The sequence below is a fragment of the Diabrotica virgifera genome, chromosome 1 (genome assembly GCF_917563875.1).
Source record: "Diabrotica virgifera virgifera chromosome 1, PGI_DIABVI_V3a".
NCBI classification, from domain to species: Eukaryota; Metazoa; Arthropoda; class Insecta; order Coleoptera; family Chrysomelidae; genus Diabrotica; species Diabrotica virgifera.
Genome location: NC_065443.1, coordinates 68,637,761 through 68,709,849, shown reverse-complemented (window position 1 = coordinate 68,709,849; position 72,089 = coordinate 68,637,761). Strand labels below are relative to the sequence as shown.

The 72,089-nt window shown below is 32.9% G+C and overlaps 1 protein-coding gene across 1 annotated transcript; it reads right to left on the bottom strand.

Moving 5' to 3' along the window:
* Positions 1-15,716: 15,716 nt before the first annotated feature.
* On the bottom strand, positions 15,717-69,138 carry LOC114335362 (elongator complex protein 2). The gene is made up of 11 exons (XM_028285590.2): positions 68,865-69,138; positions 63,237-63,534; positions 58,795-59,019; positions 53,412-53,711; positions 35,307-35,560; positions 30,584-30,788; positions 24,935-25,087; positions 24,447-24,612; positions 20,698-20,942; positions 17,544-17,790; positions 15,717-15,878 (listed from the first exon to the last, which is right to left on the bottom strand). The coding sequence occupies exons 1-11, from the start codon at positions 68,985-68,987 to the stop codon at positions 15,731-15,733; spliced, it is 2,364 nt and encodes a 787-aa protein (XP_028141391.2). The 5' UTR covers positions 68,988-69,138; the 3' UTR covers positions 15,717-15,730.
* Between the last annotated feature and the right edge of the window lie 2,951 nt (positions 69,139-72,089).

Genomic DNA, 72,089 nt, shown 5'->3' with positions numbered 1-72,089 from the left:
TTCAAAAACCACCTTTACCAACCCTTTCAAAGTCACCTCTTTTTGCGATTAAGGATTTTAAAACGATTTAATTTATTAGCCTTATAGATCTTGAAAAAACCTACAAAATTCTTTTTTACGAAACTTTCTAAGATAAAAAATAAAAAAGTTACGGTTAAAAAATCAATACTTTTTTTTTAAGGGGAAATCCAATTATTGGAAGCATAATAATGTAAGTTAGCGGTGTTTTTAGTCATTGGCCTTATTCATTCTTCTTTATTTATGTATTGGTTAATATATTCTAGAAGTTTGACTGGTTTAGAATGATTAGTCTTTAGTACACTGGAGTTAAAAACGAATAACGAATATTTAGTTTGGTAAAAAATGCCATTTTCTTCAAAATAGAAAGATTAGCATCAGAGATACGAAAAAATGTTTAAATATGAAATTGTAGGTTTATTAATTCCCAAGAACTTGGTTTAAAAAAATTTTTTCTACGGGACATTATACAATATACATTATACAATGTATATACATTATAAATTATGATTCGGGAGTGCTGCTATAGTCTGTTCGCTAAACTCAGAGGCAACTTTCTAGATATTTTAGTCGGTAATTTTGCAAATTTTAGTAAAATAGGCAAAAAATAATTACTAAATAGTTAATAATCACTAAATAGTTGGTAATTTTGCAAATTTTTGCAAAATTGGCAAAAAACAAAAAAATTATCGACTAAAATATCTAGCCAGTTGCGTCTGAGTTTAGCGAACCGACTATAGTAGCATTTAACGTGTCTTGGTTTGTTTATTTCTACTGCATCTGGATTGCAAATTTAGTATAGTTTATAATAATATAATATAGAACAAAATTTTATAATGCAAATTTTTTCATTTGAACATTCCTGGCACATTCCATTATCCAAAATTCATATTTCTTATTCGTTACCGGGACCGAATCCCAAAAGAATCAGCCCTATTTCAAGTCTTCTATACTTTATTTCGCGTTAAGAATAGAACGTTACGCTTATGGAGATCAGCGTTGACAAACCTCTCGGGCACGGGTTGCTACTCCACTGCCGATATACGATTCATTTTAATCAGTACTGCATGGCATCGGTGCGCTTCTATCGTTCATAAGAAATGCATGGGGCTATCTGTGTTCTATTCTTAACGTGAAATAAAGTATAGTATAGATTTTGTTGTACCTAAAGTTTTCATAGATATCGAGTCGCAAGCCCATTGCATTAACTGCCTGTTAGGTGAGGTTTTATTCCCTTATCCGACATGTTCGATTTCTAGGAGAAACTTACTTTTTTCCCTTTCGACACCATGCAACCAGCAGTTACGCGAAATATTATCCCTTTGAAGACGTGAGTCTAGGATTATCTGTAAAAGCTGAGTTGTATAGAACCTCCAACTAATTTGTTAGGAACTAATAGTGAGCAATCAACGTTTTGTTGCAATAGAGAAATCGGCACCCCTCTTGCCTCTAAGTCACTTTATCAGCCTTTAACCACTCATTTTTTTAATATGTGTTTATTAGGAATAAAAATGGCACATTAATAAAAATAAAAACAAGTCAACCATACATGGGCCCTTTTTGGAACCAATATTGCTTTCTTCTTCTTGTTTAAGTGTCGTCTCCTTAAATTCTTCAACCATGACACTCCCCTTCCTATACTCCTTCCTCCTCTTATCTTTCCCTGTATTATCAGTCTTAGCATTTCATATCGCTGTCTCCTCATTACGTATCCCAAATAGTTTAACTTTCTTATTTTTATTGTGTTTATTATTTCGTATTCTTTGCTCATTCCTCGCAATACTTCCGTGTTCGATTTCTTCTGTTTTCATGCTATTCTAAGTATCTTTCTGTAATACCACATTTCAAATGACTGTAGCATATTTTTATGTGTTCTTGCTTCAATGTCCAGCTTTCAAGTCCATATTGTAGTTGTGGGGGACGGCTTGAAAACTACCCGTCGTCAACATAAACCCCCGCCCCCGCGGTTCAAAAATTAAATAAAAGTCTCTCTATTTTAAAACTTATTTTCTAATTCAGTTCTGAATCAAAGCTTGCACAAAAAAATAATAGCTAAAAACAGTATACCTATCTCTAAATGGATCGAAACAACAAAAGAATAATTAAAATGTGTTTTTTATTGCGCGGCTCGGAATGTCAAACGATCACCGCCGATATACACTGCGGTGCAAAAAAAATCGATCCACTAAAAATTTGGTCATTTTTGATGTTTAGAATTTCCTAAACCTGTTGTCCGATTTAAGTGATTTTTTACCACGTTATAGCCTTATTCATTGACAATATCGCTGTAATAATATTGTTGCTAGACAGTCAAACTGTCATTGTATACCGGGTGTACGAATCAAACTGTATTTTTTTCTCAAAGTTCGCATCACCTTGTGGATTATTCTAGCATTTATAAAATACTGAAATTAAAACCCAACTATAGCCTCAGGTTTTCTTAACATTTTGTCTTTCGATTCATTCGCTTACATTGAATAAAAAAGTTAGATACTTTAACAACTGGCCATGTTCGTCATCAGTACAGGATGTTTCTAAATAAGTGCGACAAACTTTAAGGGTTAATTTTACATGAGAAAATAATGACAATTTGCTTTATAATCATATGTCCTCAAACGCTTCGTTTCCGAAATACGGGATGTTCAATTTTTTTTACACGGACGATTTATTATTTGCTTTAAAACCAGTTGAGATATGCAAATCAAATTTGGTGGGTTTTAAGATGTAGTTATCGCACATTTTTTGACATACAATTAAAAATTGTATATTCACCATTGGCGTGCGTACGGGTAATATTATCGGTCATAATACCCGTTTGCGCGCCAATGGTGAATATTAAATTCTTAATTGTATGTCAAAAAATGTGCGATAACTACGTCTTAAAACCCACCAAATTTGATTTGCATATCTCAACTGGTTTTAAAGCAAATAATAAATCGTCCGTGTAAAAAAAATTGAACATCCCGTATCTCGGAAACGAAGCGTTTGAGGACATATGATTATAAAGCAAATTGTCATTATTTTCTCATGTAAAATTACCCCTTAAAGTTTGTCGCACTTATTTAGAAAACACCTTGTACTGATGACGAATATGACCAGTTGTTAAAGTACCTAACTTTTTTATTATCCAACATAAGCGAATGAGTCGAAATACAAAATGTTACGAAAACCTGAGGCTACAGTTGAGTTTCAATTTCAGTATTTTATAAATGATAAAATAATCCCCAGGGTGATGCGAACTTTGAGAAAAAAGCACAGTTTGATTCGTACACCCAGTATACAATGACAGTTTGACTGTCTAGGAACAATATTATTACAGCGATATTGTCAATGAATAAGGCTATAACGTGGTAAAAAATCGCTTAAATCGGACAACAGGTTTAGGAAATTCCAAATAGCAAACATGACCAATACAAATACAATTTTTAACCGGCTTGAACAGTAGTATCGAAAACACGTAGCATCTCAAAGCTCTTACTCTCAGTTCTAATCTAAGGTCTTTATTGCAGAGAATTTTCATTTTTACAAATGAATTTCTTGCTATTTCTTTTCTGGCCCTTATTTCTGTTTGATCATTATTGTCTGAAATCCAGGTATTTGTATTTATCAACCCTTTCTATCGGTACCTACATTTTCCAAATATATGCTTTTTTGAATGGGTATTTGTTTTCTTATAAATTATCATATATTTGCTCTTTTTTATATTCATTTTTAGTCCATATTCTTCACAGAAACTGTTTGCTTCCAACTGAGTTTTAATATACAGTTGAAAATAAAGTAGGTAGGTATTTATTATATCTAAGTGGGGCATTCCGAGTTTACGTACGATAATCGAGATGTTATTATACAAATGTAATATTGTTTCCTTTAAAGTAGTTGCATACCTAAACTTTCTCAATGTTACTTTATCTGAAACTTCTGTCTTGTTTCGTGTATCGATTTAACTTCATCGCATAGCATAATTACATTATATTAAATTATGTTCGCGAAACATCTCAAGAAAGTTTCAATGTCAAAATCCTAATTTTAACACATCTTTCCTAAGCAGGAAGCTTCAATCAATCTACGATTCAGATGCAAATATTTGGATTCGCAAAACGGGGGAAAATATGACGTGATATATGTATGTGGTAATGATTAATAAAATAATACAAACATATTTACATAAATTTACAATTCAGAATCTCTAATGAAGTTGTTGGCGGCAATTTCAAGACAATCCCTAGCGCCATCTCTCTCTGCAAAATTTGCATAGTATACAAATTTCATTATTAGACACCTGGAGCGATAATGGGGAGAACGGAAAGCAATTATACTTTTCGTTAATCAAAAAATAAAATGGACATTATCATGAAAATTATGTAAAAATACTTTGGTATTCTTGAAATGCAGAGGATTAATGAAAAATCAATAAAAATACCTAAATAGCAAAATATATCTGAACAACATTTATATTATTATTATAGTCGTCTTCTAATTATTGTATCTAGGGGATATTTGCTATTTTCTTTGCCTTTATTGTCTAATATTCTATTCGAATTTTATCATTTCATCTCTTTTTAGGTCCTCTACCTTTCAATGGGTGTCTTATTTCAAACTATTCTATTTTAAAAGAATAATTCACGGCGAAAATCTTTTCTATTAGTTTTACTACTATCTGAGTGTCGAGGCCGTATTTTCGTTGGAATTTTGCCACGTTGGATAGACGAGAAGTAATGCAAATTTTAGATCTCCCCTAGTCTTCTTTAATCCAACATTCGTTTGGTTTGTAAGTAATAGAAACCATGAAGGCGTAACCAGAGATTTGGTCTCATTACAAGTTTTATTTTCTTCGGAAATAAAACTTTGAATTGTGTTGAGCAGATGTCGCTACGGCATCCATATCGAGTTATTTTGTCATGATTTGATACTAGTAGACTCGGTTTATTTTAGTTTGTTCAAAGATATCCATATACAGGGTGATTGATTAGTAGAGTAAAGCTCAATAGCTCCGCTATAGTAATAGCAATAAAAGTTAATAACAAGAATTTTAGCCACCTTTGAGCTTCACATTACAAAATTAGTTAGAATGTTCGATAACACAGTGGCAGACGAAACTGATGTTTTTTTAAATGGAACACCCTATATTTTATTTTAAATTCGAAATCCTGTTAACTTCTCCATCACCAAAATATAAAGGTTTGTTATGTTATACAGGGTATTTACAAAGTTATAACCAATTTTATATGAAAATCGTAACAAGTTCAACTCCCTGTATAAATAAAAATAAGCAAAACATCAATGGTTTATTAATGCCATATTTTTTAACGTATTGTCAAAATTTTCAAGAGTGGTCGATATTGCCAATTTTCTTTATATCAAATACAGGGTGAGTCAAAACGCAAGTACATTATTTTCTCAGTAATTTTAAATGGAACACCCTGTATTTTATATCACTATTGAAAAGTACCATTACCGTACTTTAATTTTTAGATAACATCCCTATGCCTAAATTTATTAGTTTTAGAGATATTTTCATTTTTCAATGGACCAGTAGCGTGGCCACCCAAATCACCAGAATTTAATAAACTGGACTGATTTTTTTTGGGGTTACGTTAATAATGAAGTTTATAAAATACCTCCAACAACAAGGGATGAGATGAAAAATAGAATATATATATAATGGATTTCTACGGCTGTCGCCGCCTCTCCATACCCAGCTTCCAATTTTTTCTATCGTAACACGTATCTTCATCTAATTGCCTCGAATCCATTGCGTCCTGAATATTGTCCCTCCAGCTTCTCCGTGGTCGTCCCCTTCTTCTTCTCTCCGGTGGGACCCACTCTAATATTTTTCTCGGCCAGCGAGTCTCATTCATTCTTTTAACGTGCCCGAACCATGTCAGCTGTCTCTTTTCAATATCGTCCATTATAGTTTTTTCCACCTTCATACGTTCTCTAATTGTTTCATTTCTTACATGTTCTAATCTGGAAACCTGACAACTTCTCCTCAAGAAGTCCATTTCTGTACTAAGTAGCTTCTTTTTATTTCTTGCACTTATGTCCCAAACTTCTGCACCGTAGATTGTAGCGCTCTTCATTATACTTTCATATATATTCTTTTCTTTGTTTCCTTCCTGATATCTTTGTCCCATAAAATTGAATTGAGGGATCTAGTGATGCTTCTACCTTTATTGATCCTGTGTTGTATTTCATCTTCACTATTTCCTCGTTTGTTAAATATAGCTCCCAAATATTTGCATTGTTTCACACCAACAATATGTCCTTGTTCCAATGGTAGGTTTTCAATGTCTTCGTTTCCCACTATGAAGTATTCTGACTTATTTATATTTATTACTAATCCTGCCTGTTGGTAATGCTCATTTAGCTTCCGTATCATATAGCTTAAGTCATCTTGATCTTGGGCAATTACAACTTGGTCGTCCGCAAAGTATAATGTAAATAGGGAGTCATCTCCCACTTTCAGTCCCATCGGTTTTACTGCTTTTGTCCACCTCTGTAAGGATTGGTCAAGGTATATTTTAAAGAGAGTGGGAGATAGACAACATCCTTGTCGGAGGCCTTTTGAAGTATTAAATGCCTTAGTGAAATTTTTGCCGTTTTTGATTCTGGTGTTAGTGGTCTCATACAACATTCTAGTTGCTTGTATGAGTTTTCCATCGATACCGATGTCTTTCATTGAATTCCATAGTTCTATAATGGGGACACTATCATAGGCTTTTTCTAGGTCGATAAGAGCGATGTGAGTTTCCTGATTTCTTTGTGCTATTTTTAAAGTGAAGAGATTGTCTACCGTTGAACGTCCCGCACGAAAACCAGCTTGTTCTTCAGCTTGCTTTCCTTGAATTTCTTGTTCTATTTCATTTCTTAATAGCCTGGAGTATAATCTTCCAATGGTGCTGATGACTGCAATTCCCCTATAGTTTTTGGGGTTATTTTTAGGTCCCTTCTTATGTATGGGAGTAATATGTGATGTTAGCCATTCATCTGGTACTTTTTCTCCATTCAGGCATCTTTCGAAAAGATTTTTAAGCATATCCCATAGTTTGGGTGGTCCATATTTTATTAATTCAGGATTAATTCCTCCAGCTCCGGGTGCTTTCCGGGATTTCATATTTTTAATAGCTTCTTCCACTTTGGTTTTATCTAGTTGTATTTCGTGTTCACTCTGTATATCATTCTCTTTTTCTTGTATTCTTGTTATGTATTGTGGTCGTTTTTCTACCAATAATTCCTTAAAATGTTGTTCCCATTCGGCATCAGATATACTCTTAATTGTGTGTCCACCTTTATGTGATGTTCTGACATTCTTTATCATCTTCCATGCTTCTGAACTCCTAGTTCCTCCTAATTGTTGATCTATGTATTCACATTTTTTGATCCAGGTTGCGTTTTTTCTTTTAATTACTTCTCTTTTTACTTCTCTATTTAGGTCCCTGTATTGTTGTTGAATCTCAACGTTTTCCTGATTTTGTAGACGTTGTAGGTGAAGTTGTTTTTTCTTCTCTATTTTCTCTTCGATATCTTTATCCCACCATTCTGGTTTCTTTCCGTTATCTAAGTTTCCTAGTGCTTCTTGTGCTGCTTGTTTTATGCATGCTTTTATGTGATTATATTCTTCTTCGGTTGTTCTTTGTTCTTAACTTAGTTTCTGTTCAAGTCTGTTACGGTACAGATATTGTGTACTTTCATGTTGTAAGCTATTAATATTATATTTTTCTATTTCTGGATCATATGAATTCCTTTTGTGTTCTTTTTCTTCGGAGTTATTTTGTTTTGGTATAAATGGAACATAAATTTTACCGATTACTAAGCAGTGGTCTGATCCGCAATCAGCCCCTCTGAAAGCTCTAACATCCTGGATGCTAAATTTTGCATTTTGTCTCGAGATTAGATAGTCAATGATTGACTTAAGTCCACGTGTATGTTGGTACCAAGTAAATTTATGGATGTCCTTATGTTCAAAGAATGTGTTGTATATTTTAAGTTCATACTCCTCGCATAGATTGATCAACCTTATCCCATTGTCGTTAATTCTTTCTTCTCCATATTTTCCCACTACATTACTGTGGTCTTGTTTGCCTACTCTGGCATTTAAATCTCCTGCTATAATCAATTCGTGCGTATTCGGAACCTGTTCTATTTGATCTTTTAATATTTCTTCAAAATTGTCTTTTACTGCTATCTGGGCATCGTCATTGGGAGCATATACCCCTAGGATTGTAATCGTTCTTCCTCTAATTGAGAGGGTCAGTTTTATTATTCTTTCGTTTATAGCATCCCATGATTGTATTTGGTTTTTCCATCGTTTGTTAATCATTACTGATATCCCTGCTTTCGCTCTTTCACTTTTTAATACTCCCGTGTAGCAGTGTATATAATTCTTAAGATCTTCACAGGCGTTTCCCTTCTTCTTTGTTTCCGAGAGGATAATCAGGTCCAAGTTTCTTTTTTCTACTTCCATAAGAATTTCTCTTTGTTTATTTCTAATTCCTTGTATATTCCAAAAACCAATATTCAATGTCCATTTTCGTTGCCGTGTTCGTCTTTGATTAAAACTGTCCCGTTTCCGAGGCCAATTTCTGGGTGTTTTAGCTTTTGTTTATTTTTTTTACGGGTGTAGGGTTGCTGGCCCTACGACCTAACCCTCCTCCTTTTTCCGGGCTTGGGACCGGCAAGAATGACCGTCAAGCTACTCGATCCACTCAACAATCATTCCAGGCGGAGTTTGAAAAATAGAATACAAAGTGTATTTCGATGTGTTAATTTACAAATGCTCCGTAGAGTAAGTAGCTCATTCAATGATCGTTTTTAGGCGTACATAAATGTGTTAGGAGATAATTTTGAACACCTTATGTAATTAAATATTAAAAATATTTTATTAAAAGTAGCTTCTAATTTTTTCAAACATGTTTTTTTGCAAAATGTATTACTGATAAATTATGTTTCGTTCTTTATTTGTTACATTGTTACATTTACATACAAAAGTAGTGTTTAATTGTCTTTACAAAATATTGTATTTTGCGTGTTTGTTTTTTTGTAAAATTTATTACTAATTTTCTTTGTTTATTTGTTGCATTTACATAAAAAGATAGTTTTTAATTGTTTCAAAAATGTTGCATGTAGTGGTTTTGTTTTGGTTTGTAAATTGTATTACTAATAAATTATTTTTATTTCTTTATTTGCTACAATGTTACATTGATTACCGGATTGATAATCAGTAATCTTCAATTGTCAATTCAGTCATGGCTTACTTAAAATTTAGATAAATTTAAACACCTAAAATAATTTGCTCTGAAAAATGAAAATATCTCGAAAACTAATAAATTTGGGCATAGGGAATGTTATATAAAAATTAAAGTACGTTAATATTACTTTTCAATAATGATATAAAATACAGGGTGTTCCATTTAACATTACTGAGAAAATAATGTACTTGCGTTTTGATTCACCCTGTATTTGATATAAAGAAATTTAGCAATATCAATAATTCTTAAAAATTTTGACCATAAATAAAAAAATATGGCATTAATAAACCATTGCTGTTGAGCTTATTTTTATTTATACAGGGAGTTGAACTTGTTACGATTTTCATACAAAATTGGTTATAACTTTGTAAATACCCTGTATAACATTACAAACCTTTATATTTTTGTGATGGAGAAGTTAACAGGATTTCGAATATAAAATAAAATATAGGGTGTTCCATTAAAAAAAACATAAGTTAAGTCTGCCACTGTATTATCGAACACCCTGTAACATTCTAACTAATTTTGTAATGTGAAGCTCGAAGGTGGCTAAAATTTTTGTTATTAACTTTTATTGCCATCTATTACTATAGCGGAGCTATTGAGCTTTACCCTACTAATCAATCACCCTGTAAACAATCTCTGATGATTTCTAATGAGAATGAAACTAGTAAGATTGTTTATGGCGGTCTCTGAACAAACTGAAATATAATACGCCTCTGGTTTCGTTTCACGGCAAAATTCCTTTGTATTAGTTTTACTCCTATCAGAAAATCGAGACCATGTTTTCGTTGGAATTTTGCTACGTTGATTGTTGGATAGACGAGAAGTGAGATGCAAATTGATTATAGATCTCCCCTGGTCTTCTTTAATCCAACATTCGTTTGGTTTGCAAGTAATAGTTGCTTGTTGGATAGACGGGAAGTGAGATGAAAATTAATTATAGATCTCCGCTAGTCTTCTTTAATCCAACATTCGTTTGGTTTGCAAGTAATAGAAACCACGAAGGTGTCACCAGAAACTTGGTCTCATTAAAAGTTTTATTCTCTTTGGAAATAAAACTTCGATTATTCTATTTTATTTTCTGTCATTTTGCTAATGTCTCTATCCTGCAAGTATTTCTGATATTACTTTATATTTTGTCCATCAGTGTCATTTCTATTATTTTTGTCATTTCACTTGTTTCCACGTATATTTTTATTGTACTCGTTTCTAGTCTCGTTTTAGCGGTACATAATATGTCTTGACAGATTTATAATAATTTCCATTTTTTTCATTTTGAAGTTTAGATGTCAGTCAATTATCTTTTAAGGGGATGGGTACGTATTTTCGGCTGCAATGGTATTCAAATGGGGATTAATTTTTTTCGAATCCTGAGAAAACTAATAAGTATTTTTGAAAAATTTAAACGCAGAATGAAAAACTACGTTCTTACCGAGGGCCGAAAGTCCCCGAAAACTTCTATGTTATTTTAATAAATTCCAGGGGTGAAAAACTAAGAGAAAATGTAGTGTAATTTTTAATTTCAAATATTTCATTCAAAAGAAACTTTTTATTATTCTAAGTGACTTTTGGCCCTCGATAATAATTTAGTCTTTCCTTCTGCGTTTAAATTTTTTAAAAATGTTTATTAGTTTTTTCAGGAATCGAAAAAAATGGACACCATGTCCGTGGTGATATTTTCTAAATATCAGTCAAATAGAATATGATAACAAGACAGTGACAGTTTTAAATATTTGACATCGCATCGGGAACATTTTGAGTTGTTGATTAAATAATATTGATAGTGTACCTATTTGATAAATAGTTGATTTAAGACGTGAACTTAATAAAAAGTTATTTATTGTTTATTATTTATGGAAGATCCAAGCAGAGAATACAGCAGGTATATAAGGATATATTCTGTGATCCAAGTATTTTTTTGTTAAAGATGTTCAAAATTGTAAGCGTTTCATAGTAACAATATATTATTAAAAAATCACTTTAACACTTTTCCTCTTTTCTCGATTGAGTATTAGTTTTTGTTGTACATATAAATTATTACAATCACTGAATACATAAAGTATAATTCAATAAGCGATGCAGGGCGATGTAAATATTACCACGTGTAGGCCTCAACAGGGCCGCATTTAGGATTATCTTTTTGTTTAGTCAGAATATATATTATCGTATAAAATACGAAATTTATATTTTAATTTTGCAAAAGTGCTCGACAAAGAACCAGATTGTTTTAGTTGATATTAGATAATAGGAACCATTTATACAGGGCGAAAAACCCAAGAATTTATTTTTTTGCCAACAATTTTATGTACAGAGTGCCTACAAAAAATATAAGTTTTATTTTTAATTTTTGATATACTTAGTTGTGTGTACAATTGCAAAAAGTTTCATAAAAATAATAACAAAAAAATACTCATTACTCAATTATGTTGAAATAATATACAAGGTGTCCCAAAAGTAGCGGAACGGTCGAATATTTCGCGAACTAAACATCGGATCGAAAAACTGAAAAATACGTGTTCAATCATTTTCAAAAATCTATACAATGACATCAAACCCCCATTACACCCCCTGGAGGTGGGGTGGGGAGTAACTTTAAAATCTCAAATGGAAACCCCTAGTTTTTTTTGCAGATTTGGATTCGTTACGTAAAAGTAAACAACTTTTATTCAAGAGATTTTTTCGAACTGTGGATAGATGGCGCTGTAATTGAGAAAAACGATTTATCCTGATACCATAGGTAAATTATAGAAACGGTCTAATATCTCGAGAAATACACTTCCAAATGAGAAAACAAACAAAAAAGGTTTTTAATACTTTTCGAAAACCTATCGAATAACACCAAACATGACCCTCCAACTTACCCCCTGGAGGTGGGGTGGGGGTTAACTTTAAAATCTTAAATAGCAACCCCCACTTTTTATTACAGATTCGGATTCGTCATGAAAAATTAAGCAACATATTATTCGTAACATTTTTAGAATTGTTGATAGATGGCGCTTTAATTGGAAAAATACCATTTATTAGCGCCATCTATGCTATTTTAAAAAATGTTTTGAATAAATGTTGCTTAATTTTTCATGACGAATGCGAATCTGCAATAAAAACTGGGGGTTTCTCTTTGAGATTTTAAAGTTACCCCTTACCCCACCTCCAGGGGTGTAGTGGGGGTTGGTGTTTGATGGCATTTGATAGATTTTTGAAAATTATTGAATACGTATTTTTCAGTTTTCGATCCGATGTTTATTTCGCAAAATATTCGACCGTTCCGCTAGTTTTAGGACACCCTATATATTATATATTCATAATTAATTATTAATATGTCGTGACTCGTGACTATTAACTTATCTAAATTTGAAAATTTTGGGGAATGCATATTACTGTAAATGGCATCAGAACTAAACGTAAAGTCAAGCAATGAGGCATGCAAGTCATAGGTTTAATTCCTTGTTTAGATAGGGCGGTTTGCCAACGTAAACGTCGCGATTAACCTGTTTAAACGCTGGTAAACCGCGTAAAACTCGCGGTTGCATATGTACGATTTTGAGCGGTTGCATTTGTTTCTATGTTAACTTGAACCACGGCGGTTGGGTTTTTCAGGTAAACCGCGACGTCGACGTTGGCAAACCGCCTGCATATAAACAAGCCCTAAGGTTCAGCGAATTGATGATTCGTTTTGTATTCCTTGATCAGCGTAAACACTTCTATCACAAACTTCAACTTTATTGGCCACTTTTTTCACAATACATATCTTCAACCACTATCCCGGGATTTTCTTGTCTTTCACATTTAAAAACATTTAAAATTATTTCTTTAACTTCAACGCTAAGAGGGCTTCTTTTACTGCGTTTTCGAGGAGGATTCCATGTATTTTCAACCAATTCATCAGCAGAATCAGTGGATGACATTTTTGGGTTCAATATCTGTTATCTGTTATTGAAATAATACGTGGTTACTACTGTTACGGTAATCACAATCACGTACAGATAGGGTCGTTATACAAATAAAAATATATACTTAAATAGTTTTAAATGGCACGACAAATAATTGCTAATTCAACATTAACAGCATAAATAAAATTTATTGTCGTTTAACCATCAAGACCACTAAAAATTTACTAACAAATCGATTCAAATTACAAAATTTTAACACCGAAATAATACCTACTTAAATCTTGTCCGAACCTGTATGAGCTGCCGACGACGTCGGCAGTAACGAAATAAAGATGGACATTTCGGTTAGTTTTTATATATTTTTGAAGAACTGTTACTTGCATGTAACCATAAAATATTCATTAATTTTATAAATCGGATCATTTTTTCACATCCTATGTGTTCAGTGATAACAATAATTTATTTACTATGCAATAAACATTAATAGTTGGGAAAAGAAAAAAATTAATAAAGTGTCATAATTATACTGTTACTTATCGGAACGAGTAGACTCATTTGGAACATCTTTAACAATTATCTGCTAAATTTATCGTTGTTTATATGCCCTGCATCGCTTATTGAATTATACTGTAGTGAAAAATTATCACATTTATTAACTGAATTAATAGTTTGCAATTATACAAATAACAGTTATCCAAGAACCTTCAAAAGCCATCATTTTAAAGTTAATGATGAGATTGTCAAGTAGAATGACATTCTAGTAATGTTTACATATCCATATCAGTGTGAATGTTACTACACGTAATTTGTCGTGTAAAGACAGGAAAAAGTAGGGATAGACGTAAAATATTTGCGAACTATGTACCGATGGCCTTAAGATAAACAATTACATAATATAAGTATTATACACAAATCAAAATGGTCTACTCTAGGGGACAAAGTAATCAAAGAAAACTTAAATGGTAATTTGACAATTTATTTGGAAAATATTAAAATTCAACAAATCTGGAGGTTGCTTAACGATAAATTGTGAATAACACAACAACCGTCGTTGTATACGGGGTGAGGCAGATAAACGGTCAATTAAAAATACCTCGAGAACTAAAAGTAACTGAAAATTGGAATAAGGGGGTTTTGAAGAATGAGCTATTTAATGAAAATATTTTCATCTAAGTCCGAAGTTGCCTATTATGCTTCTTAGTGGGACAACCTGTATATTTTTACACTTTTGGATTCTTCGCGATGTCTTCTTTCTAAAAATATAGGTTTTGTAATGTTATACGGGATAGTATAAAGAAATAAAGATAATTACGTTATTTTTATTAATTTCGTAGTAACATTCACAGCCTGTAAAATTGTAACAATTTGACATCAAAAACTCTATTTATGTTCAAATGATTGTATTTGTATTGATATATAATTATTAATATAGCGAAATATTGAATTTTAGTATACAGGGTTGGTCGAAACTCGGAATGGGTACTTTCTGAGTTTTCTTAAATGCAACACTCTGTATATTATTGTAGGCATTCTACCCTATAGGTAGAATATTGTATGTTTTTATTAATATTTTACACACCAACATTCTTAACTATCATATATTTCAATATTTTAGCCAATATTAATAAATTAAGGATTCTTCTTTTTCTTAAAGTGCCTATCCGTTCCGGATGTTCATGATCGCCAACATCCGGAAATTAAGGATTACATTAATATATATTTATTTTCGGAAAATTATTTTTTATTGAATATTTTCACGGTCAACCTAATAAAATTTCACGTAATTTTTGTTGCAGTTAATGTTTGGCTTAAAGAATCACGAGTAACTCACAAATTACAGCAGTTAGGCATAGAGAATACTGAACAAATAAAAAAGTACCATAAAAAATAACATTTCATTGCAATACTGAAATATAGTTTTTCGTTTTAGAAAACTCATTCTACTTTCAACTAGAAAATACTCATTCCGAGTTTCGACCAACCCTTTATACTAGAATTAAGCATTTCGCTATATTAATAATTTTTAAAAATAATAGACTATATTAATAATCATTTGAACATAAATAGAGTTTTTGATGTATCATTGCAATCTACAGGGTGTGAATGTTGTTACGAAATTAATAAAAAAAACGTAATTATCTTTTAAACTACCCTGTATAATATTACAAAAAATGATATTTTTAGGAAGGAGACATCAAGGATAACCCAAAAGTGTAAAAATATACAGGGTGTCTCATTTAAAAAATCAAAGTTATAAGCAACTTCCGGTATAACCGGATGTAAATATTTTCATTAATCAGCTCACTCTTCAAAACCCCTTCATTCCAATTTTGAGGATTCAGTTACCTTTAATTCTCGAGATATTTTTAATTGACCTTTGATCTGCCAAAGTTATAGTTAACAATATAGTTTTGTACATTTCCGATATTGTGGTCTAAACCTGAATAACATGCTTAGTTTTGTTTTGGGTCTTGCCTATTCTTTGCTGCGGTGGCATATGCAGGGAGGACCTACTTGATTTACAGGGTAATGCCGATTCAATGTTAATTAATAGTAATTTTGTTATAAAAATTATTTATTTACAAATATATTAAAAATATTTACAGAACAATCCGAACTACAACTAGCTAATTGTAAAACATTTTTGTCTTCTGATTTTCCAGCTTCTCCAAATAATGGCCTGAAAGCCAACCTTTTGACCGTTAAATTGTGAACAGACCTGAAAAAGACACATACAATAATAAATAAAACGTTTACAATTATTACCGGTATATAAATTTTCAGAAAAAATAAATAAATAAAAATAAAATAAAGAAATAATCACAATAAAACTACCTCAGTGTTAGATTATCAGGTTAATTTGCACAATCTGGTATTATTTCGTTATCTATTCCCAAAGCTTAAATCTTCTTCATTAAAACAATAAAAAAGTTAAAAATTTGGAAAAAACGATTAATAATGGCATTAAAAATGTTGCCAAAAAAAGGAAAAATCCATATTTTGTCAAAAACAGCAGAAAGCAAATTAAATTTAAAAAATGAAAACCACGATATAAGAAGTAATATATTTTAGTTATCAGTTTTAAACACAAAACTGGTACCCAGCAAATAAAATATAAAATGATGTAAAACCCAATTGTAAAATAAACACAAGAAATACATTCAAAAAAATATTGAACTATATAACATAATAGTAATAATTAGTAATATAGACCGTAATAAAAACTTCTCATACATACTATCTGAAAAGAAGCAGAAAATATACGTTTTAGATCTTGTAATAGGAGCAAATTTAAATTTAAAAAACCATACTTGGATCATTTTGTAAATCAAGTCAGTTTTTATCATGGTAGGGGAGACCAAGTGGTAATTTTTGCAATTTCTCGAGCGCGTCAGATTATCATATGGGGAGAAACCTGGTACCCTGCAGATGTACCTCTACCATATATTGGCTCTTAACACAGGGAAGTTCGTTAAGGGGGCCCGGAAAAAAAATATATCCTTAAAAAAAGTCGAAATTGTCAGATTAAGATAAGGTAAGTTAAGTACATGCAAAATAGTGTATATTTCAAAAATCTGATGATTTGAGCCGGGCGTAAGGAAATGGATGAGTCCCAAAGTTTCACAAGAAAAAAGCGAATATTTCGCGAAATGAATGACAGAACTACTAAATACATATTAAGAACTTTCAAGAAACAAACTTAATGTAGAACCTGATCTTTGACTATATCTCAGTAACACTGAACCAAATATTAATAAACTATGTGGAAATATTCATCCACAACCTTTTTACTAATTAGTTTGTTATTCTTACCTATATACATATAAAACTTAAAAAAAATACTCCTGTTGAGTTTTTTATCAATTCCTTAAAATTTAAGCATATAAATTAGAGTTGCTTAGATTACCTAGCTAGATAGGTATTTCAATTTTCAATTAAGTGGAACCAAAAATAATGTGGTGGTACATGACTCAATAGGTTGAGAACCTCTGTTCTAGACAGAAGATAAGATAGATAGTTTGGTGATAAATGACTTAATAGCATCAGACCCTCTGTTCTAGACTCTTAAAAATTTTTTACCTTTTTCTGTAAACTAAACCTTCACAGGTTGTATTACATCTTTATTGAAAGAATATACGCGACATTTTAGACTTTTTTTCGGTTAAGGAGCGACATTATAGTCGAACGGAGTAAAATCTGGTAAATAAAGAGGTGTTCGTTTGCACAGCACCATGCACTGTTAATCAGCGATATTGCAGTAATAAATTGGATTATTGTACATTCATTGGGGACTTTAAGTTAAGTATTGAAATCTGTCGATCTGAGGAAAAAAAGGGCCAAGAAATAATTCCACTGTATTACATTTTTAGTACAATATACATACCTTTCTGAAAAGCTAGTAATCCTGTCCCAACTATTTGGACACCACCTCAAGAGCTCCATATTTCCATTGTCTAGTCCCACAGCTAATAAATACATTCCTGAAACAACATCTGGAGCAAAGGCCAAGGCTGTGACGGATTCGTTTTTAATTACATAAGGCTCAGACGCCAAGCTACATTTTCCAAGACAGTTTGTAATTTCTTCGCTCTTGTTTATTGACCATACGGCAATTTTGCCCTCTCTAGAACCTATAAAAGAATTTGTGAAATCACAAAAGAATCAAAGATATTTGCAATGTTGCTTCAAAAACGATCATTGGAGTAAACTTTTCGTATTATTTGTTTTTTTTTATTTATTTATTAAGCGCCAATACGATGCTTAAAAACATTACAATCTGATCAAATAATGTGATCAATGAGCAACTTATTTCTAACCTAAATTACTACTAAAAACTTAAGACTAAGGACAAACTCAATAGTACCCTTGAGGTTCTGTTAATATATTGCACAAATGTTAACTTGTACCATCACTTGTACCGTGCACTATTTTTCACTTAACTAACTCGAAGGGTTTCTTCCTCTTCAGTTTTCTATCTAGATCCGTGTTGTCGAGGAGCTGAATGGCCTCAACATTGACGTGTTGAAGAAGTCGTTGTTCGTGACTTGGCAAATTTTTCTATGGTCTTAACAGTATCCATGTCTAGGTCCCTATGGAGATCACTGTTCCTATAGTACCATGGAGCGTTGATAATGCTCCTTAGCACTTTGTTTTGGAATCGTTGAATGATGTTTAAATTAGTATTACTAGCGCAGCCCCATAGCTGGATGCCATATGTCCATATAGGTTTTATAATCTGTTTATACAAAAGTATTTTATTGTAGATCGAGAGAGTGGATTGTCTTCCCAATAGCCAATACATTTTTTTATACTTCATGTTAAGGTGTTCTCGTTTCTTTTTAACATGGGCCCTCCTAGCGTCTAGTGTAATACCCAAATATTTTGCGGTATTGGCGTATGGTATCTGAGTATTATTTACGTTAACAGGAATGTATTGTTTTTTCTTGTTTGTAAAATTTATATGCACTGACTTCATTTCGTTTAATTTAATTCGCCAGCGTTTAGTCCACTTGTTAAGTCTGTTAACAGAGATTTGTAGTTTTCTTGCTGCTTCTTCATGGCCTTCACCTACGGCTAAGACGGCAGTGTCATCAGCAAAGGTAGCCATTGTGTTATGATCTACTTCAGGGATGTCACTAGTGTACGATAGGTATAGGACCGGTCCTATCACACTACCTTGTGGTACACCTGCATTGATTTCCTTTAGTTCCGAGTAGACTTCTTCTTGTTTAACCCTAAAAACTCTCTCTGATATATAAGATTCCAATAATTCTGTGTATTGTCTTGGCAAAATCCTGCTTAATTTGTATTTAAGTCCTTCGTGCCATACCTTATCAAAAGCTTGCGCCACGTCGAGGAAGACAGCGGAGCAAACTTTCTTTCCTTCCAGCGACCTCTCTATTATATCCGTTATTCTATGGACTTGGTCGATAGTTGAATGACTTTCTCGAAACCCAAACTGGTGTGATGGAATTAGAACCTTAGCATCGATGAGAGGTATTATTTGTTAAAAAATTATTATATTTATTAATCGTTAAAATCCATCTAGAAATAAAGCGTAAAACAAAAAATGTAAGACAAAAAAACAAACAAAATGATGGAAAGTAAAAATATCTAATTGTTGGAGTCTTCTTTGTACCCTTTCTTGAACAGTGGTATCATTAAGGTGATACAGTAGCGATCAACAGGTAGCAAAAACGCGTTCCAAAATTGCGGCTGTAATTTTGAATATTTTTTCGAGATATTTGGCACATGTATTCGTAATATAATAGAGAATGGCGGTACAGAGCCCAATTTGAAAAATATATTAATATGTGGAAATTACTCTGTAATTAAATACAATATTTAAAAAAGGAGCCTGTACCGCCATTAAGAAGAACAAAAAATACACTTTCTTCAAATAAACCTTTTTATCTGATGCCTAGATTTTGTGTCATTTTGGAACTACTAAAATTTTTTATTTCATTAGTAGTTCCAAAATGACACAAAATCTAGGTATCGGATAAACAAGTTTATTTGAAGAAAGTGTATTTTTTTTTCTTAATGGCGGTACAGGCTCGTTTTTTTAATATTGTATTTAATTACAGAGTAATTTCCACATATTAATATATTTTTCAAATTGGGCTCTGTACCGCCATTCCTTATTATATTACGAATACGTGTGCCAAATATCTCGAAAAAATATTCAAAATTACAGCCGCAATCTTGGAACGCGTTTTCGCTACCTGTTGATCGCTACTGTTTCCTCTTATGCTGTTTCTCCATGCGTCTGGTATCTTGCAGTGCAATATTATATTATTATAGTTTGTTTTTTAACCAAGAGGAGTGATTCAAATTTACCGCGCCGTAATGCTTGTTTCTAATTGGTCCAACCGCAGGCAAGTTTACTCCACTGTTATTAAATTTTGACACTAATGACATTTATGAAATTTTGGCACTTCTGTCATTTTATAGGTTAATTAAGTATATCGGCGATTTTTTGTGTTTTCTGCATTATTCCTGTAATTTTTAGATTTTTAGTCTACTTCTATATAAAAACAGTTGTTTTTAGAACTCTTTAGCGATGTGTTAGTATAATTTAATATGTATGGATTATCATCGAAAGCTGATATGATCAACGAAAAAAGAAGATGAATTTGGTGACTTTTCTAGTAACTTTCTTGGGTGTGAATCTGTCTTTTTAATTTACTTCTCTTGGTTAAAAAATCAACTATAGTGCCAAATTATTAGAAATTTGTCAACGACGTAAATATAAATATTTTATGTCATTGGTATATTCGGACATTGTATAGTGAAATTGTATTCTATATTTATTTATTTTTTTCTTAAAATATTTTAAATATATTTTGGCAAATATTTATATAAATATTGACATTTATATAAAAATAAATTTAATATAAATATTCTGACAACTGTCAGATTTAACTAAACTGTCATGCAGTTATTGGCGACATTCTTAAAATCATATATGACGTCAAAATTCATGACGCACTGAAAAAAGGGTTTGGGATAATCTGTACATATACCATAATACTTACCCGTAGCAAAATACTTAGAATCATGCGTCCACGAGCATGTCCAGATTATTCTAGAATGAACAGCAGTACTTTTATCAGTGGTACCAGCCAATTGGAATTCATTGTCTTTGTTTTTGGTGAATAATGACCACCTCCTATCTCTTGAAACCGAGAGTATATGCTGGCTATCCGGTGAAAACTGAAGTTGGACAATTGTTAGCGTATGAGAGAACAATTTTTGGATCCATCTCCAACTGGTAGTGTCCCTTAAAAAGAAGAAAAATATTTGTTTTTCCAATATAATACTTGACAATGACAACTGAATGACCACGACCAGCAGTCGCGTATGGAAGCGAAACATGGACCCTAACAAAAAGAGAAGTGAATAAATTGCTGGTGTAGGAACGTAAAATCCTTTGAATGATATATGGCCCTTGCAGAGACAGCGTGACAAACGAATGGAGGCGCAGATACAATAACGAATTAGAATCTCTATTCGGAAAGGAAAATCTGGTCAGATATATCAATGCCAATAGACTCAGATGGGTAGGGTATGTGATACGCAGTAACGACAATCGGCTTATAAACAATGTGTTCTGGGAAAGGCCAGATGGAAGAAGGTCTGTAAGACGACCTAGAAAAAGGTGGAAAGATGCAGTCAAAGAAGATCTAGAGAAAATGAGAGTGCGACAATGGGAATAAGTGGCACAGGACCGGCAAACATGGAAGGCAATAGTAAACGAGGCAAAGACTCACGAAGAGTTGTAACGCCATTGATGATGAAGAATGACAACTGAATAGTGAATATTTTATTAGCGACTTATAGGAAATTAAAATAATCGAATTAAAGATTTTGATGTATTATTATGATCAAAGCACATGTACCGAATTATAAAATTGCAACTTGTGTTAAATAAAGTGATCGAGAAAGGACCAAAGGGATAAAGTTTGTGAAGATCCAAGCTTCATTTTATTTTCACCTATTTTCAAAAAAATTGAAAACATTGGATTATCCACGCCCTTCTATCCGTCCGTCTATAAACAAAACTCCTCCGGCATTATATTAGGTCGAATGACAAATTATGTATCGAACGAAAGCTGATAACCCAAAGTTGGTCTAAAGGTGGGAAATTTAACCTAGGACTTACGGTTTTAGAGTTGTAACCGGAAACACTGTTTTAAAGTCGCCGAAATAGTACAAGCGATAAACGAGTATTATTTGACGCGCCTTAGGGAGCGTTCAAGTATTACGTAACGCGATTTTTGACCCCCTTCCCTACGTAACGCACTCTAATGGGCGTTTAGTTATTGCGTAACGCAATTTTTGAAGATTTTTGACCCCCCCCCCAACCTGCGTTACGTAATACTTGAACGGCCCCTTAGCAAAACGAGAAAAATATACAGGGTGTCTGCGTAACTTGAAACCATATGGAAAACTTTTTTAATATCAATTTGACGAAAAAAAGTTATTCTTCATAAAGTGCTCTGCATAGTCTAAAACCTAAGATGCAATCATCAGGTATCAAATTTTATCAATAATATACGAGGTATGTCCAAAAATATTAATTTCGCTCAAGAGTAAAGTGCCTTTATATTTCACAATATCGAAAATTGTCATTGAGAAAAGTTGTTTGTAATTCAAAATTATGTTATAATCTGCATTTGCACTCTTCTAATTGAAAATTTTTTTTTGAAAATTTTCCTCGAATTACGGACACTCAACATCATTTTTATTTATGATAGCTCCGTTATTATTAATTTTACGAAAAAAAGTTATTCCTTATAAAAAGTTTTGCATAGTCTCGTAACCAAAATAAAATTATAAGATATTAAATTTTGTCAATTTTATACGAGGTACGTCAAAAAATATGAATTTCGATGAAGAGTAAAGTACCTTTATTTTTCACAATATTGAAATTTGTTAGTATAGCAAGTTGTTCAGAATTAAAACTATGTTTCAATATGCAATGGCATCCTTCTATTTGAAATATTGTGAACTATAAAGGTACAGTGGAACCTCGATTATCCGTCGGCACCGGACCAAGGGTATGACGGATAATCGAAAAGACGGTTAACAGAACATTAATAAAAATTAAGAATTCATGGTACAATTTTTCAATTTGATCAATCAATTTGGGTTAAAATATTCTGTAATATTTGTTTGTTTTACTGTTGCTTCACATTTTGCAACGGCTGAATTTCTTAACCAGCGTAAGATCATGCGATCTACTTTATTGTCTTCTTCATGTCGCGAATACCACTCGATGAATTTTGTTGCATGTGCGATGCAGCTTCTTTAGCTTCTTTACACAGATCTTTTTCAGTCGCAATAGCATCATCGACATCGCACCGTCACATGATTCCAAATTCTGAGTCTGTAGTCTGTGTCGCTTTTGAATCTGTTTCGTCCGCTTCTATTGCCATTTCAACGATTTCATCACCTGTCAGCAATCAGCGAATTTCGTTTGACTTAGGTATATCAATGCTCAAACAAATTGAATTGGTGATTCAATGTTTGCTTTTATGTAGTCAATACAACTTATGTACGGACCCGACGGTTAACAGAGGTGACGGTTAATGGAGAGACGGATAATCGAGGTTCTACTGTATTTTACTTTTGAGCGAAATTCATATTTTTGACATACCTCGTATAGAATTGAAAAACAATTGATATCTTATGATTGCATCTTAGTTTTTTGAATATTCAGACATTTTTATAAAGAATAATTTTTTTCGCAAAATTAATAATAACGGAGTTATCTTAAATAAAAATGACGTTGGGTATCCGTTATTTGAGGAAAATTTTCAATTTTTTTTTCAATTAGAAGAGTGTAAATGCATATTATAACATAATTTTTAATTACAAACAACTTTTCTTAATAACAATTTTCGATATTGTGAAATATAAAGGCACTTTACTCTTGAGCGAAGTTCATATTTTTGGACATACCTACCTCGTATATTATTGATAAAATTTGATACCTGATGATTGCATCTTAGGTTTTAGACTATGCAGAGCACTTTATGAAGAATAACTTTTTTTCGTAAAATTGATATTAAAAAAGTTTCCCATATGGTTCCAAGTTACGCAGACACCCTGTATATAAATCCGGTTTCATGTCTGTTTGTCCGTCTGTCCGGGAATATAACTCCTCCGTTATTAAAACAGATATAATGAGAAATGAGGGGTCGAATGAAACCTTAAACATAAGGATGGTATTAAAGATGAGAAATTTGATCTGGTTGTAGAACTGCAACCAGAAGTATTGTTTTAAAGTCGCTGAAATGGTAAAAGCAATATATCATTCTAATCGCCTTCGAAAGCAATCGAAAACAAATATATACTCCGGTTCTTATATCACTTTCGGTTAAAAATGTGTAACCGGATGTGCGACATTATAGTAGTAGAAATAGGACATATAAGTATGGGATATATTATATCCCATACTTATATGTACTATATATAATATATCCCATACTTATATGTACTATTTCTTATATTATAATTATATTATAATCATCGCGTATTGAAAAATAGAGCTCTAATATTTAGTTCTAGTTTTGATATCATTTCGAGTTAAAAAGTTATGACCGGAAGTTTTGCAAAAATGTGTCAAAATTAGTTAAATGGTATATCAATCGACCCAAAGCTACACAAACAGTTTAAATATCGACATGCTGTTCCATTTCCAGTCACATTGGGTGAAAACATAGGACTTACGAAGTCCAATTGCTTCTTGCAATATACTTAATACTTTATTTTTACTTACCAAAGTATCACATTGGAATGTTCGTATTTGGTAGATTTGCAGGCTGAGACCAAGTATTTACCATCGGGAGAAGCTGCTAATGAATAAACTTCATACCCGTGTCCATATAACTTCTGCACTTCTGGCCAAAGTGTATTTTGGAGAAGAGTTTCTTCGGTAGGTGGCTCTAAAAGGATTATGTATATTGATATACTGTTTAAAAAAATAATTCAACTCATTGCGTCATTAATTTGGATGTCCTATAGGATTTTAATAAAGTGTCGCAAATAATTAATCATTTTTTTCTGTCACTTCCAACTGTAATGTGTTAGGGAGAATTCTATAATCTGTGACGCACTGAAAAAAGGGTTTGGGATGATCTGTATATAAATAAAAATCCCTAAAAATTGGTACATCACAGAACGTTTTCGGAATAATAATTCCATCATCAGTGCTTATTACCTACCTACCTTACCTACCTTTGACTAAGAATTAATACTCATACTCACCAGTTAATTCGGTAGCCGTGAACTGAGATTCTTCAGGATAGGGATTCTTTTTGTCAACAGGCAATGTTTGTTCGAAGTTATCGTTGGTATAAACAGCTTTATTCGATAATCCCAACGATGGTACTGATGCTCCCTTTGGTCCTTCTTTTTTATCTAGAAAACGGAAAGTAGACCTATTATTGTTGTTATATAATATAAAATATTGTTTAAGAGACAGAGAGAGACGATGTATCATGATAGAAATCATCAGTTGAGTACGATATATCAAGTTATAAAGTAAAATTCGTATATTAGACCACGTTGTGAGGCAGCGCCAGTAGAAAAATGTTTCTGATTCGGTTTCTTTGCGGAGTCCTGTTCAAAAATGTCCCCTTTAAACAAATCTGAAGGGTACTTTATTTTTGGGCAAACATTGATTAAACATTTTTTTAAACCCAGCTTTATCTACTCCGGAACACATACTTTAGGGCTTTAGGGGTGATTTTAAACAAAACAGTCATTTTCTTCTGACGTTGATAGCTACTTAACCTTCGGATGACCAACGGGGATCAATTTTGACCTCAATGTATGTTTTTCTTTAAAAAATTCAGAAATATTTTCAATTTTTAACTCATTATTTTTTTATTTGATTTTAATATCATTCTAGATACCCTCATATTTTGTAATAAAAAAATTCCCTATATTTCACGAATAAAAAATATTTTCTGAATTTGGGATCAAAGACACAAATGTTCCAATTGTATATTAAGTAAATACCGTCTGTTATGTGATATTTCGAGTAATTTTGCGAGTAATAGTATATAGTATTTTTACTACAAAAACGTTATTACGTAGGTCAAAATTTTTGACGTAAGAGAACTGTCAAAACATTAGAATGTGACTTTTCATTATTGCTATGTTTATTATAAACACGGCAATAATGAAAAGTCACATTCTAATGTTTTGACAGTTCTCTTACGTCAAAAATTTTGACCTACGTAATAACGTTTTTGTAGTAAAAATACTATAAATGCATTTGCCCTGTACATAGATAAGTATGAAGACTACGAAAAAGGAAAACCTTTTCCAAGGTGGCTCTTTCTTCAAGATTTGGCCCTTGAGCTAGTTACACCCTTTATACAAGGCCTACTGCGTCAAGGTTTTCTTAAACATATTCAAACACTCATAGATATGGTACTAACAAAAATTTCAGAATATTCTGAAGATGCAGAGCCAACTGAAAATCCCAGAAAAACGTGGCCGGTGTAAAATTTGCAGTCGATCATCCGACAGCAAAATTCACATCGAAACACGATAAATGCAAACATTGTCTGCAAGGAACATTCCAATATTTAACAAAAAATTGTTTGTTATACCTGTAGCGACGCAAATTAGTGTATGTTTTCAAATTTCTTTAGTTTTAAGTTCAAAATTATGTCTATTTTTATTCAGTATTTAAAAATGTGTTTTACTAATGTTTATTTATTGATATAATATCGATATTTTAAAATTATAAATACATTTATATTTTATTTCTTAAAACAACTTAATTTCTTTGTCAAATTTCATTTTTGACCGGGGGTCATTCTTGACCCCCGTTGGTCATCCGTGTAAGAAAAAAAGGTTGGTCATCGGAAGGTTAAAATCCGAAAATGCAAAAATACGTATTTTGGAGGTTGGAAAAGATGTTTTTTTTGAGTTGCCAAGCAAACAACTTAATTTCTTTGTCAAATTTCATTTTTGACCGGGGGTCATTTTTGACCCCCGTTGGTCATCCGTGTAAGAAAAAAAAAAGGTTGGTAATCGGAAAGTTAAAATTCGAAAATGCAATACGAATTTGGGAGGTTGGAAAAAGATGGTTTTTTTTTGAGTTGCCAAGTGCCTAAATTGAAGTTTGAATATTCAATATCAAGATTCTAAATAGTAATCGGGGCTTATTTCAATTCGTTTTTTTTTTTAATTGTTAATAATGCATGTCCACGGCATTTTTAAGCCACCGCGGCGCGCCGCACTATATGGAGCGTCTGTGTCGCAATTACACGTATACAAATTATACGTACTTACGCGAAAAATTCCGAACAAATATTTCACATTTCTTAAAATTGTATTGTGCACAATTTATGTACAAATAAGTGCGACAGAGATGCTACATATAGTGCGGCGCGCCGCATCGGCTTAAAAATCGAGTAGACGCGCATAATTAACAATCCAAAAACAACGTTTTATATTTAAGTAAGCCCAGATTACACTTTGGTATCTTGATACTGAATGTTTAAACTTACATTTAGGCACTTGTCAACCAAAAAAATAATAATTAACTATGGCCCCATTTACACCAAGCCCCAAAAATGCTTATTTTCGTATGTTTCCGGTTTTAAATCGTTTATAACTTTACACGAAATGACAAGAGACAGTTTTGAGTTTACTCCTCCTGATTTAAAAGCAGTGTATAGTTGACTTCAGTCATAGTTATACGCATGACGTTGAAAAACATTATATTTTAATTTTCCATGTCAGAAAAAATTATTAAATAAATTAAGACAGATACTACTAAAAAACACTATTTAGTAGCCATTATAAATTATAAATCAAACTAATAGTAGGGGAAGAAAGTATGCTAAATTTGCAATTACTCTAGCGTTATGGGAACCTATTGGGTTGTGAAGAGTAGGTCCTAAAACCAAAAAAAGTAGTAAAGTTTTTCATTTTAGTGGGAACTTTCCATTTTTTAATTTAGCTTTCCATTTCCAACAATCGTTTTTTCCGATTATGGCGAGCGCCATCTAAACATAATTCGAAAAAATGTTTCGAATAAAAGTTGCTTATTTTTACGTAAAGAATTTAAATCTGCAATAAAAATTGGGGACTCCTATTTCATATTTTAAAGTAACCTCCCACCCCTCCTCCGTGGGGGTTCGTGTTTGGTACGATTCGATAGATTTTTCAAAAATACTGAATACGTGTATTTTGCAGTTTTTCGATCTGATGGTCATTTCGCGAAATATCGCGAGGTTCATCATATTCGATAGATTGTTAAAAAATATTGAACAAGTATTTTTTAAAAATGAATAACCATTTTCAATTTCGTTGCAACACGAAACTACAGCCGCATTATATTCTAGTCCAATCAGAAAGTGCATCAAGCACCTCTACCGGTTTTGAAACTTATTAGTCTCTCATCAGAAGGCACATATGCTGCTCTCTCTGTCCCAACCAGGAGAAAACCCTGCGAACAGTTACGGATTGCAACGAACGAAATGACAGGGATGCTCTAGCGACAACTGCTAGCAAAAGACTAAGTTTTCAATCTAATAGCACATAAAACAACACTAAAAATATTACTCTACATCCCACCAGACCGAAAACAATGGGAACCTTTTCTGGTTACACCTCCGAGGCTTCTAAAATTTGCGAGCCATAACGGATGCTGAGACTAAAGAAGATGAGGGAATTTTACAATTTACAATTCACATCCGATCTGCTCAGCGCGGTAAAGTTCCAACTAGTGATGTTGATTATAGTTACTTTCGAGTATTCGTTACAAATTGTTACTTTTGTATAAAGTAATCAATTACAGTATTCGTTACTTTGATTACTATGATTACTTTTGTTACTTTTGTATTTGAGTACCGGTAATCATATCTAGAATCGTATGCAGTAGGTAGCTATTTTGTATAGGTATTCCGATATAACAACGACCTTCACCGATCTGTTTAAGGGATAAAAATGATTTGATTACTATGATTACTTTTGTTACTTTTACATTTGAGTACCGGTAATCATATCGAGAATCGTATTTCTCAGTAGGTAGGTATTTTGTATAGGTATTCCGATATAATAACGACCTTCACGAAGTACCAAGTAATCAGAGTAATCAAAGTAGATACAATAGTCGTTACTCGCTCTGTTACGATTGGTACGAAGTAATCAGAGTAATCAAAGTAATCAAAGTAGATATAATAATCGTTACTCGCTCTGATACGATTGGTACGAAGTAACGAAGTAATTAGAGTAATCAAAGTAGATACAATAGTCGTTACTAGCTCTGATACGATTGGTACGAAGTAACGAAGTAATAAGAGTAATCAAAGTAACGATTTGCCTCTCTGTATAGTAATCGTTACTTTCGGTATTCGTAAGTAACGAGTACTTTGTAACGAATAGTTACTTTTTCAACATCACTAGTTCCAACGAGAATGGTTCCATTCGTACTCCAATCGGAGTAAACATGTAAATCAAAAATGAATAACCATTTTCAATTTTGTTGCAACACGAAACTACAGCCGCAGTATATTCTAGTTCGATCAGAGAGTTCAGCAAGCACCTCTACCGGTTTCGAAACTTATTATTCTGCCATCAGGAGGCACATATGCTGCTCCCTCTGACCCAACCAGGACAAACCCCGGCGTGCAGTTACGGATTGCAACGAACGAAATGGCAGGGATGCCCTAGCGGCAACTGCTAGCAAAACACTAAGTTTTCAATCTGATAGCACATAAAAGAACACTAAAACTATTAGTCTACATCCTACTAGACCGAAAACAGTATTTTTTAGTTTTTCTATTTGACGTTCATTTCGCGAAATATTCGCATTTTTTGTGAAACTCTGTGACTCGCCCATTTCGTTACGCCCCGCTCAAATCGTCAGATTTTTTTAATATACACTGTTTTGCATGTACTTAACTTACCTTATCTTAATCTGACGATTTCGACTTTTTCTAAGGATATATTTTGTTTTCGGATCCCCCTTAACGAACTCCCCTGTATTAAGAGCCTATATGGTAGAGGTACATTTACAGGGTACAAGGTTTCTCCTCATGTGATAATCTGACGCGATCGCATAACTGCAAAAATCCCCGCTTGGGCTCCCCTACCATAATAATAAAAAAACTTAAAATATTTTACTAAACGTCATATTAAACGTAGGTATAATTATTATGACTCAAGTCAACTATATAGCTCTTAGGCTAACGTCTAAAGTGAAAAACTATCATATAATGTAATGTAAATTTATAGGTTGCTAACGACAATGTCCCACCTGTACTAGATTCATCTTTTTTTAATTCATAGCGTATTATTTTCCATCTATTGAGTTATTTGGCCGCTTTTTAACGCACTCATCACTGTACACATTACACCAAGTAACTAAGAATATTAACAACTTCATAAGTTCAGAAATACGGTCTTATGAATGACGAAAGAACCTAAAGTTTAACAGATATGAAACCAAATTAGAAATGATAAACGATCAAATTAAATAAACATGATTATATACAGTTATGAGCTCGCTAATAACCGGCAAAATAACGGAAAAGATGGAAAACATACTACGTTGTGAAATAAAAAGATATGAAACTAGTAGAGGTGGGAAATTATCAATATAAACCTATAAAATTTACATTATATTGATAGTTTCCCAGCATGAGACGTATCGGAGGAGTTTGAGAACTGAGAATTTTATAAAATTCTCCTGCGGCTGTTTGACTCCGGTATATCTAAAGGTGGGAAACTATCAATATAATGTAAATTTATAGGTTTCTATTGATTTATCCCACAACTTCTAGTTTCGTCTCTTTTTATTTCACAACGTATTGTGTTTTACGTCTTTTCCGTAACTTTGCCAGTTTTTAGCGCACTCATCACTGTATTAAGTAGACGTATTTTATATACCTGATGATTTTATGATCTCATCCCCTTCTTTATCATCTGTAATGGGGCATATCCTTCTAAGATTTTCTATGAAATTGGTCGGAGCCTCGAAAATTCGTGTAACCTTTTCTTCAGCGGCGGAAGCAAAAAGATATCCTGAAATAATTGCTATTGAGTTCATGTCATAGCCATGAACTTGAGGTCTAGCTATCTCGTGCCAAGTTACCTAAAATATAAAATGTAAATAAAATGTAAAGTGGATTTTTACGTGCTCAACATTCAGCAGGTACTCATCGTATCGTTCGTTTGGAAGAAGGAGGTTACATCTCAAAAAGTTTTTTTATTACATCAACAGCTTCCACATAATGTCTTCAACTATAGAAAAAAAAATAGTTACACGTATAAGTACACTAGTCTCCGAGACATGGCGGATGCAGCTCTTTGGCTTTCCCCTAACTTTAGGGCAGTCAATGAGAGCAAGAACAGGTTATTACCTCCGAATTCTATCCTACTGCATTACTTTTAATGACATTTTAGGAATAGCTGAAAATATCTCCTTATTCAAAGTCTACCCTAGCCAATGTGTGCTTTTGTCTTGGGGGCGGTTCCCACCCCTTCTCGGGGGTGGAAAATTTTTTGGTTAAACAACTACGGAAGTTGCTAGAGAACCTAATTCTAAGCAAAAATTGTTCTATAATTTTTTTTTCGAAAACTCAATACTTTTTGAGTTATTCGTGGTTGAAAATTGGCCATTTTCATTGAAATATAACACATTTTCAAACGGTTTTTTGCGAATACCTTAAAAACAATGCATCTAACTAAAAAATTATATAAAACATTTTTGTAGTTCATAAAAAAACAAAGAGATTCGTTCCTTCTTCAATCTTCTAGTTATAACACAAAAAGAGATATGGTAGGTAAAAAGAGTTTGTTTTTTGGTGCATGCTCAAATCAGTGTATTCAGCTTGAAATAACAGAGAAACGGTCGATTTTAGGTGTATAATGCTACAAATACCTTTTTTTTGTGCTTGAAAAATCCTTTCAAATAAGCAATATTAAATGCCGATTACATTCAAACTAAGAGAGATATGCTGCAAAAAATTGAAAATGACTAACGAATTTTAAGAAAAAAATTGAAAAGTATATGTAACCCCTCATCAACAAGAATTTAAATGCATCGTTTTTCTTCTACAATACATTTTACTACAGTGTTATTTTTATGTTCAAAAAGTTGAGCGGGTTTAAAATGAATGGTTTTTGAAAAAAATAAGATCAAATTATAGAGCGCATATTTAAATTTTCTTAAAAACTTCCTTTTTCCCCATGTAACTTGAAAATGATAAGAGATACTGCTATAAAAAATAAAATAAAAATATCTAGAAGAAACCTACATTTTTGTATGGCATCTCTTATCATTTTCGGGTTACATGGAGAAATAGGAAGATTTTTAATAAAATTTAAAAATGCGCTCAATAATTTGATCTTATTTTTTTTCAAAAACCATTCATTTTAAACCCGCTCTTGAACATAAAAAGAACACTATAGTAAAATGTATTGTAGAAGGAAAACGACGCATTTAAATTCTTGTGGATGAGGGGTTAAATATACTTCTCATTTTTTTTCTTAAAATACGTTAGTCATCAAATTTTTTACAGTTTGCCTCGCATAGTTTGAATGTAATCGACATTTAATATTGCTTATTATAAAGGTCTTTTCAAGCACAACAAAAGTTATTGGTAGCATTATACACCTACAATCGACCGTTTCTCTGTTATTTCAAGTTAAATACACTGATTTGAGCATTAGGGTGGTGCGAAAAAAGTCAAGTTGATAATTCGGTGTAGCTATAATGCGGAAAAGTTGCGATTGATAATTACAAGAAAAACAAAAAAGAAATTATTCAAATCGGACTTTATCTTCCGATCCCGCAACGGCCCTAAAGATTATGAAAAAAATGAAATTTTACCTTTTTTCAAAAATTTTTATTTACCCTTCGTGTACGTTTTATTTATCGCTATAGTAAAATTTATTTACAGTTTGCATGTTTGAGTAATAAAAAAAAATAGTTTTACGCATTTAACGAATATATTCCGATCCAGCAAGGTCAATCAAAATAGATAAAAATTTGAAATTTTTGTTGTTTTGATACATTAAAAAACATTTTTTGGTTGTCTCTTTTTCGGTAACATTGTGAAGCTCTTCGCGTGGTTAGATATTGTATGACAATATTTAAACAACTCAGAACTCAAAATGAGGGGGTGGTTGAAATTCTATTTCCACACGCACCCTTCTCTCCAACCAACCAATTAGTGTGTGTTTTTTACATTATTTACATATGTACATTTCTTTTTCATCTGTTTGTGTCCAGTTCTTAAACGCCAACTTTGTATTGTGATTTCTTGGTAAAACCTGGCAGCATGGACCTTGATTTATGTAAGTGTTGTCCTGATGAATCCATCTCTTGATTGGGGCCCACATACATTAGCATTAGACGATGCTTCCGTGACCAACTTTAGGCAACGCTCGTCAGCTTGCGTGTGGCAGGGATAATTTTGGACATTCCAGTCTAGCATGTCGCCCGATATAATGCAAGAAGTTATATCTTCATTTGAAACTCTTCGAGGAAGTGGTGGAGAAGATAGTTTTGCAACGATCCAGTCTATTATTTTAGTTTAGTCCTGTGCTTCAAAATTTCAAGTAGTAGGAAGAACGGAAACACATTAGAGAGCTAGGGCTAAGGAGAGTGTTAAAAGCCGGACAGACTAAAGCCAAGAGCAAAAGTATTAGTTTCATCCCTCCTACTTTAAATTTTCAAGCACAGAGGACTACAGTGAAATAATAGACTGGAATGTTACAAAACTATCTTCTCCACCAGTTCTTCGAAGAGTTTCAAATGAAGATATAAGTTCCTGCATTACATCAATCGACATACCAGACAGTAATGTCGTAATGTACAAAAATATCCCTGCCACACGCAAGCTATCGAGCGGTGCGCAAAGTTGGTCATGGAAGCATCGTCTAATAGTCTAATGTCTAATGTATGTGGGCCCCAATAAAGAGATGGATTCATCGTGGCAACACTTAAATCAAGGTCCATGCTGCCAGATTTTACCACCAAATCACAATACAAAGTTGGCGTTTAAAAGCTGGACACAAACCGATAAAAAAGAAATGTACATTTATGTAAATAATGCAAAAAACACATTCATTGGTTAGTTGGAGAGAAGGGTGTGGAGTGGAGCTAGAAGTGCAATTACCTCCTCGTTGTGAGTTCTGGGTTGTTTAAAAATTGTCATACAATATCTAAATAAGCGAAGAGCTTCACAATGTAGCAGAAAAATGAGTAAGTAAATGCTTTTTAATTTATCAAAATCATAAAAAATTTCCAATTTTTATAGATTTTGATTAACCTTGCGGGACCGGAAGATATTCGTTAAATGCGTAAAACTATTTTTTTATCACTCAACCATGCAAACTGTAAATAAATTTTACTATAGCGATAAATAAAACGTACATGAAGAATAAATAAAAAAATTTGAAAAAAGGGTAACATTTCATTTTTTCATAATCTTTTGGCCCGTTGCTGGTTCGGAAGATAAAGTCCGATTTGAATAATTGTTTTTTTGTTTTTCTTGTAATTACCAATCGCAACTTTTCCGCACTATAGCGACACCGAATTATCAACTTGACTTTTTTCGCACCACCCTATTGAGCGTGCACCAAGAAAACAAGTTTCACATGTGGTCGTTGTTCTCTGGTTTTCACCCCTGCCCCCAAGCCCCAACCATTTGTCCCTAAAGCAGCGTTCCGCCCCTAGAGATTTTGGTTAGTTACGTCATGACCTACCTATTCCCAAATGTTGATGCATTATCTCGATCATGAGCGCCACAAAAAAAAATAATAAAAACCGCGCCGTTCACCCCTTATAACTACCCTCGTCCCCCGCTCTGGTTTCCGCCCATGGAGATTTTACTTAGTTGTGTCATGGTCTACTTATTCCTAAATTTTGGTGCACTATCTCGATCACGAACGTCACAAAAACCCCCTATAATTTATATATGTATTCACCACTGCCCCCACCCCTTTGTTCCCCTCGCAGCGTTTCGCACATGGATATTTTGCTTAGCTACATCATGACTTACTTATTCCCAAATTTTGGTACACTATCTCGATCATGAGCGTCAGAAAAAAAATAATAAAATCCGCGACTTTCACCCCTTATAACTACCCTCATCCGCCGCTCTGGTTTCCGCCTCTGGAGATTTTACTTAGTTATGTCATGGTCTACTTATTTGCAAATTTTGGTGCGCTATCTCGATCCCGAACGTCACAAAAAACGGCTTATAATTATTATATTCGTTGGAGATTTTACTTAGTTACGTTATGACCTACTTATTCCCAAATTTTGGTGCACTATCTCGTTCATGAGCGTCACAAAAAAAAAATAAAAACCGCGACTTTGACCCCTTAAAACTACCCTCGTCCCCCGCTCTGGTTTCCGCCCGTTGGAAGTCATGTACACAACTAATTCAACATATTCCCGTATAGTTTGTCCATATTACTTATCACGAGCAAAATCCGCTTCTATATCTCCGGCTATAAGGGAGATGGTCGGTTTGAAGAAGTCTCAGTGTGCTACCAAGTTCTTGGTGAAGAATCTTTCCTACTGAGCCATGGCGTTCTTTATAATCAGCTCCGACATTATTATTATTATATATTACTATTATTATACCTAAATACTTACTTCTTCTTTATCCCGTTTCCAAGGAGCATGAATCCTAGTTGTCTGATCCGCACTGGTCGTAAATAAAAATTGTCCATGTGGTTCCCACGCACAGTCCGTTACTTCGTTGAAGTGACCTCCGACCGTTGCACAAGGAATCCATTGTGATAATTTCTCGGAGTGTTTCCATATGTGGAAGGCGCCATGGTAACTGTGTCCAAGGACTGTATCGCCATCTGGTCCGAACAGTCCACCATAAAAACCAAGAGTGTTACCTTAAAAATATATAATTATTAAGAGGAAACAGTAGCGATCAACAGGTACCAAAAACGCGTTCCAAGATTGCGGCTGTAATTTTGAATATTTTTTCGAGATATTTGGCACACGTATTCGTAATATAATAAAGAATGGCGGTACAGAGCCCAATTTGAAAAATGTATTAATATATGGAAATTACTCTGTAATTAAATACAATATTAAAAAAACGAGCCTGTACCGCCATTAAGAAGAACAAAAAAATACACTTTCTTCAAATAAACTTTTTTATCCGATGCCTAGATTTTGTGTCATTTTGGAACTACTAAAATTTTTAGTTCATTAGTAGTTCCAAAATGAGACAAAATCTAGGCATCGGATAAAAAAGTTTATTTGAAGAAAGTGTATTTTTTTGTTCTTCTTAATGGCGGTACAGACTCGTTTTTTTAATATTGTATTTAATTACAGAGTAATTTCCACATATTAATATATTTTTCAAATTGGGCTCTGTACCGCCATTCTTTATTATATTACGAATACGTGTGCCAAATATCTCGAAAAAATATTCAAAATTACAGCCGCAATCTTGGAACGCGTTTTCGCTACCTGTTGATCGCTACTGTTTCCTCTTAAGAGGTAATTGTAATATTTATGTAGTTTGTAATGATACTTTTACCGTTGATTGATAAATATAGGAGGAAGATACGAAACCATGTGCATTATTTTGTTCCCTTTAAAATCTGCCTGTATAGTGGCGCGCCTAGCGTAAATTTGTTGAAGCTAGCCAAGAACAAGCACTTATTCTACGTGGTCCGTATTCAAAATTTTAACGCACGATCGCTATCATATTAATCTGTATTAATACCTGCTTTCTGCAAAAACGTTGAAAATATAAATTGACTATAGAGTTTTTTCACTAGTCTTGACCTCACAAGTAAATACTTTTCGAGTTATTTGCGCCTGAATATATTCATGTTTCAAAAAAAGTATGTTTCATGAGGAAATAAGGAAGTATTTCGCCAAAAAAAATATTCATAGCAAAAATACAGCTTATAAAAAAATGAAAAAAATGTTTTATATATGGCATATGAAGTCGTAGACTCAGTAAGAGCAGAGTTGTAGCTAATAAAAAGTAGGTTCTTATTCGTCAAATTCCAAATTGAATATTTCTACGTGAAATAACCAAAAAATTAAGCACTTTTCGGGGAAAAATCATCATAACTTTTTAAATTGTTTAAAAACAGCTTTATTTTTTTAAGTTTCTAGTAAAAGTTGCACACAAAATAAAGTTGATCCCTTTTTTTGTAAACAAAATCTTAAATATCACCTCTTAATTAGCATCCCAGATGAAATTAATCAGACCTATGAATATGACCTTTACACTTTGGGATATTTCGTATCACTGATAATATTATAAAGTTATTTTGAAAAAAAAGGCATTTTTCTTTCAAAACAAAAAAAAATACTGTAAAACTAAATTTACGATAAAACTTACAGATCATGACAAGGCGAAAACGGCGGGTCCGTTGGGAAAAATATTCTCATGAGATTTTTTTGCACAATCACATTCGTGAGACATCCCAGAATCAGGTTCAGGAAGTCGCCCACGTGAAAAGTGGTTAAATTTTTTTAACAATTTTTTTTAATCAAATTGTAAAAATCAATATTTTTGGCTCGGACATTTTTTTGTAGGTTTTTTGGACCATTCTGGATAAAAAAGGTCTCTTATTATTTTTCTCTAAAGTTGATCGTTTTCGAGTTACAAGCAATTTAAAATTGAAAAAAAAAACGAAAAATGGCGATTTTCAAGGCTTAATAACTCGGTTAAAAGCTACTATTATAAAAGTCAGAAAGTGACTAAATCAAAGTTTAATGCCCCCCCCCCTACAAGATCCTGAAGAAATTTTTGTCATTATTTTATTACTAAGCTGTTATTTTTAAGTAATAATAATGAGCGCCATGCACGAGGTAGGCGGCCATAAATGTGAGTGCAAGTAAGATGCACAATTGGACTGCCGGAGTGGCATCTCTCTCGCACTCAGCATTTACGGCCGGCAACCACGTTCATGACGCTCAATATTATTACTTAAAAATAACAGCTTAGTAATAAAAGAATGACAAAAATTTCTTCAGGACCTTGTAGGGGGGGCATTAAACATTGATTTAGTCACTTTCTGACTTTCATAATAATAAATTTTAACCGAGTTATTAAGACTTGAAAATCGCCATTTTTCGTTTTTTTTTTCAATTTTAAATTGTTTATAACTCAAAAACGATCAACTTTAGAGAAAAATTTTTAGAGACCTTTTTTATCCAGAATGGTCCAGAAAAACTACAAAAAAATTGTCCGGGCCAAAAATATAGATTTTTGCAATTTGATTAAAAACAATTATTGTTAAAAATAATTTGGCCCACTTTTCACGTGGGCGACTTTTGAACCTTAGTCTGGGATGTCTCACGAATGTAATTATACAAAAAAATTTCATGTGAATATTTTTCCCAACGAACCCACCGTTTTCGCCTTGTCATAAGTAAAGTAACTTGTGAAGCGGTAACGATAATTTGATTTTATTCGTCTTGAGGGGCCAAACGAAAAACACAAACGACTTTTTTCTTTGATACATTTTAAATTGTGTTTTGTTGTGATTTATAGCATCTCTTTCGAATTAAAAATTTTACGCAAGTTCCCCTTCAGCGGGTGATTTTCACGATTTTTTAAAACTAGGTGTTACAAAAAAAGGACCAACTTTATTTTCAGCGTAACTTGCTTACTTCTAATGATACAAACTTTTTTAAAAACAAAAATTAAGCTTTTTAAACACTTTAAAAAAGCTGCGATGAGTTTTCCCCGAAATGTACTTTATTTTTTTTGTTATTTCACGTTGAAACATTCGATTTGGAATTTGACGAATAAGAACTTACTTTTAATTAGCTACAACTCTGCTTATACTGAGTATAAAGATTTCATACAAACGCCATTTTTTAAAGTGAAAAAACTCTAGAACAAAACTTGATTAGAATTAGTCAGTTTATCCTCTTGATAGCTACTAGATAGTATTAGACTTATTGCTAGCTACCTAGCCCTATACAAAGTGACTTTAGAAAGTCCACATCTACATTAGAAAACCTAGTGGATATTGAGTCATTCATGGGTTATTTGGATGTGATCATGTATGTTTGGCTTATGGCTATCTTTTATTATATAACGCGTACCATTTGGGGATTAGATATAAGAATTCTATTGAGTTGTTCAATTCAAGGAAATACATAATTTATTAATAATTTTCTATATAGACGAAACTTTCAAATCGAATAAATAACGTTCTTTTAGACTCAAAAATCCAATTAAACGGCATTCCTCAATGGTCTACTCTTAGTGTTGCACTTTTCCTTATTGCAATCAATCACATTGCTAAATCACTAAAACAAAAACAGTAATCATCAGTAAAACTCCAAAGAAGCACATTAGACTACCGAAAATCTACCTAAAGAATTTGTTCTTCTTCTTTTTCTTTTATATAGGCAGTACTGCCTGTTTTTCTTCAACGGTGCCTTTCATTCTGTCCCTAAATTGTCATTCCATCTTTTCCTTGGGCGTCCTATACTTCTTCTGGCTATTCTTACTATCCTTGATTCAGACATCCTGCTTAAGCGTTGATTCCACTCTTCTTTTCTATTCTTTACCCAGGCATTTATATTGTCTACCCCACATATGCATTTGATTTCCTCACTTATTACCCTGTCCCGTAGTCCTTTTTCAGCAATCCTTCTTAAGATCTTCATTTCGTTGGTCTCCAGATGTCTTTGTGTTTTGCTTGTATCTGGTCTTGTTTCTGCAGTGTAAGTCATAAACTGGTCTAATAAATGACTCATATTATATTCTGGCCTTTGTTTCCACTCTTAGGTGTTTGTTTTTCCAAATTGTGTCGTTTAGGCATCCGGCCGTTCTACTGGCTTTAATTATTTGTTCTTTAACCTCTTCTTCGATATTGTTGTCGGGTGATAGATTAATTTATTATTAATCCAAGGTATTTGAAAGTCATTACTTGTTGTATAATTTGATTGTCCAATTTGCATTTTATTGATTCTGTGGATATTACTAAGTTTTTTGTTTTTTTAGGCTGATATTTTCATATTCATTTCTTTTGCGTTAATGTTGAACTCGTGCAGTATTCTTTGTAGGTCGACTTTGCACTCTGCTACTAACACGGTGTCATCAACGCAACAGAGTGTTTTTATCTCTTTATCGCCCATTTTGTACCCTCTTTTTTTCTTCACTTGTTTTATTATTGCATCCAACTTTATTTTAAACAGTATGGAGGGTTTAGTGAATCTCCTTGCCTGATTCCTGTGTTTGCTTCTATGGGTTCTGTTATTCATTGACTTTCATTTCTATTTTATTTCTTACATGTATGTTTTCTATCAGTTTTATGATATCCAGTGGTAAATTTTTGTTATATAGTAGGTGTATCGTATCTTTTAATTGTATTCTATCAAACGCTTTCTCTAGGTCTATGAAACAGAAAAAGGCTGGCTTATTATATTCTAATGATTTCTCCGCTGTTTGCCTTATTACAAAAACTGCATCGTTACATGATCTTCCACTTCTAAATCCTTGTTGTTGAACCGATATATTTAAGCACCATTATTTTCTCCATCAGTATTTTTGTTGTGAGTTTCAGTATAATAGTGCTCAGTAAATTTATCCCTCTATATTTACTGTGGTCTGCCCTATCACCGTTCGTAAATAACGCTATCATTTGAGTGGTTCTCCATTCTTGACGTAAGACAATATACACTCACTCCGACTGTCAGCTTAAACGGCCTCAATTTAATGAAAAATATCTCCCATAAAAAATGGGATGGCGACTTCCAAACTCTTATGACTGTTCACTGAAAGTTGGATTTCTACCTGAGATACAATATGATAAGTGTTACGTTTGGCTTTTTCTCTTGTATGGAATGAAAGCATGGATATTAAAGGCCGGCTCCATTAAACAAACTTGAAGTCTTTGAAATGAGGTGCCTGCACCGAATGCTTAAAATATCATGGACATGAACGACCTGAGACATAGTCTCAGCATCCGTTATGGCTTGCAAATTGTAGAAGCCTAGGAGGTGTTACCAGAGAAGGTTCCCATTATTTTTAAAATGGTAGGATATAGAGTAACATCTTTTGATGTTGTTTTATGTGCTATTAGATTGAAAACTTAGTTTTTTTTATCATGGACATATTTAGGGACATATTACGAGGAGAACGATATACGGCAACTGGTAATCAAAGGAAAGATAGAGGGTAAGAGAGGTCTAGGAAAAGATGTCATGGCTGCGTAATGTTCGCCGAATGATATTAATGAAATTACTCTTAATAGAATAATGTAGGTAATCCTGACTATCTAATATCTCACCTGACGATACAATCCACGGTGGACGCCTACGCAGAAATACAAGGCACCTTTAAGAAGTAAAGTTAATAATAAATAATTCAATAAGTATACTTAGTCACGATTTTCCCCCTAACTCGGAAAATATCGACCGCATGAAAAAACTTGTAAGAAATTGTAGGAAATCGCAACAACTTAAGTCCTTACCATTTTTTCGAAGAGTTTAAAGTGGCCGAGCGGTTTACTTAGTCAATTTTATATTAAGTAAATACCGTTGCAATATCTCCAAACAAAATATACAATCATCAGAAGAGACTGTAATTAACGAAAATACCTACCTAATTTTTTATCAAGATTATGAGGCAAATAAGATAAATGTACAATATCTAAAATCACCCAGTGAGTATTTTTCTCGTTAAATAATTTTTTTATTTGGAATATTCAATGATTTCTTTCAAGAATTCAAATTAAAAGACAAATTACAACTACAATTCTTGTTAATTTAAAAACGAGTTTAGAAAGTAATAGGTGCTAACTTCAATAATTATTTTAAAGATTGTCATGCTCATGCCACTATTATCGTTGAATAGTTGAATGATAACTCAAATATAAATGAATGAAAAGAAATAAATACGTTCTATTATAATCCAGTCGGCCGACCCCAAATTCCGATAACCAAAGCTACCTGAATACGTCTCATCGTTGTCTCAGGTAAATTCAATCTCGCACCTAGAAAGCTGCTAACGCCATCTATTTCTAAAACCACTGGTGTCGTACATAAACGCTCGTTTAGTTTCGTATCTTCTCCCCTATATTTATTAATCAATGCTTTTACACTTTTCAAAGATTCATAGAGAATTCCAAGCAGAAAGCTATGAAAACGGCTTACCAACAACAATAGCGCTATTCATCGACTTGCAGCAAGCATACGGTAGAATAAAGAGAAAGAAATTAAAAGAGGAAGAGTCAAAATAAACAGTCAATCATAGGACAAAATAGTCAACGAAAGATTAAGTCATTATTACGCTTCAACTTATGCCTAGATAATAAAAAAATATTGCGAGAAGTTAAAAAATATTGCGAGAATTTAATAAGAAAATTAAATAAGAAAAAATATTGCGAGAAGTTAAAAACAATAGAGCAGGATTCCTATATCAAAACAGACACCAAATTTTGGCATTTGTAGATGATGTGGTGGTGCTGACAAGAGGAAAAAAATACAAAAAAAATACAATAAAAAAAAGAGTACACAAGATGTTACAGAGAATAGTAAAAACAACGAAGGATGTGGCACTGTACATAAAATAAACTAAAACAAAATGTATGGAATGGGCAGATAAGTAGTCAGTTTAGAGAGAAGTTTAGAGTCAGTTTGGAGAAAAGTTTAAAGTAGAAGTAGAAGGAACATCATACGAATTCGAAATGGTAGAAAGATTTACTGGAAGCAATATTGCCTTTTTGCACTTTTGAAAAAAATACCTTTTTTTTCAAAACAACTTTATAATTATCAGTGATACCGTTGTGATACCAGATGTGAGCCATAGACCGGATGAAGTGAGAAGAAGAGCACGATTTAAGGACCAGGTGGAAGACGCCTTGCGAGTGTTAGAATTGCAGAATTGCAAAACTAAGGCGAAGGATAGGAAAGAATGGAAGCTGACTCTGGAACAGGCCAAGATCCACCATGGATTGTAGAGCCAATGATGATGATGACCGTTGTGATACCAAATATCCCAAAGTGTAAAAACATGCAGGTTTTGCTTTTCTGAATATTTTGTTTTTCTTTAATATGAAAATTGGTTAAGATACTAGTACACGAGCAGGACACCCTCAAAAAAGCGCTAGTTTTCGAGATACTGACCACGGAGGGCCGAAGGGCTAAGTTTATTCATACTTTATATTTTCGAGGGTGCTGAAAACGAACATGAGGTTTATTTTGAATTTTATGTGGGGGAACATTGTCAAAATCGCAATTTTAACCTAAAAATAAAAAAAATGAAATCACGTTTTTTTGCGTTTACCTCGCTACAACTCTGTTCCGTTTTAATATTTTTGAAGTTATACTTCTTTACCGGCGATAGAGGGTGATTTTTTTATATGTTAAAACCTATCAGCCCGGCGCATGCGCATTATAACTTTGTTCTGATTGGATGTTCAAATGACATGTCAAAAATTATCCGATATGGCAGCTGTGGTTTGGAGGTAAAGGTAAACAAATGTATAATATATTAGTTTTATTGTTGTGAGGACAGAAACAAAAAAGTTTATAATATTGTAGTGACTTTTAAATAGTTTTTAAAAGCAACAGGTAAGTAATAATTGTTAATGTATCATGAGTATAAACCTACCTATTTGATCTGCCAAAATACATAGTATGTAATACTTTTATTTATATAATTTGACTACCATCAAAATTTCTATCAATATTCACCTAATATATTGTTTTTTACTCTATGTTTTGTTGTATTTTTTCAATTCTAAATCATTTCAATTCAAAATTAAAATAATTTGATCAATTTTCAAAATATCAAAATATCACAAGTTTAATCCGTTTAGTTAGTCGATCTTCGTAAATAATGACACATAGTGTCCGTGGCTAAGCGGAGAAGGCGAATGAATTCCAATACCAACCGCTCTTATCAGCGCTGGTTCGAGTCCCAATAGAAACTTTCTTTTTTGTTTTTTTTTTAATACATTTTATGATTGTAAGTATATTTATTATATAATTGTATTTTCAGAAAATACGTATTTAGTTAAAAAAATTTTCGACAATTAATGTTCAGACATCATTTGTGGCTTGTTTAATGTGTTTGTGTGTGTTTTATTCTTTTATTATTTTAATTTTTGGCACTGTTCTAATAAAAATGTTTGAGAAGTAGTAAGTATAAATTAGTTTAATATTTAAACAAAATATAAATAAAAAGTATATTAATTTCGTTTAAATCATATAATAGAAGTATAACTTCTTACGTGCGTACAAAGTACACACACATTCTTTTTTTTCTGAAATTTTTACAGTATATAGCTCTAGTATTTCTGAAGACAACGGTACTTGTTACAAGCTTTTATTCTTATCCTGTTAAAGGTTATGAATTTTTCAAAGGAAAAGGTGCGGATTTGTGCATTGCAAAGTTTAATTGCAAAAGTTGTGTGACGAAGTTTAAAATTTAGCTTTTTAATTACATTTATGTTAAAATAAAGAGTACAAAGAAGTTTTCTGGAAAGTTTTGGAGCAAAATGTTTTATAGAAAAAAAAATGGTGCAACTTTTAATGTCGACATTAGAAATGCCCAATATAACGCTTATTTTTCGAGGTACTGACCATGGGTGGAGAATGGCTAATTTTGGTCTTAGATTATGTTTTTGACCGTGATGAAAACGAAAATAAAATTTATTTTAAATTTTAGGTGGGGGAATATTGTCAAAATTGTAATTGTACCCTAAAAATAAAAAAATAATAAATCACGTTTTTTTGCGTTTAGCTCGCTACAACTCTGGTCCGTTTTAATATTTTTTTCTAAAGTTTCTACACTATAATATATATTATATCACTCACTTTTTTTGAAGACAACGGTTTCTGCTTTAAGTTTTTAGTCTTATTCTAGTAAAAGTTATGAATCTATTAAAGTACAAGGTACTTACTTACTTTCCGTGTCCGGAACACCAACAACTTTAAATTCTGTATTTCCAATGGTTGGCCACATAGATGGCCCTGTCATTTGCTATAATTAAGTCTTGTTCTGTGCAGGTCTCTCTCATCTCTGTGCATGATAGTAGATGCCGGCTGGTCTGAACCGCGCCACAGTCGCAGGTATCGTCCTCCTGGTATCCCCATTTTTTCAGGTTACTAGCACAACGTGAAACGCCGGTTCTTAGTCTGTTTAGCGCTTTCCAAGTCGGATACGGTAAATTGTGTCCAGCAGCCATTTCCTCCGAGGGAGGAAAATGTGTCGCAGTAGTTGACGCTTGCCATAGGTGTATTCGGCGCGTCTCTGGCGCTTCGGGGATGGATCTTGATGTTTTCAGGAAGCTTTTCCGAGATCTTAGTCTGCTTGGCTGAGTTTGGTGGTCATATAAGGGGTGTCTTCGGTCCGTCTCCTGCTTTTTCCGTTCTACCTCTGACGTGACCTTTCTCCTGATTGGTGGTGGAGCAATTCCAGCAATGGGGTATACCTCTTCGATAGGTGTCGGTTTCAGGCAACCCGATATTATACGGACCGTTTCATTTAGAGCCACGTCGACGTTCTTTGCGTGAGCAGAGTTTGCCCATACTGGTGCTCCAAACTCCGCGGCCGAAAAACATAATGCCAAGGCAGAAGTGCGGAGAGTGTGTGGTTGTGCTCCCCATTTTGTATTAGTTAGCTTGCGGATGATATTATTTCTGGCACTTACTTTCTTCTTAACATCTTGACAGTGGTATCGGTAAGACAGAGTTCTATCCAGACGGACGCCAAGGTATTTTGGCGTCTTGTTGTGTTCCAGCATCTGACCACGCCATTCCACCTCCAGCGACCTTCGGGCATGCTTGTTTCTCAGGTGGAAAGCACATACCTGGGTTTTTGTGGGATTGGGTTTCAGATGGTTTTTATCATAGTATAGAGCTAAGTCTCCCAGGGCATCTGTCAGCTTCACTTCGACTTCATTGAAGGTTCTTCCCTGAGCTGCCACCGCTGTATCATCAGCGTAAATAAATTGCCTTGTTTGTTGGTGTATGGGTTGGTCGTTGGTGTATATGTTGTATAGAAACGGCGCGAGGACACTTCCCTGTGGTAGCCCATTTTTTTGGTCCCTCCACCGACTGTTCTTGGACTGGAGCGTTACGTAGAAGCGTCTATTCTGGAGGAGACATTTCACTAACCTTGTTAGTCGGAAGTCCTTTGTAGTTTCGTAGAGTTTTGCGAGTAGCCGTTGATGGTTAACTGTATCATAGGCGGCAGTTAGGTCTATGAACGCTACTCCTGTTATTTCCTTCCGTTCAAAACCATCTTCAATATGTTGGGTGAGATTAAGAATTTGACTGCAGCAGCACTTTCCGGGTCTGAATCCTGCTTGTTCTGGAATAATTTTAGTCTCCACATATTCTGCGATCCGGTTCAGTATCATTCTTTCAAAGGCCTTGAAAAGGTGGCACAAGAGAGATACAGGTCTAAAACTCTTTGTATCCGCCGGATCCTTCCCTGGTTTTAAGAGGGCTACCACTCTAGCTTTTCTCCAGATTTTGGGGATTTGTAATGTACGGATGCAGCAATTCATCATTTTTACGAGCCACTCTACGGTTTTTAGTCCAAAGTTCTTTATTTGCTCTGTTCGTATGTCGTCCAGACCAAGTACAAGGTGCAGATTCGTGAATTGCAAAGTTTAATCGCAAAATTTGACTGACAAAATTTGAAATATAGATTTTAAATCAAATTCAAAAATAAAACATAAGTTTAACACAAAAAAGTTTTCTGGAAAGTTTTGGATCAAAATGTTTTATAGAAAACAAATGGTGCAACGTTTAACATCTACGTTATAAATCCCCAAAATAACGCTAATTTTTCGAGATACTGATCATTGGTGGTGAATGGCTAATTTTGGTCTTACTTTATGGTTTTGATGGTGCCGAAAACAAAAATCAAGTTTATTTTGAATTTTAGGTGGGAGAAAATTGTCAAAATCGCTATTTTGCCCTAAAAATAAAAAAAGTTAATCCACGTTTTTCTTAAAATTAAAAGTTGCACCATATTTTTTCTATAACACATCTAGACCTAAAACACCCCATAAAACTTCTTTGAACTCTATGGTTTAACATAAACGTAATCAAATAGATAAATTTTAAATTTTGTCACTTAATTTTTGCGATTTAACTCTGCAATTCACGAATCTGCACCTTTAATTTTTAAAAATTCATAACTTTTACAAAAAAAGACTTAAAGACTACAGTTACTTTCATAGTCTTCACAAAGGTAAGACATATGTGCCGTAGAAATTTTAGAAAAAAAATATTAAAATGGAACAGAGTTGTAGCGAGTTAAACGTAAAAATTCGTGACTTCACTTTTTTTTAAGACGTATAATGTCTATATTAAAAGTGGCGCAATGTTTGTTCTATTAAACATTTGTAACTAAAACTTTCCAGAAAACTTCTTTGTACTCTATGTTTTAACATAAACGTAATTAATAAGATAAATTTTAAATTTGGCCTCTTAACTTTTGCGATTAAACTTTGCAATTCAAGAATCTGTACCTTGTACTTTAAAAAATTTATAACATTTACTAGAATAAGACTAAAATCTTAAAGCAGATACGCAAAAATCTTAAATCTTAAACGCAAAAAACGTGATTTCACTTTTTTTTATTTCTATGGTAAAATTGCGATTTTGACAATATTCCTTCACCTAAAATTTAAAATAAATTTCATTTTCGTTTTCAGCACCATCAAAAACATAATCTAAGACCAAAATTAGCCATTCACCACACATGGTCAGTATCTCGAAAAATAACCGTTATATCGGGGATTTCTAATGTCGATAATAAAAATTGCACTATTTTTTTTTTCTATAAAACATTTTGATCAAACATTTTCCAGAAAACTTCTTTGTACTCTCTACTTTAACATAAACGTGATTAAAAGGCTAAATTTTAAATTTCGTCTAAAAACTTTGCAATGCACAAATCCGTACCTTTCCCTTTGAAAAATTCATAACCTTTATCAGAATAAGAATTAAAGCTTAAAGCAAGTACCGTTGTCTTCAGAAATGTTAGAGCTATATACTGTAAAAATTTCAGAAAAAAAAATAATAAAATTGAACAGAGTTGTAGCGAGGTAAACGCAAAAAAAAACGTGATTTTTTTTTATTTTTAGGTTAAAATTGCGATTTTGACAATGTTCCCCCACATAAAATTCAAAACAAACCTCATTTTCGTTTTCAGCACCCTCGAAAATATAAAGTATGAATAAAATTAGCCCTTCGGCCCTCCGTGGTCAGTACCTTGTCATTTTAGGGGTATCTCCCGCTCGCCTATAGGTTGTTCAATAAGTTTTGCGGTTCGATACGAAAAACACAACTTTATGACTTGAAATACACTTTATTATTTAGTATAGTCTCCCTGAACATCAATACACATATTCCAAGGAAATTTCAATTTATTAATTCCATCCCTGAAGGGAGAATCAGGAAGGGCTGCAAAATACGCTTCCAGAGCTGTTATATACTCACCATTTAATGAAAAACGGTTTCCACGCATACATTTTTTTAGGTATTGAAACAAATAGAAGTCGCTAGGAACGAAATCTGATTAATACTGTGGATGCTTACACAATTCGAACTTTAATTCATGGTTTTTAGCCATTGGTAAAATATTCATATAACACGGTACATTGTCCTGATAAAAAAGGATTTTTCTTTTGCAAACCGGGTCTTTTTTCATGATTTTTTTATTCAGCTGGTCTAAATGGTTACAATAATATCCAGAATTTATTATTTTATCAGTTTGCAAGTAATCCATAAAAAAATTCCTCTCACATCCCAAAAACTGATGCTAAAATCTTCTTGGTCGATTTCTGGATATAAACTCGTTTTGGAGCCGAAAAACCAGATTCTACCACCTTTAAACCTTTTGCTTTGATTCAGGATCATGGTGATAAACCAAGTATCATCCATTGTGATGAATTGATTCACAAAATCTACTTTATCCTTTCGAAAACGCCCTAAATATTGCTGAGAGAGTCGCATTCGAATGTGTTTGTGGTCCGTTGTCAGCAAATACGGCACCCATTGTGATCAAAGCTTTTTGAAACCCAATACTTTAGCCAAAATATTGTTTACGCTGCCGAATGAGATGCCTAGGGATTCTATTAAATCATTTTCAGTTACTCGACGAGTTTCCAATACCAGATCCTGTGTTTTTTCTACGATTTATGGTGGTCTTGCTGTTTTTGGGAGTCTTTGAAGTGGATCGTCTTCAAAGCTTGAACGACCACGTCTAAATTGAGCAACTCACTTTCTACAGTATTAATTGAAGGCGCGAAGAGTCCTTATACACTTTTAACATTCGTTCATAGATTCCCTTTGCCTTTAAACCTTCCAAAAATAAAAATTCAATGACTGCACGATAATACTGTAAAATCACTGTAAAAAATACTGTGACACATCGATACTAATGACTTCTAAAAAAATAATGAATTCACAGCTTGAAATAAAACTTTATATACGTTCATATGAAGAGTGTACCAACATAACAAAAAAAAAATTATGCTAGTAACAACTCCCTCTCATCAAACCGCAATACTTATTGAACCTAGTATGACCATTGTTTATACAGGGTGCGCCAAACCTCTGGTTTTCTTTGATTACGGCTAAACTATGAGATATACAAAAAAATGTTTATAACAAAACTAATGTGTATCAAAGAGGTCTATAATTTAAAATTATTTTCAATTATACAGGGTGAGTCAGAACGACGGTATGAACCAAAGTTGTATTTTTTTAAATGGAACACCCTATATATTAAATCATTTTTGAATATATTATTTAAAAATATGAAAAATTTGTATAAGGTCTTATAGGCCTAAAGTTAATAATGTTCGAAATATTTACATTTTTATTGAGAAAAATGGTAATATTTATAGGGTTGTGGATTATGTTTCCAAGGGAAATAAAAATTTAGGTGATAGATCAAAGTTTTTAAAATATAGTGTTATTTTTAAATAATTTAATATTTTTTACTTTTAGCCATAAAATATACAGTGTGATCACTATTTGCAAATACAAAATTTTCTCATTTTTTTAAATGGGACACCCTGTATATTAGTTTTGCGTTTTGTAGTAAATATTACAACCTTTCTTTTGGTATAAGGTTGTATGTACCTAGCATGTTTCGTTTTGTAGATATTTAAAAAAACTATAGATTTTACGTTTTTGCGGATTTTTTATTTAAAAATTTTTTTGCAAAAAAAATAATTATAATCTGGTTTTAGAAACATACACTAAAATATAAAATATGAAAATAAAAACGTAATTAAAGATTAAAATAAATCGTATGCTAGTACAATTCAATTGAATTTAATAACTTTAAATTATTTTACAAAAAATATTTTACCATATTAATGAATGCATAAATTAGTTACTAAATTAAATAAACAACCAAATTTTAAATCAACCGTAGTAATTCTTCTACCGCAGCAACTTTCCTGTACCAAATTAATTGTTAGTTATATTGTATTTACGAGTAAGATCAGTTAATAACTTTTTAATTTACCTACATCTTGAGAACGTATAAAGTATGCTTTGAAACAAATGAACGTTATGGAAGTATATTAAGAAGTAAATAGTATCTATGTACCTACTAGTGTCACAAAAGCTGGTAATAATTTCTAATGGTTTCGCCCAAAACAAATGTCATATCCAAAAATTTTTCGGTTAAAAAATTAAAATTTAAAATATAAAAAATTGTTACAAAAATTTCAACTACAAAAGTATTACCAGCTTTTGTGACACCAGTAAATACTATTTATATTAATAAATAATTTGGCTGATACATTTAACATTCAGCTGTTTTAAAGCATACTTTATAATAATTTTTATATTCTCAAGATGTATGATGTATGTAAGTAAATTTAAAAGGTAAATTAAAAGTTTAACTAAATACAATTTAACTAACAATTAATTTGGTACAGGAAAGTTGCTGTAGTAGAAAAATTACTACGGTTGATTTAAAATTTGGTTGTTTATTTAATTTAGTAACTAATTTATGCATTCATTAAAATGGTAAAATATTTTTTGTAAAATAATTTAAAGTTATTAAATTCAATTGAATTGTACTAGCATACGATTTATTTTAATCTTTAATTACGTTTTTATTTTCATATTTTATATTTTAGTGTATGTTTCTAAAACCAGATTATAATTATTTTTTTTGCAAAAAAATTTTTAAATAAAAAATCCGCAAAAACGTAAAATCTATAGTTTTTTTTAAAATATCTACAAAACGAAACATGCTAGGTACATACAACCTTATACCAAAAGAAAGGTTGTAATATTTACTACAAAATGCAGAACTAATATACAGGGTGTCCCATTTAAAAAAAATAGAAAATTTTGTATTTGCAAATAGTGATCACACTGTATATTTTATGGCTAAAGGTAAAAAATATTAAATTATTGAAAAATAACACTATATTTTAAAAATTTTGACTAATCACTTAAATTTTTATTTCTTTGGAAACATAATCCACAACCCTATAAATATTACCATTTTTTTCAATAAAAATGTAAATATTTCAAAAATTATTAACTTTAGGCCTATAAGACCTTATACAAATTTTTCATATTTTTAAATAATATATTCAAAAATGATTTAATATACAGGGTGTTCCATTTAAAAAAATACAACTTTAGTTCATACCGTCGTTCTGACTCACCTTGTATAATCAAAAATAATTTTAGAATATAGACCTCTTTGATACACATTAGTTTTGTTATAAACATTTTTTTGTATATCTCATAGTTTAGCCGTAATCAAAGAAAACCAGAGGTTTGGCGCACCCTGTATAGTAATAGTTGGTGATAGTAATAGATAAATTTGTTTGATTCTAATTGCGACAGTCACTAGATGTCACCACCATTTCTGTCAGGGTCGCAACGTCACGCGTAACTAAGATACATCCAAAATGAATAGACACCAAGTTGGATGCGATCCTATTCATAACACCCCAACTCGCATACACATTAAGAAAAATAAATAGATATATGGAAGAATATATTTAGAAATTAAATTAATGATGTTATGCTAAAATGTACAGTAGCATGACAGCATTAATAATTCAATTTCTAAATATATTCTTCCAGATATTTATTTTTCTTAATATGGGTGTTATGAATAGAATCGTATCCAACTTGGTGTCTATGTATTTTGGATGTATCTTAGTTACGCGTGACGTTGCACCCTGACAGAAATGGTGGTGACATCTGGTGACGGTCTCAATTGGAATCAAACAAATTTATCTATTGGGCTGACCAACTATTACTATATAAACAATGAAATGGCTGTTCAAAATTTACATACACTCATGATTATTGACTCGTTGAAGCCGTTTCAACTACAGCCCTTTCAAAAATAAGCACTTTGAACCGATGAAACTTACAGATCATATAAGTAATACATAAGTAAAGTGACTTATCAAGCGCTAATGATTAATTTCATTTGGGATGCTAATTAAGAGGTGATTTTTACCATTTTCAAGAATGAACTTTATTAAAAATCGGTACATATCTCAGCTAACAGAAGAACATATCAACTCCCTAAAGAGAATCAGTTGCACTAACGTTGCTCCAAACTTCAGGTAGATTGTATGAAATAAAAAATGTCATTTTATCACTGATAATTTAATGTTGTAAAGAGTTTTCCCACTATTGTTATGCATATTGTAATCGTTAATTTTGAATTTAAGTAAACTGTAATGTAAAATTGTCATGTGCGTTTTTTTATATTAATTTTCTCTCTACCTTTGCATGTTAAGTGGAAGTACTTTTCAGTTGTGCATTTAATTAAAATAGTTTTCAGATTTATAAGCTTTCCAACAAACATCTTGCATTGAAACTAATGTATAGATAAAAAGATATAACATGTTACTTAATTACCATTTTGACTATGATTATTTTTATTTTAAAATTTTCAGTTTCAATAGAGAGTTATCAAGTAACTCTATGAGAATACGGTAACGTTATAAATAACATGTAAAGTATACAGTAAAATAGCGTTAAAGTATTCTCCTAGGATTACTTGATAACTCTCTATTAACTGGATTTAAAAAAATCAATAACTATGTAGATGCCTAAAAACTTGAGAAATACGTCATTAACATTCAAAATATAAATTACCAACTTTTAAAATATTCTCAGTTAAAAGTATTTACAATACTGCTGTATGTTCAAAATATACTGCGAATATAATATCAAAACAATACACATAGTGCAGTCACTGAAGGTTTTTACACATAGTGCAGTCACTGAACCTCCATCGATTTTTATGAAAATTGGTGAGTAGTTACAGGATACCTCAAGGAACAAAGGTGACATGATGCCAACTTGCGCTTTTACCCTGGGGGTGGATGCCACCCATCTCAAAAAGAATTGAGCCTATTAAATGAGCCTTGAAAGGCGTATGTGGCACCCTCATCATTTTTGGTGGCGAATTTAGATTTCTCGTCCCAAAAAACCCAAGCTTACCAAATTTCGTGTTATTATCCCATGCCTGGTAGGAAATATTCAAAAATAAATAAAATAAAACTTTAACTTTGACACACTGTATTTCGGTTATTATCAACTTTCGTACTAAGGTAACTTAGCTTAAATCGAAATCGACCTATTTTAACCTCAGGAATCTCAGGTTAAGCTATGACCCATCCTTTACCAAAAACCCTGTATATAATCGTTCAGAAAAATCTAATTGTCGATTGTGTATTTCAAGACCATTCCTAATGAAAAACATGTCTCTAAATATCTTACCTCCAATTTCTCCTACTCTAATTTTTTCTAGCCATAATTCTGAAGTTTCGTCGTACTCCCAAATAATCATACTCTTATCAATGGATGCAGACAACAGTTGTTTACCATCTGGACTCCACTGTACAGAATAAATCCAGCCTTCGTGGCCAGATATTACGGATTCCAGGTATACGTTGAAGGTGTCGGATTTTGTTCGTAACCGGGCATTTTCAAGAACTTCTATACCTAGGTTTTTTGTAGATATACGCCAAAGCCGGATGAAGGCGTCTTGTGATGATGATGCCAAAATTAAGTCATCGCCTATAATTATTATATTCATTTTAAAAATAATTATTATTATAAAGGGCCGGTTGTTCGAACGCTAATCAACAATGATCACTATCAAATATTTAATTACTGTCACCAAAACTGTCAATGTCAACTTTCACTGGGTTGCTGAAAACATAATTGATTAACATTATGAGATTAGTTAATCAATTAACATAACAATTATTAACATAATTGATTAAGTAATTTCATATTATGTTTTCAGCAAACCAAACAAAGTTGACATTGACAGTTGGTGAGAGTAATTAAATATTTGATAATGATAATTGTTGATTAGCGTTCAAACAACCGGCCCTAAGAAATCTTTTTGTATTCAATTCGTCACAGGAATAACTGCTTTATTAAAACAGGAAGTACGACAAAAGGAAAAGTATTAAATGAATAGTTACATAGAAAAATTACTTCAGAAAAAAAACTTAAATACACTTCTTCAAGAAATTAACGCACCACCTTAAAAATGGGTCATTATTAATGTCTCGAATTTAGTAAACCTATTGTCCGATTTAAGTTATTTTTTAATATGTTATAGCCTGATTATTTAACAATATTGCTGTAATAATATTGTTGCTAGACAGGTAAACTGTCATTGTATACCGGGTGTACCAATCATACTGTGATTTTTTTCTCAAAGTTCGCGTCACCCTGTTGAATATGCTAGCATTTATAAAATACTGAAATTAAAACCCAACTATAGCCATATTATGTTTTCTTAATATTCTGTTTTTTCTTATTCATTCGCTCATGTTGGATAATAAAAAAGTTAGGTAGGTACTTGCCTTGTTTTTCGTCAATACAGTGTCTTTAAATAAGTATGGCAATCTTTAAGGGGTAGTGATGTTGATTATAGTTACTTTCCAGTATTCGTTACAAATCGTTACTTTTGTATAAAGTAATCATTTACAGTAATCGTAACTTTGATCACTATGATTACTTTTGTATTTGAGTACCGATAATCATATCGAGAATCAAATTTCTCAGTAGGTAGGTATTTTGTATAGGTATTCCGATATAACAACGACCTTCACCGATCTGTTTAAGGGATAAAAATTATTTGATTACTATGATTACTTTTGTTACTTTTGTATTTGAGTACCGGTAATCATATCGAGAATCGTATTTCTCAGTACGTAGGTATGTATAGGTATTCCGATATAACAACGACTTTCACCAACCTGTTTAAGAGATAAAAATGATTTGATTACTATGATTACTTTTGTATTTGAGCACCGGTAATCATATCGAGAATCGTATTTCTCAGTAGATAGGTATTTTGTATAGGTATTCCGATATAATAACGACCTTCACGAAGTACAAAGTAATGAAAGTAATCAAAGTAGATACAATAGTCGTTACTCGCTCTGATACGATTGGTACGAAGTAACGAAGTAATCAGAGTAATCAGTAACGATTTGCCTCTCTGTATAGTAATCGTTACTTTCGATATTCGTAAGTAACGAGTACGTTGTAACGAATAGTTACTTTTTCAGCATCACTAATAAGGGATAATTCTGTATGAAAAAATAATGACAGTGTGCTTGATAAACGTATGTCCGGAAATGCTTCGTTTCCGAGGTAGGGGTGTTGAAAATTTTTTAACCAACTACCGATTTATTTATTGCTCTAAAACCAGTTAAGATATGCAAATGAAATTTGGTGGGTTTTAAGAGGCATTTATTGCGCATTTTTTATATACATACAATTAGGAGTTTAATATTTATCATTGGCGCGCATACGGGTAATATGACCCTTATGTGCACCAATGGTGAACATAAAATTATTAATTGTATTTCAAAAAATGCACAGAACTACCTCTTAAAACCCATCAAATTTCAATTTCTTATCAACCGGTTTTAGAGCAATAAATAAATCGTCAGTTTTTAAGAAAAATTTTAACACCCCCTATCCCGGAAACGAAGTACTTGCGAACATACGTTTATACAAAACGTATGTCCGCAAACAGGAGACTATAGTTGGGTTTTAATTTGAGTATTTTATAAATGCTAGATTATCCACAGGGTGACGGGAGCTTTGAGAAAAAAATCACAGTTTTATTGGTACGCTCGGTATACAATGACAATTTACCTGTCTAGCAACAATATTATTACAGCGATACTGTTAAAGAGTAAGGCTATACCTAACACGTTAAAAAAATCACTGAAATCGGACAACAGGTTTAGGAAGTTCGAGACATTAAAAATGGCCAGTTTTTACCAAATTATACGAGGTTATTATTATACTTATCACCAAATTATACGAAGTTACCTTTGGAATGGTTATTTGACATCCAAGTCATTTAACCGTGGCAACCAACTTAGTCGAAGTAGGTACACTTGTACAAGTCCACTTAGTCCAAGTTGGAACCCAAGCATTATTGGATCGTGTCAACCCGCTTTAAGTCTTGTTCTTCTTCTTCTTAAGGTGCCGAGACCGCCTGTAGATCGTTGGCTCTCATGTTGACTCGCATATTAACAATCATTGTTTTATTTACAGCCGCACGAAATAGTTCAGTGCTAATTTTACCAAACCATTGGCGCAGGTTTTTAAGCCAAGAAGTTTTACTGCGGCCCACACTTCTTTTTCCCATTATTTTATCTTACATGACAAGGTGACGCATTATATGACTCAAGTATTCCAATTTACGCCTCTTAACCGTGTTCACTACTTTACAAATTTTATTCAAACGTTGCAAAACCCTTTCGTTTGTGACTCTTTCTACCCAACCGAGCTTCTAGGTTCTTCAAAATCGATTCTCTCAGGGTCCATGCTTCAACCCTGTAAATTAGTACTGGGAATACATAACGTCGAACCATTCTTATGCGAAATTCCAAATCTAGATCACGACTGCAAAGGATTTTCCTTAATTGCATAAAACTTGTTCTTGTTTTGGCAATTCTAATTTTTTTTCTGTACTAGGGTTCCAGCTTTCATTAATATGAGTACCCAGATATACAAGATAACTTTTGCGTTCAATTGATTCATTACCAATTGTTACGTTATAGATATTTTAACAAACAATAAACTTTGTTTTTCTTGCATTGAGTTTGAGTCCATATTATCGCACAGATCGTCACCATTCGGTTCAATAACGCTTGAAGATGTTCAATTGATCATGTCACTAACAAGGTGTCATCTGCATCTGATATTGTGCATAAACACGCCATTAATGATTATGCCCTCTTTTGCATTTTCCAACACTTCATTTAAGATTGTTTCAGCGTAAAGATTAAACAACAGTGGTGACAATATTCAGCCTTGTCGCACACCACGCTTGATTTTTACTTCTTCAGAGCACTGATTTCCAACCCTAACACATGCAGCCTGGCCCCAATACAAATTTGCGATAATTCTAATGTTCTTACCGTCCAGACCGGAAGTCTTGAATACGTAGCATTTTTTCATGGCGAACTTTATCAAAAGCCTTTTAAAAATCAATCGCGCACATGTAAACGTCATGATTTACATGATTGATTAATTTCATGATTTAGTCTCCATTAATGCTTAATTTTTTGTACATACAAAATGTTTTGTATGAAGTACACTCTACGTATACAGTGTGTCCATAAAGTATCACATAAATTCATTATCAACTAATTAAACAACATTATAAAAAATTCCCAAAACAGATCGATTTTTATTTTTAAATTACGATTTTTTGCCATATATATATCATACTCATGACGTCATCCATCTGAGCCTGATGACGTAATCGATGATTTTTTTAAATGAGAGTAGGGGTAATGTGATAGCTCAAGTGAAAGGCTGTTCAATTCTATATTCAGTAATATACATATTAACATAATTATTTATACAAGGTGGCCAAAAATACAAGTACAGTGGAACCTCGATATGTCGGCCCCCGACAACCCGAAAGTCCGGCTTACCCGGACCGATTTTCATCGGACAAACATTTCAAGAATAAAAATGTATGTATTATGTTAAAACATTTTATCTGCAGCCGCTTCTGGAATGTCTTAAAAATATCGAATTTCATTGATAATCATAATATTATAATATTTGAGAGATAATGGGTTCTGTGTAATTTGAACTATATGATAGTAAAAATGACTCATGCACACGGCGGCAGCAGAGCGACGTTCATTATCGCAAACAACAGGCACCTGTTATTCCTATATTTATTTTCAACTGTCTTTTAAAAAATTGTTTTTTAAACAATGGTCTTTTAAACAATGAAAGAGTCACTGTTCTTAAATTACATAACATCATTCCGATGGCAGACCAGACGAAATTGACACAACCAAACTGACTGAGTTTTTTTATCTAGAAATGAATAATACCCTATATTGTCTATATACTAAACTCTATACAACTATAGGTAACTGTGCATATATATTTCATATTCTTTTGCTTATAAGGGACTTTATCTATAAGTATACCGTATTTTGTTAATTTTTACCATGCTCTCCGGCTAACCCGGATTTTCGATAACCCGGATCGGCCGCGGTCCCGATTAATCCGAGTTATCGAGGTTCCACTGTACAAGGTTTTTTTTTAAATAAATTAATTGACATAAAAAGAAGAATGTATGTAATTTATTTAATTCTAAATACATTTTACTACTGTCAGAAAACAGAAAAAGGTCAAACAGGTGGGTGACACTTGAATTTAAACAAAAAACAATATTGATTTGTCAAATAAACATGTTTTCCTGTTTTTTCGACAACAGTAAATCGTATATTGAATTAAATAAATTACATACATTCTTCAATTAATTTAATTTAAAAAAAAAATGTTTTTGGACACCCCGTATAAATAATTATGTTAATGTTTATATTACTGAATACAGAATTGAATACTCTTTCAAATGAGCTATCACATGACCCCTATTCCCATTAAAAAAATCATTGATTACTTCATCACGCCCAGATGAATGACGTTACTAGTATGATGCATATGTAGAAAAATCGTAATTTAAAAATAAAAATTTACCTGTTTTGGGAATTTTTAATAATGTTGTTTATTTAGCTAATAATTAATTTATGCGTTACTTTATGGACGCACCGTAGAATTAATACAGATTAATAAAATAAATATTTACCATCTCTAGTAAAATCCAATCCTCTTACCCAATCTTCATGACCTGCCAGCTTGGTAGCTTCTTCAAAATGTAAATTGTCCGATTGGCTTTGAGAAAAAATATGAATTTTGGAATCATCTAGGGCACATGCTAATAACAATTCATCACTATTTGGTAAATATGTTAATCTCAGACTTAATCCTATATGGAATCCAAAATTGAGTGTTTGATTTAATACAAAGTCACCTGAAATTAAATGAAATGTTGAAGTAAGTACAAGATGATTGATTAGTGTGCTAACGCTCAATAGATCCTCTATAGTAATAAATAGCAATAAAAGTTAATAATAAAAATTGTAGCCAACTTGATCTTCACATTACAAAATTAGTTGGAATGTTACAGGATGTTCGATAACATAGTGGCAGACCAAATTTTATGTTTATTTAAACGGAACACCCTATATTTTATTTTATATTTGAAATCTTCTTAACTTCCTTATCACAAAAATATAAAGGTTTGCTATGTTATACAGGGTATTTATAAAGTTATAACCGTAGTTGCCCTACCCAAAGAGGACGCATATGACCGGTACTAGAAATTCGCAATTTATGAAATCGATTTATCTCTGGAAGATAAATAGACGTACCAGTTTTCGTTTTTTTAAATAGAAGTCTTCTAGAGGTATTTAAAAAGAAACTAATTAAAAGATAACATCTTCAAAGAACTCCAGCTCCCTTAGGAAGCATTTTCGGAGTAGGTGATTTGGGTTAAACCAAACCTTAATATTTTGAGCCCACAAATCTACAGTTACAATATACAAACTACAAAGGTCAATTATTAATGAAACGCCCTGTATTGTTTTGTTTTATTTCATTATCTTTTATTTTTTAATAATATTGACGATTTATGTAATTTCAGTAAACTGTAGGTATTGGTTGTTGTTTTTTTCCTACTCTTTGTAAGCTTTGTCCATAAAATAATTGTAAAATTTTCAGTGACAGTGACAATACAGCATATTATTTCTATTCTATTCTATACAAGCGTTTTTTACTTTTTTGTTGAACATTTTTTTAGCACTATGCCATATCAGTGTTGAAAAAGAGCCCCACAACAAACTTTGATATGGGGCCCCTGTGGGGCTAGCTACGCCACTGATCATAGGTATAATCCATCTCCTGTATACTAGAGAAGTCCCCTGTAGTCCTGTAGATATAATACAAACTATTGAAAACATCTACCAAAACAACAAAATGGAAGTCAGAATAGATGGATAACTTACAGAATATCTTACTCCCTCTCTTCAGTCCTGACCCCCCGGAGGGAATGTAGTGGTCGACGTGATGTCGTGTATTGTCCGTCTCCAAAGATCTCTGTCTCTGGTCATTTCTTTCAACTCATGCATAGGTCTTTTGCATATTCCTGTAATCTGATCGATCCATCTTGTTGGGGATCTTCCTCGTGATCTTCGGCCTTCCACCTTTCCTTGTATAATGAGTCTTTTCATGTTTTCTGTGTTGATTCTCATAACATGTCCAAAGTATTTTAATTGTTGGAGATGGACTTTACTGGAGAGCCGTTGGCTAACTTTTAGCTCTCTTAAAATCGAATTATTTGTTCTATGGTCGGTCCAAGGAATTCGTAGCATTCGTCTCCAACAGAACATTTCAGTGGCGTCTATCTTTCTTCTTTCCGAATTTCTCAGGGTCCAAGATTCACATCCGTAAGTGAGTATTGGGAATATTAAGCAGTTGATCAACCTCATCTTTAACGCTCTTGAAATTTGACAGTCCTTCCATATTGTGGTCATTTTTGCTGTGGCGACATTTGCTAGATCACATCTACGTTTTATTTCTTCCTGTAGTGACCCTGTGTTTGTGATTAATGATCCCAGATATAAGTATGAGCTCACAACCTCAAACCGATCAATTGTGGTTATATGTGGATGATTGTTATGTAGTCTATCCACTATCATAATCTTTGTCTTTGATATGTTTAATTGCAGACCAAATATTTGACTTTCGTTTTCAACCAGTCGTATAAGATCAATCAGCTCTGCTTGACTATTTGCAAGAAGGGCTGTGTCATCTGTGAAACGTAGGTTGTTTATTTTATGACCATTTATTGAGATGCCTTTTTCCCATCCTTCAAGTGCTCTTTTCATAATATGCTCTCCATATATATTGAATAATTGTGGCGATAGTATACATCCCTGTCTGACACCCCGTTCTGGATGAAATTCGTTTGAAAGTGTGTCAAGCACTTTAACTGATCCAGTAGTGTGTTCGTATAGTTCAGTTATAAGCGAAATAAGGTGTTGGGGTACGCCCACTTCTTTTAATATTTGCCACAAGTGTCTCCACTTGACCCTGTCGAACGCCTTACGATAATCCATAAAGCATATGTACAGTGGAATATTGAATTCTCTAGATTTTTCGACTATCTGTCTTATATTTAACAGGTGTTCTCTAGTACCTCTACCTTTGTTAAATCCAGTTTGCTCTTGTGGAATTTCTCTTTGAAGGAATGTTTTTAGTCTCTCGTTGATTATATGTAGCATTATTTTACTGGCATGTGATATAAGAGAAATAGTTCTATAATTGTCGCATTTATGGAAGCTGCCTTTTTTATGAATTGTGGTTATTGTAGATTTTGTCCAGTCTTCAGGCCATTGTTTTGAATGCCATATTTGATTACAGAGTAGATGAAGTAATTTTACGCCAGTTTCTTCTGTGGCTTTGAGCATTTCTGTTGTTATCATATTTGGACCTGGTGCTTTATTATATTTGAGCTTACTGATCGCGAGTCTTACTTCATTTTCAAGTATATCAGGTTCTTCTTCCACCTCGTCAGAGATTTGGTTAACAGGTTCTTGGCGTTGATCATCTTTATATAAGTCCCTGCAATACGATCTCCATGTCTCTGCTATATCTTCTCTGTTTGTTCTCAGAGTTCCAGTGTTGTCATCAATGGCCCAAGTTCTGGCTTTAAAGTCTCTTGTTAAGTAGCGTATTTTTCTAAATAGATCTCTCGGCTGATTATTCTGATCATGTCTCTCAATTTCTTTGCGTATACCTTGGTAGTACTGGTTTTTGTCTGTCTTGCATCTTCGTTTTATTTCTCTGTTGAGGTTTCTTAAACTAGCTTTTTCCCTTTCACTATGCACGTCACTTTGACAAAGATTTCTTCTATTCTCAATGATTTGAAAGGTTTCATCTGTTATCCAGTGTTTCCGTTTCACAGGATTATTTATCTTTGGATGATCAATTGGTGTTGTTACACAATGTTTAAAAGTCTCCCATATTTCTTGTGATGTTCCGTTACGAATAGAGGGCATTATTTTATGTACTTCCTGGAGAAGGTCGTCCTTCTTTCTGAGTTCTATCCTATTTGTCTCTTTTCGTTTGTTGGGCGCTTTAAGTTTAAGCTTTACTTTAGCTACGAGTAGAGTATGATAGTATCCGCATATCGCCCCTGGATATGATCTGACTGTTTGAATTGACGATCTCCAGCGAATATTGGTAAGGATGTAATCTATTTGATTTCTAGACCTATCTCCAGGACTTTTCCAACTATAAAGTCGATGTACATGGTGTTTAAATCGAGTATTCATGATAGAATAATTGTTTGTTTGGAACTCGATTAAACGGAAGCTCTTTATTTGGTATGTTGGCGATTGCCGTTTCCAGTTTTTCGTAGAACTCCTCGATCTTTATGTCATCTGATGTGCTGGTTGGCGCAATAACTTGTATGATATTAAGTTTATGTGGTTTGCCTTCCAGTTTAAGGAGAACTATCCTATCGCTCACAACTTTAAATTCGACGACAGACTTTTGTAATCTTGGTGAGATCAGAATGGCAACACCAACACCTGTATAGTTCTGGGTCTCAGCACCAGAGAAGTAAATATAATTGCCATTATGTGTTCTGAAATGGCCCTCACCTAACCAATGAGTTTCAGCTAGTCCAGAGATTTCTATATTGTATCTTGCTAGCTCGTTTTCAATAATTGCTAGCTTACCTGTGATCGTTTTTAGCCCTTGTACGTTCCATGTACCGACCTTCAATATCTATCTGAGTTTCAGTTTTTCTTTTTGCAGACCAGTAGCTGAATTTCCACACGATGCCGGGTCATTAACATTTGCGTGGCCGGTGGCCAATTTTGCACTACTTGACCCGGACTCAAGGTAGCGCCGGTCGTCAACCGGGCTGCGTGACAACATCCGAGGCATTTCATTCGACATCACGCATAACTTTCTTGGGAATGATTATGCAATGGTTTCCCCTGCCCTATTGCATCGCAGTATCACAACCTTTCTGCTGGTACAGCTCCGCTTGTGAAAATCCAATGATAAGCCGGTTCAGAATATCTTACTACACGATAGGAAATTAAAATCATTAAAAAATAATCGAGAGGAAAAGTAGCACTTAGCTCCCTTGTTATACAAATAGCTATTGTTTCTTACCTTGATAATTTTGTCTTAACCATATTTTGGCAGTTTGATCCATAGATACACTTACTACAACAGCACTGCTATCATCTCTGTAGAGGCCATCTACAATATTGACATTGGAGCTGTGGCCTTTCAGTACTTCTGGCTGATATATATCACCAATTGAAGTCCAAATACATATCGTCCCATCAGTAGATCCAGAAATAATTTCATTTTCTTTAGTATTATTTTTTCCTCTTAACCATTTTACAGAATTTACACGTTTTGTGTGCTTGATTAAAACATGGGTAACTTTTCCTCCACTTCCATACTAAAACATTTAAACACATAGTTTCAAAAGTTATGCATCACCTAAAATTATGTTCGTTTTCATGGTTGATTTTTTCGTTAACAGCTCAAAGGATTCCGCTAATTTTCTTATTATTTTCTATTTTTCTCTATACTCTGGGCTAATTAGCAAAATACAAGGAAAAGTTATTTACCAGCAATTTTATTGCTGGAATCGAATATTATGAGTCTATATATTAATAATATAGGTATGCAAAGTCCGCAGATGGTGTGCTACTTTTTTTATAAACAAAATGGCGTTCGAAAATCGTGTTTTTTCAATTTTTGCTCTATAACTCCAAAGATTTTAACTTTACACCAAAAACAACCAAATAAAAATTCACCATAATTAAATTCTGCATAGAAACGTGTTTTTCCCGATTTACTTCGACGAAAATTTTCCCCGCAAAATGCGGGCTTTTCCAACAAAATCTTTAATTTTTACCTAAAATTTTAGATAAGTAATTGTTTATCAATAATTAAATAACTTGGTAATATAAAAGCTCTTTTCGCATAAATTATAATTCCAGAAGCCGATGGAAATTGAATGAACAGTTTAGCAACAATTGAGTTGTTAATTTAAAAAGTAGGGTCGCTATAATAACAACAATAATTACGATACATAAGAATAACTATGATTTTTGTATAAAAAGACACTGTACCTATCTAATGTAGTTTACTAAAAACTATCGATATTACGAGTGACAATTGCCAAAAATAGCAAAATTACAATCAAAAATTAGGTTGGAGAAAATGTAATCTCAAGGTTCAAAATCGGTACTTGGTCTACATTAGAAACTTGAACAAGTCCAAAATAGTTTCTTCCGTTACATTGCTTTTAAGCTTCATACCTATCAAGATTACACTGTATGGCAGCATCAACTGCAGGTCCCCTCTCTTGCAAGCCGGAGAAAACAAAGGGACCATTTGCTATTATTCAAGATCTTAAATGGCATATGCAGTTGTTCTCAACTACTTAATAAGATCGCACTGTTTGTACCACCTCGCACCACTAGACAAGTGCGAACATTTTATGTACCATTCCATATAGGTTTAATTATTCACTTTTTTCGTTCGTATCCAGAGTCTTGAATTTAGCAAACTCCCTTTACAATTTACAACTGTTCGACAACTCCATCAGTCGTTTTAAAAGAAATTTACATGGGGTCAATATTTGAGTGAAACGTCTGTAATTTGTTAACTTGTTTTTATGATATTATTTTTTATTACATATTTACTTCTACATTATATTTGTATTTCTTTATGTCTGTTTTTTATATTATATTATGTTATTGTTTTTATCTTTACACTATGTATTTATGTAATACTTTATGTTCAATTAAAAAAAATAATGTATTTTTATAGAATTGGGCTTGCCCGTAAAATAAATAAATAAATAAATATTCAACGTAGAATGAAGTAAACACTTCTGTTGTATATAGGTATATTATAAATTTATTAAAAAATTTTTTTAAAATTCATCCACAAGGGAGTGGTTGTACAAAACGTTTTCGGTCAAACTGACCATCCTCAGTGTAAACGTCCAGTGTACAAGTAATTGAAACTAGCCACTTGAATAGGTGTAAAACCTCAAAATAACATTATTGCTACATTATGAGCTGTATAGTAATCGACAATACAGCTCATAATGTAGCAATAATGTTATTTTGAGGTTTTACACCTATTCAAGTGGCTAGTTTCAATTACTTGTACACTGGACGTTTACACTGAGGATGGTCAGTTTGACCGAAAACGTTTTGTACAACCACTCCCTTGTGGATGAATTTTAAAAAAATTTTTTAATAAATTTATAATATACCTATATACAACAGAAGTGTTTACTTCATTCTACGTTGTCTTAACAAAGGTATACAGCCAACTACAGGGTTTACCCTTTTAAAGTTTTAAATAAATATTCACCCTGATCTAGATTTTTTTTTCAACGAAGGCTGAATTCATTTTGGGCCTCAGGCGTATGTTTATTTGAGTGGTTGTGGAATAGATATATACAGAGAGAGTCTGTAATTTGGAATAAATTAAAAATCTCAAATATTAATTGTTTAATGTTGTTCTGAAGCTATTTCCTTGTGGCATTTTTATAATTACGTATTTTTTATATATTGAACGATAAATATATAAAATATATAAATATATAAGGAACGCAACTCATAAATATTGGCGATATCATTTTAAAGTCTTCTACTTTAAAATGTATAATATACGTCTGAATTGCCAATATAAATGAGTCAGATTAAATAAATTATTAGAAGAATTTTTTTACTTAGCAACAACATGTTTGTTTTATTTTAACAGTATTTTGTATTTTGACAACGAAACCCGATTTGGGCTTCGAAACGTTAATAAATTCATTTTTTAGTAAAATTGTGGCTTATTTCCCATAAAAAATACGTAATTAATTGTTTTTTTTTTGGAAAATTCTCAGACCCGTCGATTAGTATTTCAAATTGTCCTTTTTGACATACAACAATAATGTATACAGGGTGTCCCAATTTAGAGATATGACGTCATCGTTGTTTATCTTAAATGGCAACACTGTCATTTTGATAGCTATTTTAATAGGGTGTGTAAAGTTATACACAACTGCAAAATATCAAATTTTTATTCTCTACTATTAACAAGATAATAGAAAATAACAAAGTATGTAATTGTTTTTTGAAAAATGCTCAGACCCGTCGATTAGTATTTCAAATTGTCCTTTTTGACATACAATAATAATGTATACAGGGTGTCCCAATTTAGAGATATAACATCATTGTTGATTTTCTTAAACAGCAACACTGTCATTTTGATAGCTATTTTGATAAGGTTTGTAAAGTTATATAAAACTGCAAAATTTCAAATTTTTATTGCCTACCATTTACAACATAATAAAAAAGAACCAAGTTATGAAAACAAGTAATCAAATAATAATTGAATTTAATTATTTCAAATAAGCAAATGCTCATAACGTTGCCCACTGACAATTTGATAATAATTGAGGGCAACATTATGAGTACGAGTATTTGCTTAATTGAAATAATTAAATTAAATTATTATTTAATTACTTGTTTTTCATAACTGCAGTTATTTTTTATTATCTTGTAAATGATAGGGAATAAAAATTTTAAATTTTGCAGTTGTGTATAACTTTACACACCCTATCAAAATAGCTATCAAAATGACAGTGTTGCCATTTAAGAAAATTAACGATGACGTCATATCTCTAAACTGGGACACCCTGTATACATTATTATTGTATGTCAAAAAGGACAATTTGCAATACTAATCGACGGGTCTGAGCATTTTTCAAAAAAACAATTAGTATTTGAGATACTGAATTTATTCCAAATTACAGACTCTCTCTGTATAATACTACAGCACTACACGCCTTACAGTCCCTTGGCCTGTGGAATAGATAGTCATTGTAAATCTGAATTAAGTTATTTGTGATATTTATATTTTATTGTATTATTATAACTGTTTTATTGTATTTTAATTATTGATACACGATACACATAAGTATATTGAAATAAATTATAAACTTGTAATCCTATTGAGCAGCAGCCCGTTGAAAATAAATAAATAAATCAAAATTTTCGCGAAAACTGGAAACGTACAGATCCTACTGAATATGAGAAAAAAGCTTTATTCACGATGCAGCAAAGAAGAGGTCTACAGCAGTGCAAAAATAGCAGGCAAACGCAGTCCAGGGCAAAGAAGAACCTCATGGTTGAAGAACTTGCGAGATTGGTATGGTGTTGAGACAAGCATGCTATTCAGGGTGGCAGTGAATAAAATTAAGATAGCTATGATGGTAACCAACGTTCTGAAAGGTCATGGTACATGAAGAAGAAGTATGATGGCCAAGATAAAATAATCGTATATGCTAGTCGAACCCTTACACTGGCCGAGACAAAATATTCCACAATGGAAAAAGAATGTCTATCCATCGTATATGGGATAAAGCAAATAAAGCCACACATAGAAGGGTACAATTTTAAGGTCATATTAGACCACCAGTCCCTCAAATAGCTGAAGAACCTCAAAAACCCGTCAGGCTGGTTAGCCAGATGGAGTTTAAAACTGCAACAGTAAGATTTCGAGGTGATATATAAAAAGGGAGTCTTCAACAAGGTAGCAGATGCTTTATCACGGCAGCCACAAGAAAACCATAACAAAGAACCAGAGCTGGAGTTATAAGCATCGGCGCTAGAATCATGCAGTTGGTACGATGATTTATATAGGAATGTATGCAGACAATTTCCTGGATTTACAGATATCAAACTAGAAACTATATAAACACATCTGGTGCAGACGCAATTTAGCTGACCAAGAATTTAATAACCCATGGAAATTATAAGTACCAAGATATAAAAGGAATGAGATTTTGGAGGAAAATCATGACTCGACCACAGCAGGCCATTTAGGAATTGCAAAAACAATTTGCCGAATAGTGCAAAAATACTATTGGCCTTTTTCTTCTTAAAAGTGCTTATCCGTTCTGGATGTTGGTGATCATGATGGCTATCTTGACTTTGTTGACCGCAGAGTGGAACAATTCAGTGTTCCCACTACTGGCCTAAGATGTTCAAACAAATTGCAGACTACATTAGAACCTGTATGAAGTACCTCCAGTATAGTGCTGAACTGTCTCAAATGCAACCAGCCTGGAAAATACAACTGTCCTCTGTAGAAAAGCCTTGGCATACTGTCTCAGTTGATTTAATAGGACCATTCCCAAAAGATCTAGAAAGGGGTACATTTATCTACATCATCGACATTCTGCAATCAAAAGTAATCATGCAATTTGGTATCCCTAAGAAAATCATCTCGGACAATGGCGTGCAGTTTACAAGCAGCAGTTTTAAGGCATTCATAAAGTCCTACAACACAAATCACATTCTGACACCACTGCACTCACCTCAATGCAATCGAGTAGAATAAACGAACAAGGTATTGAAAACAATGATAGCTACTTACGTGGAGGATAACCATAAAGACTGGGACAAATTCATACCAGAATGGTTGAGTGGTTTTGTAGGTATGGTGGTAATGGAATTAATTTCGGGGTTTGCCCAAAGGTTTTGGTCAAACCGATGATAAACTAGTCATACCGCGAAGAGACTGCACTTCGACTTTTGACTATAACATATATACGGCTACAGGAAGTTAGTCTGTGTCTGATCTTATTTAACTGGTAATTAAAACTATACAAAATATGGTTTAAATTAACAGCAAAAAAATTTAAGTGATTTATAATAAGACAGTATAACTCTTTCCATTATAGAGCCTTAAATATTTAAATATACTTACATTGGGATCATAAACCATCACAGAATTGCAGGATCCATAGCATATTAAATCATTTTTAGCCCAGTCGACAACGGTTGGAACTTGGTTAGAATTACTGGACGTATAAATAACTTCAGATTTCATATTTTATAACAATGTTTTAAGACTATAACTTTTTAAACATATATCTATATTTTTTTATTGTGATTCCAGTTTGAAATTTCTATAATAAACAACATAACCTATAATAATCACGCCGCAGTGTGTCATCTGTCGATGTGCAGCACAGAAATAGAAAGAATTTTAAGCTTTTTGGTGGGAGCAGTTCCCGATGGAGCCGTAAAGGCCGCGTCTCACCATCAAATAATTTGATCAAACTTGACGTACTTGAGGAAGTACGTCAAAGTGACGTCACAATTGCAGTTTTTTTGAAATTCTAAAAATCTGGGCCCGGATTACGTACACTCGATACGCATCGTATCCGCCATGTTTTACCGTAGCGCCTTATGGGAAAACATGGCGGATACGATTCGTATCGAGTGTTCGTAATCCGGGCCCTGTGCTCTCACTATCAGTCTAGTTTGATCAAATTTTTTGTATAGGGCTTTTCATTCAGTCATTTGTTTCGAGCTTCTGTCATGTGTCACATAATATTAATATATCTACGTCATACGTTATTGGTATATAACAATGATACAAATCAGAGACGTATGACGTAGATATATTAATATTATGTGACACCTGACACAAGCTCGAAACCAATGACAATCGATGAAAAGCCCTAAGGGCTTTTCATTCACAGTCATTTGTTTCGAGCTTCTGTCATGTGTCACATAATATTAATATATCTACGTCATACGTTATTGGGTGCGTTCACCAGACCAGTGCGCTATGTCAGCTCTTTGAAACTGTTTAAGATTTTTCGGGTGAACGTCATGTCAATTTAGGCTAAACTTCAACGTGTTGACGAAGCGGTCGCCATTTTATTGAACGTAGTATTTGCATCGCTTCAATCTTGAACGTGTTTAAGAAATATATTGTAATGGCGCGCTGATTTGAAAATATTTACTTTTACAATGGTTTTAATTATAAAGTAATTGAAACTTAGGAGATACATAATTGTATACGCTCACGAAATTGTAAATCTGTGTATTGAGGAACAATATTTTCAACATAATTCATATTTCTCGTGACAATTATTATTTATTTATGGTGGGAATACTTCATCATCATCCAATGGTTCTGCCAAGTCCAGCAGCACTAAAAATTATTTCTTGTTCATGTCATTATCAAACAACAATAAAGGTAGTATTATATTATCCATTTTTGAATTAAATTTGTGTAAGACACGTCCAAGTTATCGTTGAACGATAGCACGATATAAAAATAAACAAAAACAATGAATCTCGTTTTAGGTTAAGTTCATAATTCATAAAACATGCGAGAACACAAAACAAAACCAACTATGAAAGTGTCAAACGGAAAAATACCATTCACCAGACTGAACGTAGTTTTTAAAGCGCTGAAACACAGCTGTTCAGTTGAAAATTAAACCGATTATTTCTGGTGAACGCAGCCATTGGTATATAACAATAATAGGGAGTTTTTGTGCACACAAATACGTAAACGTAACCCATCTTTTTGACATATACGCTTGCGCATTAATGGTTGAACTCCCGTATCTCGATGCGTATTACCTAAAGTAGCGCTCTGATACGTACGTGAGAACGCATCCCTATCGAGACGAAAGTCACCGAATGCACACGAGGATCTTGCCCGATTGGCGATTACCTACCAATGGCTACCAAATGAACATTTCATCAGCGTACTACCCGTTTATAAATATTTAAGGTTATATTGGTTATTGGTTTAGTCTAATTGAGTAAAATTATTCTGTGTTTGTAATTGGAAATTGGAACTTCATAATAGATTTAAAATTTTATTGTTTTCAAGTTGTCTATTAATAAAGCAAAACAAACAAATCTTGTATTAATTTAAGAAATACTGTGATCACCACAATTAATAACTTGATAAATAAATGACCTAATTTCTGTAAAATTTTCAAATAAATATGAACAAACTATTTACATTATACTGGAATTCTGATGTAGGTACAATAATTTACAACTAAAAAGTAGGTATAAACAAAAATAAAAAAATTTTAACCTAAGGAAAAATAATATTTTTATACTTAAATAGAAGCAATAAAAACCATACAATTTCATCATTCATTTATCTTTTTTTACATTTGTATATTAATTGTATATTGTGTGAACATTGTTTTATTTTTTTAATGTCAACGGAATTTAAAAATTACTTTACGATTTGCTTTACGTTACGTTAAGGCAGTCACAAAAACTACCTATTTTAACGTTCATCCTCTACGACACGTTAGTGGCTTTACGTATACGGAGATGCGTACGTTACGTAGCAACAAAAACTCCCTAATAATGATACAAACCAGAGACGTATGACGTAGATATATTAATATTATGTGACACCTGACAGAAGCTCGAAACAAATGTCAATCGATGAAAAGCCCTATTGAGTTGTCTAACTTGTTTGTACTTTATTTAAAATTAAAATTTTTCATTATTATCCACAATGAACACTCAGGATGTGACGTCACTAACTGTTATTTTCAGTTTGCTCAAACCAGTTTGATCAAATTATTTGATGGTGGGACGCGGCCTTGACCTATTTTGCTTCAACAAGTCAAAAAAGTAGCAGACAAGGTCAGACAAAAAAAATTCACAAAAGTAGCATACCGTTGGTCGTAGGTAGCGCAATTTAAATTGTGCTCACTATCATGACGACTGTTCCGTAATACGTTCCGCAAATAGCGCTACATTAAGAGAACTAATTCGAAACAGTTGCGGAACCGCTCCGTCACTTTTTCGTCTCCTGAATGGTGAATGCGACAAATGACATGGTAAAGGGAGATATACAGACCACCGCGTATCACCATGATAGAATAAACTCATGGTACAATCACCGAACACCTGCTCGGTGGTTATACCTATTGTACACAGCGGACTTACCAACAAACTTTCAAACCACGACAGCTACATATGCAGATGACACAGCAGTGATGTCATTATATCAGGACTTATGGACAGCTTCTCAACTTCTGCAAACCAGCCTCAACAAAATGCAAACTTGGCTAAAAGCGGTGGAGTTTTTAAACAAATGAAACAAAGTGGGTTCATATTGCCTTAAAAAACCGTAAAGGCCGCGTCTCACCAT

What these genes read in the sequence shown, in the direction of transcription:
- LOC114335362 (XM_028285590.2), bottom strand. Translation starts at nt 68,987, where the DNA reads ATGAAATCTGAAGTTATTTATACGTCCAGTAATTCTAACCAAGTTCCA. An exon ending in GTTAAGACAAAATTATCAAG is followed by an intron (nt 59,020 to 63,236) that starts GTAAGAAACAAT and finishes ATTTAATTTCAG; the next exon opens with GTGACTTTGTATTAAATCAA. An exon ending in TAGAGTAGGAGAAATTGGAG is followed by an intron (nt 35,561 to 53,411) that starts GTAAGATATTTA and finishes TATATTTTTAAG; the next exon opens with GTAACACTCTTGGTTTTTAT.